The 72,089-nt window shown below is 37.6% G+C and overlaps 6 protein-coding genes across 12 annotated transcripts; 5 read left to right on the top strand and 1 right to left on the bottom strand.

Moving 5' to 3' along the window:
- The first annotated feature begins 1,150 nt into the window (after positions 1-1,150).
- LOC145057279 (alcohol dehydrogenase 2-like) lies at positions 1,151-4,429 on the top strand. 5 transcript variants are annotated; one of them, XM_079005065.1, is made up of 12 exons: positions 1,151-1,570; positions 1,696-1,705; positions 1,984-2,065; positions 2,457-2,509; positions 2,602-2,738; positions 2,823-2,869; positions 2,961-3,286; positions 3,369-3,451; positions 3,517-3,592; positions 3,681-3,838; positions 3,920-4,081; positions 4,160-4,429. In XM_079005065.1, exons 1-12 carry the CDS (start codon positions 1,298-1,300, stop codon positions 4,274-4,276), a joined length of 1,524 nt encoding a protein of 507 aa, XP_078861191.1. In that variant the 5' UTR covers positions 1,151-1,297; the 3' UTR covers positions 4,277-4,429. The 5 variants fall into 5 exon arrangements, with proteins under 5 accessions (XP_078861191.1, XP_078861190.1, XP_078861193.1 ...); XM_079005064.1 differs by having other exon boundaries at positions 2,427-2,509; XM_079005067.1 differs by lacking the exon at positions 1,696-1,705 and having other exon boundaries at positions 1,432-1,570.
- A 9,063-nt stretch (positions 4,430-13,492) lies between these two features.
- On the top strand, positions 13,493-16,275 carry LOC145057278 (Exostosin family protein). Its single transcript, XM_079005062.1, has 8 exons — positions 13,493-13,977; positions 14,562-14,708; positions 14,788-14,852; positions 14,962-15,031; positions 15,113-15,331; positions 15,399-15,542; positions 15,618-15,753; positions 15,828-16,275. The coding sequence occupies exons 1-8, from the start codon at positions 13,603-13,605 to the stop codon at positions 16,055-16,057; spliced, it is 1,386 nt and encodes a 461-aa protein (XP_078861188.1). The 5' UTR covers positions 13,493-13,602; the 3' UTR covers positions 16,058-16,275.
- A 20,958-nt stretch (positions 16,276-37,233) lies between these two features.
- Positions 37,234-38,664, top strand: LOC145057277 (thylakoid lumenal protein (Mog1/PsbP/DUF1795-like photosystem II reaction center PsbP family protein)). Of its 2 annotated transcripts, none has more exons than XM_079005060.1 (5): positions 37,234-37,615; positions 37,754-37,857; positions 37,946-38,057; positions 38,143-38,370; positions 38,450-38,664. In XM_079005060.1, exons 1-5 carry the CDS (start codon positions 37,348-37,350, stop codon positions 38,512-38,514), a joined length of 777 nt encoding a protein of 258 aa, XP_078861186.1. In that variant the 5' UTR covers positions 37,234-37,347; the 3' UTR covers positions 38,515-38,664. The 2 variants fall into 2 exon arrangements, with proteins under 2 accessions (XP_078861186.1, XP_078861187.1); XM_079005061.1 differs by having other exon boundaries at positions 37,477-37,615; positions 37,750-37,857.
- A 3,731-nt stretch (positions 38,665-42,395) lies between these two features.
- LOC145057276 (Trimeric LpxA-like enzyme) lies at positions 42,396-45,667 on the bottom strand. Of its 2 annotated transcripts, none has more exons than XM_079005058.1 (3): positions 45,489-45,667; positions 42,881-45,084; positions 42,396-42,665 (listed from the first exon to the last, which is right to left on the bottom strand). In XM_079005058.1, exon 2 carries the CDS (start codon positions 45,033-45,035, stop codon positions 42,891-42,893), a length of 2,145 nt encoding a protein of 714 aa, XP_078861184.1. In that variant the 5' UTR covers positions 45,036-45,084; positions 45,489-45,667; the 3' UTR covers positions 42,396-42,665; positions 42,881-42,890. The 2 variants fall into 2 exon arrangements, with proteins under 2 accessions (XP_078861184.1, XP_078861185.1); XM_079005059.1 differs by having other exon boundaries at positions 42,881-45,077.
- A 4,011-nt stretch (positions 45,668-49,678) lies between these two features.
- Positions 49,679-50,680, top strand: LOC145060362 (uncharacterized). Its single transcript, XM_079008045.1, has one exon. It carries the CDS (start codon positions 49,679-49,681, stop codon positions 50,678-50,680), a length of 1,002 nt encoding a protein of 333 aa, XP_078864171.1.
- An 18,818-nt stretch (positions 50,681-69,498) lies between these two features.
- On the top strand, positions 69,499-70,503 carry LOC145060361 (uncharacterized). Its single transcript, XM_079008044.1, has one exon. The coding sequence runs from the start codon at positions 69,499-69,501 to the stop codon at positions 70,501-70,503; it is 1,005 nt and encodes a 334-aa protein (XP_078864170.1).
- Positions 70,504-72,089: the final 1,586 nt, after the last annotated feature.

The raw sequence follows: 72,089 nt of genomic DNA, 5'->3' as shown, positions 1-72,089 counted from the left end.
AGCAATAAGGTAGATGGATGGGCAGTGGCGATAGTAATAGTGTCTGAGAAAGGAATATCACCAACGATTTCAGTCATCTTTCTTTTAGGCATCCCCTCAGCCTATCATCGTTCCCTGTTCCTACACTCATTCAAAATCATTTTTATACGATTTCAGTCGTCTTTCACAGAGTGGTAAGGTTATGTACGATTTCAGTCAATCTTTCAAAATCGATTTTGTGGTAAGGTTATGTCAATTTCAGTCATCTTTCAAAATCGATTTTGCGGTAAAACTAAAATCCCTTTCACAGAGTGGCGCAAACTTATCAAACGTGACTTTCAGTCTTTGTCTTCTCAGGATAAGTGGATTGTGTTGCCGGGAATACCCTTTCACGGTGCACTGGAAGTGATCGATGAAATGCTTGAGATAACCTACAACTCAATTGAAGGTTTTTAGTCCAAACAAATCAGGAGGGACAGGGTTGTGTTGCTAGAAATACCCTTTCCCCATTACTTCACAATGCATTGGAAGTGCTCGCCTGTAGAGTATGGCATGTGGTTGAATAAGAAGAAGAAGAATAAGGAGGGACAGGGGATGTTGACTTCATCTTTCGGGCTAAATACTTGCAATCGACTTCATATGAACCGTCAATTCGTTTGTTACATTTGAAATCTTCAAAATTATGGTTTATTGTGGTTTCATTTGGTGTATTTTGTGTGTAAGAGAACTTGGATTTGAAGTTGCAGATACAATGGTGAGTTTCTTTGTGGAGAGAGAGAGAGAGAGAGAGAGAGAGAGAGAGAGAGAGAGAGAGAGAGAGAGAGAGAGAGAGAGAGGGTGGGACCCATTGCATATTAAATATTATTTATTTTAAAAAAGAGTAATTGGAAACCTCATAAATAGTCCCTGTGGAGTGAAATGACAAAAATGTCCCTGACTTAACGGCTAAATGGTAACGGAGTTAGCCGGAAGGACCAAATGTTAAAAGTTTTGAAACCACAGGGACGATCCATGAGATTTTTTGAACTTAGGGACTAAATTTGATATTTTTGAAAACCACAAGAACTATTTTTGAAGTTTTGTCTAAAAAATAAACAAAAACCCGGAGAAGACGTGGCGAATTTCAAGCCAGACCATTTTCATTTTTCACAGATAAGTGACTTCCCACCATAAAGAGGACGTACATAATTACCAAATCCAAACTATTAAACATTTTACTTAAGCTGTTGAAGAAGAAGAAGATCTACATTCTACGGGCTAAAAAGGAAACAACCTCTAATCTTTTTACCATATCATTCTCCCAGAAGCTCTTCGAAAGATGGGCACGATTGGATTTACAAGTTTCGGGTTTCCATTAAAAACCAGGAACCAAAACCTCCCTCCTGTTGCTTCTGCTTATGCTTCCCCCTCCCCTGAAAGAATCGATTCGGAAGAAAATGGGTGCGGGGTTTTGAAAAGAAGAACATCAATCGTATCTCGAGCTTCATTGGTGTCTTCATCGATATTAGGGTTCCCGAAAGAGGGATTGGCCATCGTCAAACAAGGACTTTTAGCCGGTAGAATTCCAGGCTATCTGAACCTAATGAACAAGGTTTTTCCCCTTTTAATCCTCGATACAATTATGGAATATAAAAACTCTACAATTACACCAAAATCATCATATATTCTTAATCACTTTTGTTATTCATCATCTTCGCGATGTTAAAACTTGCTCAGACAGTCGAAGGTGTTATGAAAATATATTTGGAAAGGTCATTATCGTCATTTCGGTATTTTTGGTGTTGTTTATTTCAATTGTCCTTATCCGATTTCCTGAGATCATTGTAGTTTCCTCTTTTTGTAATGTAGTCCTTCTTGGGAAGGAAATGTCTATTTCATTGCATAAAACTCCAAGAAGGAAATGAGGAAACTACAAATCGGATCAAGTACAACTGAAATAAATAACACTAAAAATACTGAAATGAAATGACGATAATGACCTTTCCAAATAAATTATCATAACAGGAGGACTTACCGCCAACCTGAGAAGTCCGGCGGCCATGGAGTTGGCTGGAGTCCGATCATTGCGTACGCCTTTTAGGAAGAGGTAACAATTAATTATAATCAAAATAAAAATGTATAATAACAGAATCTTCCATATCAAATCCTCGTTATTGTTCGGATTTAAAGTTATTTTTGGAGTTTAAAGAAACCACCGATCAATAGTTGCTACACTACAGTTTCTTGTTTTCGTTAAACTTCGGGTTTAATTAGTCAATAACTTGATCAAACCAAACCCAGCAAAACAAAAACCTTGTGGCAGGTTTCTAGTTCTGGTTTAGCCTTTTTTTTTTACTAGATTCTAAAAACTCAAATCAAACCTTCTCGATCAATATGCTCTCCCATCTTATAAATACCCAATTCTTCATTACTCCTTCATATCAAGCAATTAACAAACCCAATTGAAGTTGTTTTCATACTTTGTTTCAACGATCAAGTAACACTAAGATAAAAATGTCGAGCACTACCAACGAGGTGATTCGATGCAAAGGTAAACATTTCAGTCATTCTTTTGTGATTTCCCTAACAAGAAGAAAAAGTTTTGACTGTGCTGACTGCTGAATGCTGATGTAAATGTGACAGCGGCGGTGGCATGGGAAGCCGGAAAGCCACTGGTGATTGAAGAAGTGGAGGTGGCGCCACCCCAGAAAATGGAAGTTCGAATCAAAATCCTCTTCACCTCCCTGTGCCACACCGATGTTTACTTCTGGGAAGCCAAGGTGATCTATTATTCCCTGTTTTGATCTCAATCCTTGTCAAAACCCAAAATTAAAATCATAAATCTTTCTTTTCGAACTTTTCAGGGTCAGAATCCTTTGTTTCCTCGAATTTTTGGGCATGAAGCTGGAGGGTATGTTTGATTCTTGTTAAAACCGAAAAAGGGTTTCTTCTAATCTTTGATTCTGAAAATAATCTAATAATAAGTTTTTAAACATGAACAGGGTTGTGGAGAGTGTTGGGGAAGGTGTGACTGATCTTCAGCCCGGAGATCATGTCCTCCCTGTTTTCACTGGAGAATGCAAAGAGTGCGCCCACTGTAAATCAGAAGAGAGCAACATGTGCGACCTTTTGAGAATCAACACCGATAGAGGAGTCATGATTCACGATCAAAAATCCCGATTTTCCATAAACGGAAAACCAATTTTCCATTTCGTCGGAACTTCAACTTTCAGTGAATACACCGTCGTTCATGTCGGCTGTCTTGCCAAAATCAACCCTCTTGCTCCTCTTGACAAAGTCTGCATCCTCAGTTGTGGGATCTCCACAGGTATAAAAACAAATCATAGTATCCTCCGATTGCAGTTCAATTGGTGTTTTCTTGACCTAATTAGTCTTCGTGTTTTCTTCAGGTCTTGGTGCTACTCTTAACGTTGCAAAACCTAAAAAAGGCTCATCTGTCGCCATTTTTGGACTTGGAGCTGTGGGGCTTGCTGTGAGTTTTCTGATATTTTAACTTTATCATCTAAGATTTATGACGAATGATTTGTTTGTGATCAGGCTGCTGAAGGTGCAAGAATTGCAGGTGCTTCAAGGATCATTGGTGTTGATCTCAATGCCAACAGATTTGAGCTTGGTAAGATTTTGCTGCATGAAATTGTAAATAAAAACTAGACATATGATATGATTGATGAATCTGATGTAAATTTTTTTGGCTTCAACAGCAAAGAAATTTGGAGTGACTGAGTTTGTGAACCCTAAAGACTACAAAAAACCAGTACAGGAAGTGATTGCAGAGATGACAAATGGAGGAGTTGACAGGAGTGTTGAATGCACTGGTCATATTGATGCTATGATATCTGCCTTCGAATGTGTTCATGATGTATGAATTCAATCAATTCGATCTCACTCATATAATGATTCATGTTTAATTTCACAATAACAAATATTGAAAATTTTACAGGGTTGGGGTGTTGCTGTTCTTGTGGGTGTTCCACATAAAGATGCTGTTTTCAAGACAAGTCCATTGAATATGTTGAACGAAAGGACTCTGAAGGGAACTTTTTTTGGAAACTATAAACCTCGATCAGATATTCCTTCTGTGGTTGAAAAGTATATGAATAAGGTAACAACCCTTTTTATAGCTCCAAAGTTGAATTATAAATGAATGGAAGCATGATGAACTTGAGTTGATTTTGTGCAGGAACTTGAGTTGGAGAAGTTCATTACACATGAATTGCCATTTTCTGAGATAAATAAGGCTTTTGATTTGATGCTCAAAGGTGAAGGTCTCCGATGCATAATTCGGATGGGTGAATAAATGTAGAGGAAAGTTTTTAAAAATGTTGTATAATAGTAGCTCATATTTCATATGATAACACATCAAGTGTCTTCTTTGATCTTATTATGTACGCAGTGTTTCTGTGTTGGGATCCTGACTTTGAGTTTATATATTCCAATGATTATTAGTTCACTTCTCTTGGTAACTTCTAATATTTTTTATGTTGTAGTAGAAAGCTTAGTTTTGTGAGTTTAATCATGTCTAATGTTTTATTGTCACTTTAAACTCGATATATACCACACTTTAGGACACTAATGGTATGCCTATAAGTATTTTGGTATATAATTTATATTGCTATAATCATGCATAAGCGTCTATTACCACAAAAAACATTCAACCATCAAAATAACAAGAATATATACTAAACTATTTACTTTAATTGTTATTTACAATAACAATATATTTACATAATATGTAAAATAAAACTTAGATAATGTACTTTAGTTATTAAACATAATATGAATGCATTTTGTATTTCTCTAACTCTAATAACATACATATATATTCTTTTACATATGATAACAATCAACAAGGTGCTTAAATTTCTTTATGTAATTATAATAATATAATCTAACGTTGGTAAATATTTTACAAAATTCAAATTATACCACTGCTAGGATAAGAAATAAGAGAATTATGGTTATATATAAAAACATTTAATACTAAATTAATATGATTTTAACATAAAACATAGACAAAATTAAATAAGTGGTTCTTCTCGTTTACAAAAAATTTCATAGATGGTCTTTATGAGAATTTTGTTATGTTGTTGGTCCTTAAGGCTATCCGGTGTGGGCAACGCCCCACTGGCGTTTTTATGTGATCTAAGAAGAAAACGGTGTTATCCGAGATTGTGGTGGTAACGGGAAAAAATGGCAAGCCTATAATGCGCAAAAACGGTGGAAAAACGCCGATGGGGCGTTGCCCACACCGGATAGCCTAAGAATAGAAAATTTTGCACCACATGTCCTTATGTCTAATATTGTTAAACATATGGGTTAAATATTTATAAAATGACTAATATGCTCTTCTAAATATGTGTATTTACATTAAATAATTTTTAATTAAAGAAAAAAAAAGACCCCATCCCACCCCATCCCTTTTATCTTTATTGCCCATGCATTGTTGTATCTACCCTTGCTCCTCTATACCCAACACCGCCAAAGCCTGGCGTCAAACCCTTGATCCTTTATACCCAACACCGCTCCATTGACGACTCCTTTAACATGTAAAAAACACCCCTTCAACCAATTACAATGCCTATTTTATATTTGTCATGTCATTCAAATCCAGAAGAATCGTTCATCAACTAAAAGTTAAACATGAGAATCAACAAAGTTAATATTCAAAGAGTTCATGTGCATCGAAAAGATAGCGCACCATTGGAAGCACTATCGTACAAATAGCTTTCTAGCTATAATGGCTTCAACACAAAATTAACACCTGCTAGAACTTAAATCAACATTCAATCAACCATAAACTTTTGTGGGGTTTTTGTTAGATCTATATGTTCAATAATCATTATTGAATGATGTTGTTAATAACATATAAATCTTAAAGGGTCACAACTTAATCAAGTTGGTACTTATTGAATATTTTTTAAGTATTTGATTGTTAATAAATAAATTCAACTCTTGTATTTAATTAGAGAATAATTATTGTTTTATGAAAATAATAATAAAAGAAACAACAAACTAGTTATTATATCATATGATATAATTAATAAATCATGTACAAATATTTTAGACACTTTGGTTAACCATGACTTAACTATCTAGTTAGTGTTTTATGGTTGAAGAAACTAGAAGACAATTTTTGTCTTTTATTCCCCTCATAGCCTGATTTTTAGAGGTATGGGAGGATGTTTGTCAACCTCCATTCTTTTGTTCCCCATGCTTGTTTTAGTTGCCAATACTTTATATTTAAATAATGTATAGTCTTTACTTTGCATGAAGGTATTTAAAGCATGAAAAAACACTTCTTCTTGGCTTAGAAATCTCTTCAAAAACGTAGCCTTCTCTTCTCCCTCACATTGCTCTCTTTTAAAGTTAGTTTTGGTAATTAAAGTTTCCTTGAGTTATCTCCTTTAGTGCTTAGTTGTATTAGGAGCTTAAAGGCTTAAGATACTCAAGAATACAAGAAGGAACTAGTATTACATAGTACTTTACTCTTGGTGGTGGATCCTTATAGAGAAGATCATCCTCTTTGATCTTTTCATCTTCATCAACACCCCAAAACTAAGTGGATTCAAAGCCTCCAAAGGTTATCATTCTAAAACACCTTATGGTTGGTTTTAATATTATTCTAACCTCTTTAAAATGATCCTTGGTGGTTTGGTTTTGTTATATAATCGAAAATTACTTGTAAAATACCCTTGTCGACTTATTAGATTTTTACATATTTTTTATGTAAATATTTTATAAAATATATCATTATAAATTTATAACCATTTTTAATTATTTAAAATATATATGTCAATTTTATGTTTTATAAAATATATTACCACATTTTAAAATTTTAAAGTATTTAATATTTTAAATAAATTATGAACCTTTATATTAACTTTTATATTTATGATTAATTAATATCAGCTTAAAAGATAAAATAAAATTATAATGAATAATTATTATATTTAAAATAAACCAATCATACTTTATAAACTAAAATGTAATAAATATTCAAAACAAGGGACTAAAAGTGTCACATGAATGTTTTACAACATTTGGTATAAATGAATATTATAACATCAAATTTGGTGGTATACTGTTTATTTATATTAAAATGATGGAGAAAATGAAGTGAAGTTAAAGATGAATCAACATTATTTTGGTGTAAAAAATGGGTTTTGGTGTTGAGTTGGAAATGCCCTAAGGTAGGATTCCTTTTGGTTAGATGGGAGATAGAGACAATGAGTGTATTTGTTATTTTTATTTATTTATTATTGATAATTTAAATAAGACAAAATTTTAAGAAAAATGGTCATTTGGTAATTTCATATGGACATAACCTTTACATTTTATTGGAGTTTGGCGTAAAGACCATGTATGTAAGGGTTTTCAAATTTAAGGACCATTCGTCTAACAAATTCTTCATAAAGACCATTTGTGGTGTTTTTGTAAACATATGAACTAGTTTTGTAACTTTATCTAAAATGTAGAGAAAACTGCAAAAATAATTCATGTAGTTTGTAGTTTTCTTTGACTAAGTTCCAAAAAGCTTCAACTTGTAAAAGTAGTCCTTATTTAATTGTTTCATTGAAGATTTCGCCTCTAAAAGTAAAAAAGTAATAGTAGTTAGTTTCTATCTCTTAAGTGTACTGAAATGAGTTTTTTGTCATTCTTTTTAACTTTATAATTAGATTATTATATTTTAATAAATTTTATTTTTTAATACTCTTAATAAAAACTTAAGAGGCTCCCCTAACTAGAGTCTATCTAATGTTGTAAATCCTAAAATCCATAGTAAATTTTCATTTTTTTTAAATATAGAAAAACCATTCAAATACTATTCCATCAAAAGATAATCAGAGTATGAGTTTGAAGTTCCAATCAAATATCAGAGTAAAATCATAAAAACAGATAGTGCGGAATGTCCAGTGGATGTGATGCAATCATTTCGGGCTCTTCTCTTTGTTACCACAAGTACCTAAAGCATTTAAACTTAAAATAGTAAGCATAAAACTTAGTGAGTTCTCCAAGAACATAGAATAATGGACCCCACCTTGAATAGTTGACCTCATCCCGAATAATGGCCATTTCCTTGCATATTGGACCACATCGTGAATAATAGGCCCCCACCCTAAATATGTAACACCCGAAATCAGAAAGGTCAAGAAAGGAAAGGAAAAACCCTAAGTTAAAGAGGTTTGACTCGTCGAGTCCAGGGAGGAACTCGGCGAGTCGGAGCGGGATCCGGGTGTAAAGCAAGTGACCGACTCGGCGAGTCGGCAAGTGGACTCGGCGAGTCAGGTCTGGGTTGGGAAACCCTAATTTCGGGACTTGGTACCCTATTTAAGCATCTTTTCCCTAGGGCTCATTTGCGGCCCTATAGTCCAGAACCAGAAACCCTAAGCCTCCATTGTTGCTCAATCAAGCTTTCTTGCCAATTTGGGTGATTTGAAGGAAGAAGGAGGAAGGCACACATTGGGGATTCAAGAATTGGCAGTAGATCCAGAGTTTGTGAGGTCTTCCAAAGCTTTTGAAGGTAATGAGTCGCTATCGTCCCTCTTTTGCATATAGATCAACCTTTATCATGGGATTTGGGGCTTTTAGGACAAGTTTATGAACCATTTCGAGTTAGAAGCCCAGATCTGAAGTTGCTACTTCAAATCTATGTGTATCTTGGCCTAGAGAATCATAAAGCATCAGTCTATGGGTTGATTGTTGAGCCCCTTTGTCTCAAACCCCAATTTATAGTGATTTGAGCCTAGATCTCGTTAGCTACACGTAAAGTTTGCCACTTTACGTAAGGAATAGGCTTTAGAAGAGTGGATCTACAGTTTGGAGTCCATGCATGACTCAAAAGTCCTCTGCATGTATGTAGATCTGTATGGACTCGGCGAGTCCTTCGAGTGGACTCGGCGAGTAGCATGAAGATGAGGAGGAACTCGACGAGTGGGATGAACAACTCGTCGAGTCGGATGAAGTTAAGCATGAACTCGGCGAGTTGGAAGAACAACTCGACGAGTTGGTTGAAGATTGCCTTGGACTCGGCGAGTCTATTAGTGGACTCGGCGAGTCAGGTCGCGAAACCCCAATCCCTTCGAGTCGAGATTCGAATCAGTGAGTCGGGTGGAGACTCAGCGAGTTGGACAGGTCAGGACTCAGAAATAGTTGGACTCGGCGAGTCGAGTCGTGAATAGAAAGACCCTGAGCATATGAACTCGGCGAGTCATTAGGTGGACTCGGCGAGTAGGGTTGACCTGGAAGGTTGACTTTGACCAGGACTTTGAATTTGACCAGAGTTGACCTTGTTGAATTTTAAAGGACTGTCAGACTAAGTGTCATATTGATATTGGTAGCTCGGAGAGCTGGAGGAGCAGCGGCTCAGGGGATTATCGATCAGCAGCCAGAGGATTATCGGCGGAGCTCAACAGTTTAGGTGAGTTTCCTTCCAGTAGGAACGGGTCTAAGGCCACAATGCCGACCCATTTAGCTAGCAGTAGTTTCCAGATTTTGATCTGATGCAGTAGTTAGTATGTTTGATACCTTCGTGGCTCAGACAGGATTTATGTGTTATGTGTTCCGGGCTACGGCCCGATGCAGTATGCAGTATATGTGTGTTCATGCTAGTTGATATGTGTATGTTATGTGATGTTCAGTTAGTTCCGGACTTCGGTCCGATGCAGGGGGCAAGGCCCCAGTTAGTCCGGACTTCGGTCCTATGCAGGGGACAAGGTCCCAGCCAGTTAGTCCGGACTTCGGTCCGATGCAGGGGACAAGGTCCCAGTCAGTTTCCGGACTTCAGTCCGATGCAGGGGGCAAGGCCCCAGTTAGTCCGGACCTCGGTCCGATGCAGGGGACAAGGTCCCAGTCAGTTTCTGGACTTCGGTCTGATGCAGGGGGCAAGGCCCCAGTTAGTCCGGACCTCGATCCGATGCAGTGGGCAAGGCCCAGTATGTGCTTTATATGTTATTGCATGGTATGTGGTAGATTGGGGGAGCTCACTAAGCTTCGTGCTTACGGTTTTCAGTTTTGGTTTCAGGTACTCATTTTTCAAAAGAGGAGCTCGGGAATATTGCAGTGCACACACCATAGTCAGTTAGCCTGGGAATGTTTGACTCTGATAATGAGATTATGTTTTGAATTAATACTCTAAAAATTATGTTATGACTTATGATACAGTTTTGTAAATATGGTTTTAGTAATGTTTTAAAAGAAATTTTTAGTCGTGATTTTTGGGTCGTTACAATATATGTGGGCGCCACCCATCAAACATACAAACTTACAAGAAATAGTCACAAAGACAACAAACATATATCGACACCTCGTGTCCTACATAGTTTAGTGAGAAGACTTGCCTCACATATAAAATAGATAACCACTGCAGCTTGCAGGAAATGTGAAGGTTGGTCTCACAAACCACTTAAAATTAAATAAAATGTCAAACCTTAGTTTATGACCTAAAATCCTTAAGTTTGACATAAGGTCAAATTATTTAAAATATCTACATTTAGTCAAACAGGCGCCCCACGCCCACTAAAAGACAAGATAGTCGGGATCGAAGTCTAAAACAGGTGCATTTCAGAAAACTTCCAAAAACATGTCGCTCATAGAAAGGACATGTCGCGTCAGATTCACTTCTTAAGGTATTTTCGAATTATTCCATTAAGTCAAAGCTCAAACTTCCTGAACCGGTCCCTAACCATGTATTAATGGATAAAGTTTCCAACTTTATCCATTAAGACATCCTAATCATGCAAGATGTAAACTTTATGCACCATAATGACCTAAAAGACCAACATAACTTGCATGTCTTAAAGGGGAGGCAAAAAGGTCCCAACTTTTCTAGTCCATGAGGTCCAAGGAGCATCCCAAAGTGCTCACAAGATGTTGGAGTTCTCTCAACTCCTAGATCACCAACAAAAGAGACCAAAAAGCTTAGAATTTGACATAAAGCAAGATCTAATTAATCAAAAAGAAAGTTTGAAGCTTTATACTCCCAAAGGTCTAGAAAAGATGCAACCTTGTTGGATCTACACTTGAACCTTCCTTCTATGCACCAAAAAAACTCTTGATCTACAAGCTTCAACCACCAAAATGGAGAAATAAGCTCACAAAAGGATTCCAAGGCTCAAAACAAGGGAGAAAAGGCTAGGGTTTTTGAAGTTCTCTTAAGGGGTTGATGAAGACTGAGAATGAGCTAACCCTAGGGGTTAACGATGCATAGATAGCCCCCAAAACCCTAAAAAGACATTCAACCCATGGGACAAGGTGCACCACACCTATAAAAAGGCGCCTCGCGTCTTTTACGATTAACAACATATTATCAGATTTCAGATTTCAACGAATAAGTAAAATAAAACCATGATAGATTACGTACTAGGAAAATGGATGTTACTAATGTAGTAACTCTGAAGAACAATGATCAAGAAAAAAAGACTTTCCATTCTTCTTCCCTTTTGGCTAAAACACAAACCCTAGCTTGGATATGAGAGAGGATTGAGAGAGAGCAAGAGAAAACATGAGAATGAGAGGAAAAAAAATATATATCCAGTTCTCAAGTCTTAAGGAACTGCTCTATGGGTTAGATTGCTAATTATCTATTTTAATTGGTATATTTATACGTTAATCCAGGGGATACATACTTACCAATTCAAAGTTTCAAACCAAGCATAATTACACTTAGACCGTTCATTTAGTTTCTAATTAACTCGACATAAGGTGACAAGATAATAAACTAGTCCCTCTAATTTTCCTTTTATCATTTTATGTGTAAATCATATATTGCGTGTAACCTAAAAGGACCATGCTATTTCTAAAAATATCACTAACTTGTGACAATGGGCATACTTCCAACAAGTCAAACTCAAAAAACGTTTTTAGGTTTTACTTTCAAAAACACATACACAAACGAACACATACGAAACTCTGAAGAATATGAAATCGTTCGTGGGTGTTCATCAAGATCTGGTTTTTGTGATGTCAAAAAATTGAAGGACATGAAAACCTTTTTGGAAGAAATCATCTTTTAGGTGTTTGATTTCGTTTCTGATGAGTCAAACCCATAAACCATTTCTTGTTTTTTTTCTTCGGATTTCCTAGTTTGTTGGATTTTTTTGGAAGAGATACACAAATATGAGGGATTTCATGGGAAATGAACACCCCCCTCCCTCCCCCACCCCCCCCCCCCCACACACACACACACACAAATCTAATGGATTTCTTGGGCTTCTTTTGCAAAATCAATTCCTTGGTTTGTTGGAATTTTCAGAAGAGATCATTTTTTCTCGGTTTTCTCTTCAAACTTGAAGACATACACATACAAACACATGTTGGAAAATTTATGTTTGATTAGAGAAGATGACCGAAAATTTCATGTTTGGCTAGAACCTACATTAGCCAGAAAATTAGTGATTTGTGAACATGGTAAACAATTTTAATGATTATGTGTTAAAAAAACATAAGGGTGCACAAAGTATGAGCAAATATGGAGAATGGTAGCCATTGGTGGGTGCCATACCGTCGGTACGGGTAGCGCCATTCCGTGAAGGTAGGGGCCATAATGGTGCGGGTTTATCCAAATGGTGACTTGTACCACATGTTTTAGTACTTGTACATTAAGAGCGGGTTAGGAAATATGGAATCCTTGTATTGAGGGTTGTGAAAGATAGATTGAGAGGAGAGAGAAAAACGAATATGACAAATAAATGACAAGAGGGCTGAGACTTGGTATGGTTGGGAAAGATAGATTCCCTCAGTTCTAAGTAATTAAATACGTACATGAGATACCAAAAGGCTTGTAGCCTAACAATATCAAATGTATTGGAATAATGTTTATTTCTTAAGTGATCGAGGTTTCAAGTCTCATGTGGACAAAAGAAGTAGAATTAGTAGTATGATTAGTGGGTGTGTGTTTGTAGTTGTTAAAAAATAAGGGAATTAAGTAAACTAACAATTATACATGAGTTTTTATTTTATTTTATTTTTTTAATAACCATTTTTTCCAGTTTTTGAAAAATGACCATTTACTCCCGAATGCTTCATTCCGGACATAATTCATTTTTAGTTTTATTTTTTCCAAAAAAATATTTCTACATATGTCCAAAATGTCAATTTCGAAGTGTTTAATGTTATTGGTTTTAGTCAAATGCTTGATTTTATACATTAATCTCGTATATAAATCACATTAACTATGTTTGTTTAACTTTTTGTTAGATTTAGGCAAAAGATCAATTTTTTTTCTTGAAATTTCAGAATTGTTCATCCAATTTAGATTTATTCTTGAAATTTAAAAGTTTTTATAGAAATCCAAAAATATAGTATGGAATCGAGAATGTTGGTCAAAATGCCAGTTTAAAAATGTGTTTTTTTCAAAGTCTCCGATGACAATTCGATACTAAACGGTTATTTTTAACAAAAATAATTCTTTTTAATTACTTTTCTTCAAATACATATTAAATTGCGGTTAGATTGCTTAATACTGTTAATACCAGTTGAAATTTATTACTTTCTCATTAACGCATTCTTGTGATTAAGCATCAATAAAAGAGAACGACGTCGTCGTTTCCTTCTTCCTCCAAATCTCTCACTCCCAGACACAGTATGAGTCGCTTAACTTCCTGCTACTGATAGTCGAACAAAGCAATGGGCAGCACAGTCAACATCAAGAGCAGAGTGTTCGGATCTCCTTCCTCAACACCCTGCACTCGCTCACACCAGATCGGAGCCCTAGCCCTCATCGCCGTTACCTTTTTCGCCACCAGACTCTTAGACCAATCATTCCCCTCCTCCATTTCTTCCTCTTCATTCTTCGATGGTAATGGATATGAATCCAACATTATACGTTTCTCAGAAGATGAGGGTTCAGTACGGTGGCCTCGCCGCGGATATGGGTCCTACATCTCCCTCAAAATCTACATCTATGATGAGAATGAGATCGACGGCCTAAAACAGCTCTTGTATGGTCGTGATGGAACGATTTCGGCGGATTCTTGCCTCAAGGGGCAATGGGGTACTCAGGTAATTCAATTTCCGTTTTTCTTGTATACCCGAGTTCATGGAACCTATAGATCGTCATTTTCATCTTACTTGTGAACTTGAAATCGATTAATTGAATGAACGGTGCTAATCTGTTCTTCAACTATAGTCGATTTGCCGAAATTATATGTTACTGGTTTATTGGGATTAGTTGTTGTTTTACATGATTCACTTCTGCCCTGATCAAAAGCTGAAACATCAATTTAATCTGGCGACGATGTATAGGATGCTAGCTCAATTTGAATTGCATAAACAAGTTACCATTCTGAACTGATGAAATTAGTTTGTAAATTTGAAGATAACCTTCCTTCATCAGGTTTTTACAAGCACATCTGGTCACGGTTATAGCATTCTTGTATTTTGGTAGAGTTTCACATGAATTTTATCCTTTTCATCAGATAACCAGTCCAGTTTTTATTTTTCTATCAGATTTGACATAGAACAGGATTATCTTATTGTGATTAAAACCATGTTCCTGAAAGAGTGCACATTTATAAAAATTGATAATGTTAAGTGTTCTGTATCCTATTTTTGTTTGAAGGGTTGACACTAACATGAAATTATAGGTCAAGATCCACAAGCTTCTACTCAAATCAAGGTTTCGTACACACAAGAAAGCAGAAGCTGATCTGTTCTTCATACCATCTTACGTTAAATGTGTTCGGATGATGGGTGGTCTTAATGATAAAGAGATAAACCAAACTTATGTTAAGGTATATCATAAGAAATTGTACTTTAATTTAGAAATAGTTAAGTTAAAAGATTTCTAATTTAGCATCTTCTTGCTCTCAGGTATTAAGCCAAATGCCATATTTCAGGTTATCAGGTGGTCGCAACCACATATTTGTGTTTCCAAGGTCTGATTACTTACAATGATAACCAATTTCATCAATTATTGTTCTTGTTGTCAGTTTTTATAACTTAAGTATGATGACTTACAATTACTACTATGATACTATCTGTCAGTGGTGCAGGGGCCCACCTATTCAAATCATGGGCTACTTACATAAACCGCTCAATAATCCTAACTCCTGAGGTTAGTGAATACAAAATAAGACTTGCATAAGGTGTTTTCTTGATTTATATTGGGTTAAAAAAATATTTGCATAATAAACAGGGAGACAGGACAGATAAGCGAGACACAAGTGCCTTCAATACATGGAAAGACATAATTATCCCTGGAAATGTTGATGATGGAATGACAACTCATGGAGTAAGGCTGGTAGAACCCTTGCCATTATCAAAAAGAAAATACTTGGCAAACTACTTAGGTCGTGCACAAGGAAAATTAGGCCGTCTTCAATTAATTGATCTTGCTAAACAATTCCCACATAAGGTATTTACTTACTTTTTCCTCTGTCACTGTCACTGTCACTGTCACTGACACTGTCTGTTTTCTACAGTTGGAATCTCCAGAGTTGAAGTTTAGCGGTCCTGAAAAATTGGGGAAGGCCGATTACTTTCTACACCTGCGTAATGCTAAGTTTTGTTTGGCCCCACGTGGGGAGTCATCTTGGACTCTTCGCTTTTATGAGTCCTTTTTTGTGGTATGTGTTTTTATTAAACTTGCAAAATGAGGGTTCGTTGAATAATTGAATATATTTTTTTTTTATGAAAAACAGGAGTGTGTGCCTGTGCTGTTATCAGATCATGCAGAGCTACCATTCCAGAATGTTGTTGACTACTCCCAAGTATCAATCAAATGGCCATCTTCAAGAATTGGTGTTCAGCTTTTGGAGTATTTGGAGTCCATACCAGGTTTGTTTAATGTTATAACATGATCCCTTAAATTGGCATAAAGTATGTTGACTTTTTGGTTATGGTATTGTTAGATAAACGGATAGAGGAGATGATTGCTCGAGGAAGAAAGTTGAGATGTTTATTGGTATATGGTCCTGATTCGGAGGCGTGTTCTGCTTTTAGTGGGATATTATGGGAGCTTCAAAGGAAAACAAGACAATTTCATCAGTCAAGTGAAACATTTTGGCTGCATAATGGATCAATAGTTAATAGAGACTTGGTGGAATTCTACAAATGGAAACCACCCATGCTTTTGCCATAAAACTTTGAAAAAAGGGAGAGGATTCATAGAATACAAGAGTTGTAGTTTTAATGTGATACGAGAAGCTAGTCATGGTGATGTAAATGATATGGCTATTTAGGAAGAATTACAACAATTCCTCGATATAATGGAAAATTTGATTGGTTTGTTGTATTATAGTTTGCAAGATGACAATTATAGTTGCAAGATGACAAAATTTGATTGGTTTGTTGGGTCAATTTATCTATTTATTTGTTTGAGGTTGCTAAGACTTGAGTTGTTAAGTTGACCTATAAGTTGTTATTGATGGGTTTTAGCCATAAGAACTTTCCTATGTGCGCATGCAAAACCCTAATGCTTGGATCTAGGCTTTCTAATTAAACATGCTTTGAATCCAAGACTTCTAATGACTATTTAGGAATAAGAACAATGTTAAAACAGATCTAGAATCATACCTTTGAATTCCTTGTTGATCTTGTTGTCTTGGAGCTTCTAGAGTCACAATTGTCACTCCTCTAATGGCTTACAAACACCAAATAGCAAGGAGGATGATTTGGGAGAGAGGAGAGGGGAGGAAATCGGCCAGGGTTCTCTTACTTTAGATGAAGTATCGATTTCCTTATGTCATAGGGTCTATTTATACTCGTAGACTACTTAAGGGTTACAGCATAAACCCTAATTGGATAATCTTCTCTTAAGGCTATCCAAATCCATTCCTTAGATAACCCCTTGGACGATTTGAAGCAATCCTTAGCTTCTAGAATCCGTCCAATGCATATCTATATGGATTTACAGTCTAAAGTTTAACTATCAAACAATTGACAGTTTATACCCTCTTATTTAATTAATCTCTTTAAGTCACCAAATTAATTCCAATTAATTCTATGATTTATATTAATCAAATAACAATATATTATTCTTTATATTATTCTCATAATATACTAATAATATTTACTCTCTCTTAATAAATCATCCTATCAAGTTGCTATGGTGAAGGCAATCCAAAAGGACCATGCACAACCGGGTCAAATACTTGCCTAATATAGTTGCAGCCTTAGACACTATTCCAACAGTCTCCCACTTGGATAAGTCTAGTAACTATATGCACAAGTACAATTCGGTTTGCAATCGTAGCTCTCAAAGACGCTGTCAAACTCTGATCTAATAAATCTTGTCCTTTAGATAAGGGATCGTACAATCCTCTGTTAGATATCATGCTGACAATCCTATGGAATGGTTAGTCAAGCATTTAGGTTTCTCGATCTCTGATTTATTCGACATAGAACTTAATCGAACACATCAATTCAGTTCTGACCGGGCCCGGCACATAAGTCAAATCAAATTATCGAGCGGCCGAGATATCACTTTTACCTTCTTAGATAAAAGTTACAGATAAACTTCGACTTATATGCATTTACTTATTCAATAATCAACTATACACAACAATGCGTTTTATAACATTGAGTTACCAATGCGTTTTCGCATTATCAATGTACAATCAATTAACAAATAACAAACCATATATCTAGGTTTTAAGACTATATGATATTATCGTCTTGCGATCACCCTTTTATATCATATTCCATAAGGTGATTCTAGCAAGCGCGGGTTTGTTCCAATGCTCAAAACCAATTCATAAGCACTCATGAACGTCGCAGCAATCCTTTGCTATGTCTAACACCATTTAGACAATCTACGCACCGATTCATGACAATCTTCTTTCATATCTACTTCCAACATATGAATGATTGTGGACAATTTGAACAATTCGATTATTCCTAATAAACTCAATTATTCTGGAAGTCAAAACATGCAAAGTGAAACAATAGCTTAACAATTAACATAAGATAGTAACATTACTCATAAATAAAACTCCTTTATTTAATCATCAAATGTTAATTACATTTATCTATTACACGTTTCTAATACTATCTAATCTATGCTAATATCATCCTTCAGCCCAATACTCCTAGCATGCTGCAAGTGCTTAACCCTACTCAGTCCCTTCGTAAGCGGATCTGCTGGGTTATCTTCTGATGATATCCTCTTCACTACGAGTTGTCCTTCTTCTACACGATGTCTAATGAAGTGATATTTTCTGTCGATATGTCGTGATCTACCATGATCCCTCGGTTCCTTGGTCAAGGCAACCGCTCCTTCGTTATCACAGAAAATCTCCATGGGCTCCTTTATGGCAGGTACAACTCCAAGATCACCGATGAAGTTCTTTAGCCATATTGCCTCCTTCGACGCTTCGCTCGCTGCAATGTACTCTGATTCGCACGTTGAATCAGCTACGGTTTCCTGCTTGGAACTTTTCCATGTCACTGCTCCTCCATTCAGGGTAAAGACCCAGCCCGACTGCGAACGGTAGTTGTCCCTGTCTGTCTGAAAGATGGCGTCACTATACCCTCGCACCTTCAAGTCATCACTTCCTCCGAGGACTAAGAACCATTCCTTTGTCCTCAGAAGGTACTTAAGGATATTCTTCACCGCAATCCAATGTGCTCTACCAGGATTCCCTTGATATCTGCTAACCATGCTCAAAGCAAAGGCTACATCAGGGCGAGTACAAGTCATAGCGTACATGATTGAGCCAACTGCGGAAGCGTATGGAACTCGGCTCATTTCTGCTATCTCAGCTTCGGTACTCAGACTTTGAGTCTTACTCAACTTGGCATTACTTTGTATCGGTAATTCTCCCTTCTTCGAGTTTTCCATACTAAAACGTTTTAGTACCTTCTCCAAGTAAGTGTTTTGACTAAGTCCAATTAGTCTCTTACTTCTTTCTCTTACTATCCTTATTCCCAAAATGTAAGAAGCCTCTTCGAGGTCCTTCATAGCGAAGCACTTCCCGAGCCAGGACTTAACCTCTTGCAGAGTCGGGATGTCGTTTCCTATGAGTAATATGTCATCGACATATAGAACGAGGAAGCTTACTATACTCCCACTGGCTTTGACATATACACATGACTCATCTTCGCTTCGTATAAATCCAAACTCTTTGACTTTCTCATCGAAGCAAAGATTCCATCGGCGAGACGCTTGCTTAAGTCCATAAATGGACTTCTCAAGCTTACACACTCTATTCGGATGCTTCGGATCCACAAACCCCTCTGGCTGAGCCATGTAAACATCCTCAGCCAACTTTCCGTTAAGGAAAGCGGTCTTAACATCCATTTGCCAAATCTCATAATCTATGAAATGCGGCAATTGCTAGCATCACTCTAATAGATTTTATCTTCGCAACTGGTGAGAAGGTCTCATCATAGTCAACTCCGGTAGTTTGAGTAAAGCCCTTCGCAACCAATCGCGCTTTATACGTGTGTACGTTTCCATCCACGTCGGTCTTCTTCTTGAAGATCCATTTGCACCCAACGGTCTTACGTCCGGGCACATAATCAACCAAATTCCAAACTTGGTTATCATTCATGGATTGGATCTCGCTATCCATTGCCTCTTTCCACTTCGCAGACTCCGGGCCTGCCGTGGCTTCCTTATAGCTATTAGGTTCATCAAGATTTATTAGTGTACCATCACTAATATACGTGTCCCCTTCGGTAGTAATATGAAAACCATAAAACTGGGGTAGAACTCTAACTCTATCGGAACGTCTAAGAGGTAAAGATTCGTCAATCGGTTCAACCGGAGTTTCCTCCTCGGGTTGAGTGTCAGCGGTAGAGGTTCCTTCATCTATCGACTCTTGAATCTCTTCAAGCTCGATTTGCCTCCCACTGTCTCCTTGGCCTATGAGTTCTCGCTCTCGGAAAACTCATCTCCTTGCAACAAAGACAACATTGTCCTTCGGTCTATAGAAGAGATATCCAAAGGATGTCTGTGGGTAGCCGACGAAAATACATCGCTCACTTCGAGGTTCGAGCTTGTCGTGAGTATCTCGTCTTACGAAAGCCTCGCAACCCCAAACCTTGATATGTGCCAACGAGGGAGCTTTCCCTGTCCACATCTCGTGAGGTGTTTTGGCAACCTTCTTAGTAGGGACTCGGTTAAGGACATGGGCGGCAGTCTCTAAGGCATACCCCCAAAAAGAGATAGGTAGTGAAGCACGACTCATCATAGAGCGAACCATATCCAATAAGGTTCGATTACGCCTTTCTGCCACACCATTCAACTGCGGTGTCCTAGGAGGCGTCAATTGCGAAACTATTCCACACTCCTTGAGATAATCGTGGAATTCAAGACTTAGGTACTCTCCTCCTCGATCGGATCGAAGCATCTTGATTTTCCTGCCTAATTGATTCTCCACTTCATTCTTGAACTCTTTGAACTTTTCAAAGGTTTCTGACTTTTGCTTGATTAAATAGATATACCCATATCTACTATAATCATCGGTAAAAGTCACGTAGAAGCGGTTCCCATCCTTCGTGGTTGATCTAAATGGTCCACATACATTGGTATGTATTAGGTCCAATAGGCCCTCACCCCTTTCATACGTACTTGTGAAGGGTGATTTAGTCATCTTTCCAAGTAAACAAGACTCGCATGTGTCATCTTCCCTAAGGTCGAATGAATCCAACACTCCATCCTTTTGGAGTTGGGCTATGCGTTTCTTGTTGACATGTCCAAGACGACAATGCCACAAGGATGCTTTATCCATACTAGTGGAATAATCTATGTTCAAAACATCATTTCCTAAGTTATCAACAATCATAACAGTTTCATAAATTCCATTACATGGTATAGCTTCAAAGTAAAAGACACCATTTAGATAAGCCAAAATAGAACCATTCTCATTATTAAAAGAAAATCTAAAACCTTGTCTATATAAACCATGAAATGAAATGATGTTTCTAGCCATTTCTGGCGAATAGCAACAATTGTTCAAATCTAAACATAAATTATTCCTAAGCACTAAAGAATACTGAAATGACCCAAAAATACGACCCAAAAGTTTCATTTATTCACTATAACCAAAAATCATAATTTGGGTATCAAATCATAAAACCATACGTGATGTATCTCACACATAGTAAAACACTGCGAGGAAAACTGTATCATATCTATATCATATCAAAATCCAGAACAGAATCAACTCCCAGGATGAAAACTGAAGCTGTGGTGTGTGCGATGCCATCATCCCGAGCTCTTCCCTTTGCTTGCGGAAGTACCTGAAACCAAAACTGAAACTGTAAGCACGAAGCTTAGTGAGCTCCCCCAAACTACCACATACCATACAATACATATAAAGCACATACTGGGCCTTGCCCACTGCATCAGACCGAAGTCTGGAACTAGCTGCATCGGACCGAAGTCCGGAACTGACCGGGACCTTGTCCCCTGCATCGGACCAGAGTCCGGAACTAACTGCATCGGACCGAAGTCCGGAACTGACTGCATCGGACCGAAGTCCGGAACTGACTGATCATGACATAGCATAACACATAACAACTATTATAATCATACATATTGCATACTGCATCGGAACAGAGTCCGGAACACATAACACAAATATGCTTGAATCACAAAGACATCAAGCACTCTAGCTATTGCATCAGACCAAAGTCCAGGACTACTGCTAATTAAACGGGCCGGCATTGTGGCCGTAGACCCGTTCCTACTGAAAGGAAACTCACCTCGTGAACTGGCTGCTGTGTGAATGGCTCTGAAAACTAACTGCTGCTGCTCCGGTATCTCCCCGGCTACAAGTCCATAAACACACTCAATCAATGCTAAACACTGCACTGGGTAAAATGACTCTTTTACCCTTGGTCAAAGTCAACTCTCCTGGTCAAAGTCAACCCACAGTTGACCTGACTCGCCGAGTTGGGCCGCCAACTCGCCGAGTCCCTATTCTCACTTCTCAACCCTACTCGCTGCTACTCGTCGAGTATGGCATCAACTCGACGAGTTTCCTTTTGAACCAAAACTTAGGCAATCTGCATCCGACTCGCCGAGTCATATGAACAACTCGACGAGTTGTTTTTCGAGCTAAGAAGATTGCCTTGGACTCGCCGAGTTGTATGAACAACTCGCCGAGTCCCTCCATTACTGAGTCTAACCTCAAACTCACTGAGTCCACTCCACTACTCACTGGTCCCACTCGACACCGCTAAAAAGGAAGAAATCGGGGACTCGCGACTCGACTCGCCGAGTCGTTCTTCCGACTCGCCGAGTCACAACCATGCAACTATTCTACACTCGATTCTGCTTGAATCCATTACATACAAATGATAGATCTGAGTCCAATAAGCTGATTTACCACGTAAAGTTTCCAACTTTACGTGTACAAACACATGAAAAAGGGGATAAAGGCTAAAAAGGCACTTAAAAGGGTAGATCTAGGGTTATTATGCAAAATAGCCCCAAAAAGGCAATAGATCTGAGCTCTACAACTCCTAAATGAACAGATCTAAGGATATCTCGACATAATAGGGCTTCCATATCAACATAAGGCTTGAGAAAAGCATCAACTAGATCTAGAAGAGTTCTAATGGGGTTTTAAAGCATAAAAGGGAAGGAAATCCGACGAATACCTCAAAGAACTCTGGTTTGCCCTTGAATCTTTGCTCTACAACTCTTCTCCTTGCTCCTTTCTTCTTCTCCTTCTTCAAGCCTTCACAAAAGCACACAAGATCACTTAAATCACTCAAGAACGAATTAGGGTGTTCTCACAGCTCTCTGAGGGTGAAGGAGGCGAGATTGGGGGCCATAAGGTGGCTTAAATAGTGTGCAACCCGGGGATTTAGGGTTTCTCACAGACAGACATACTCGCCGAGTCCAGAACATGGACTCGCCGAGTCGCCAGCTAACATGTGCTCGAATTCCGTCCCTACTCGGCGAGTCAGGCTATGAACTCGCCGTGTCCCTCTTGCAAACTTCAAAAATAAATACCATAGAATCATCATACCGGAGACGGGTCGTTACAATTCTCCCCCACTTATCTCAGACTTTGTCCTCGAAGTCTGCCACGGCTGAATCTGCAAATATCTCAGGGTAGTGCTCTCTCATCTCCTCCTCAACCTCCCACGTCCACTCAGACCCCTTCCAGTGCTGCCACTGTACCTTCACTAACTGAATTTCCTTGTTCCTCAAGGTCTTGATCTTCCGGTCCAGAATCGCGACCGGCCTCTCAATATAATTCAAGCTGCTATCAACCTGAATATCCTCTAGGGGAACGACTGCTGACTCATCCACCAAACACTTCCTCAACTGAGACGCATGGAAAGTGTTGTGGATCTGACTAAGCTCCTCAGGAAGATCTAACCGATAAGCAACCCGACCCACCCGGGCCAAAACCCTGAAAGGACCAATAAATCTGGGGCCCAACTTGCCCCTCTTCCGGAATCTGATGACACCCTTCCAAGGTGAGACCTTCAGAAGGACCATATGTCCCACCTGGAACTCCAAGTCCGAACGCCTCCTGTCGGCGTAGCTCTTCTGCCGACTCTGCGCAGTCTGCAGTCTACTACGGACCTGCTGGATCAACTCGGTCGTCTTGAGCACCACTTCTGTGCTCCCGATGACTCGCTGACCGACCTCGCCCCAACAAATCGGGTCCTACACTTCCTCCCATAAAGCATCTCAAAGGGAGGTCGATCAATGCTCGCATGATAACTGTTGTTATACGAAAATTCCGCTAACGGAACGTACGTATCCCAACTGCCACCAAAGTCTAGAACACATGCCCTGAGCATGTCCTCAAGAGTCTGAATCGTCCTCTCACTCTGCCCGTCCGTCTGAGGATGGAAAGCGGTGCTGAAATGAAGATGAGTACCCATCTCGTCGTGAAACCGCTTCCAGAATCTGGATGTAAAACGGACATCTCGGTCTGACACCACCGATACCGGCACTCCATGACGTGCCACAATCTCCCGCACATAGATATCAGCTAACTTTTCTGCCGATATACTCTCCTGGATCGGGATAAAATGGGCACTCTTCGTCAACCGATCCACTACTACCCATATCGAATCCACTCCTCGTGCGGTCCTGGGAAGCTTGGTGACAAAATCCATGGTGATGTCCTCCCATTTCCACACGGGAATGTCTAACGGCTGCATCTTGCCGTGAGGTCTCTGGTGCTCCGCCTTGACCTTCCGGCAGGTCAGGCATCTCTCAACATACCAGGCGACGTCCCGCTTCATGCAGGGCCACCAATAATCAGGTCGAAGATCTCGATACATCTTCATCGCCCCTGGGTGGATAGAAAATCGAGACTTATGAGCCTCGTCCATCAACACTTGCCGTACTCCACCCCAGTACGGTACCCACACCCTCCCGTGAAGCGTCAGCAATCCCCGACTGTCATAATCAAACGAGGCTACTCGGCCCACTATCCTCTCACACTTCTGCCTCTCCTCCTTGAGGCCCTCCACCTGAGCCTCCTTGATCCGCTCCAACAATGGAGTAATCACTGTCATCCTCAAACACAGATCCCTGATAGGGGCTGCCGACACTTTGCGGCTTAGGGCGTCGGCCACCACGTTGGCCTTCCCTGGGTGGTAAAGGATCTCACAATCATAATCCTTTAGCACATCCAACCACCTCCTCTGCCTCATGTTCAGACTCGGCTGATCCATAAAACTTTGAAAAAAGGGAGAGGATTCATAGAATACAAGAGTTGTAGTTTTAATGTGATACGAGAAGCTAGTCATGGTGATGTAAATGATATGGCTATTTAGGAAGAATTACAACAATTCCTCGATATAATGGAAAATTTGATTGGTTTGTTGTATTATAGTTTGCAAGATGACAATTATAGTTGCAAGATGACAAAATTTGATTGGTTTGTTGGGTCAATTTATCTATTTATTTGTTTGAGGTTGCTAAGACTTGAGTTGTTAAGTTGACCTATAAGTTGTTATTGATGGGTTTTAGCCATAAGAACTTTCCTATGTGTGCATGCAAAACCCTAATGCTTGGATCTAGGCTTTCTAATTAAACATGCTTTGAATCCAAGACTTCTAATGACTATTTAGGAATAAGAACAATGTTAAAACAGATCTAGAATCATACCTTTGAATTCCTTGTTGATCTTGTTGTCTTGGAGCTTCTAGAGTCACAATTGTCACTCCTCTAATGGCTTACAAACACCAAATAGCAAGGAGGATGATTTGGGAGAGAGGAGAGGGGAGGAAATCGGCCAGGGTTCTCTTACTTTAGATGAAGTATCGATTTCCTTATGTCATAGGGTCTATTTATACTCGTAGACTACTTAAGGGTTACAGCATAAACCCTAATTGGATAATCTTCTCTTAAGGCTATCCAAATCCATTCCTTAGATAACCCCTTGGACGATTTGAAGCAATCCTTAGCTTCTAGAATCCGTCCAATGCATATCTATATGGATTTACAGTCTAAAGTTTAACTATCAAACAATTGACAGTTTATACCCTCTTATTTAATTAATCTCTTTAAGTCACCAAATTAATTCCAATTAATTCTATGATTTATATTAATCAAATAACAATATATTATTCTTTATATTATTCTCATAATATACTAATAATATTTACTCTCTCTTAATAAATCATCCTATCAAGTTGCTATGGTGAAGGCAATCCAAAAGGACCATGCACAACCGGGTCAAATACTTGCCTAATATAGTTGCAGCCTTAGACACTATTCCAACAGTCTCCCACTTGGATAAGTCTAGTAACTATATGCACAAGTACAATTCGGTTTGCAATCGTAGCTCTCAAAGACGCTGTCAAACTCTGATCTAATAAATCTTGTCCTTTAGATAAGGGATCGTACAATCCTCTGTTAGATATCATGCTGACAATCCTATGGAATGGTTAGTCAAGCATTTAGGTTTCTCGATCTCTGATTTATTCGACATAGAACTTAATCGAACACATCAATTCAGTTCTGACCGGGCCCGGCACATAAGTCAAATCAAATTATCGAGCGGCCGAGATATCACTTTTACCTTCTTAGATAAAAGTTACAGATAAACTTCGACTTATATGCATTTACTTATTCAATAATCAACTATACACAACAATGCGTTTTATAACATTGAGTTACCAATGCGTTTTCGCATTATCAATGTACAATCAATTAACAAATAACAAACCATATATCTAGGTTTTAAGACTATATGATATTATCGTCTTGCGATCACCCTTTTATATCATATTCCATAAGGTGATTCTAGCAAGCGCGGGTTTGTTCCAATGCTCAAAACCAATTCATAAGCACTCATGAACGTCGCAGCAATCCTTTGCTATGTCTAACACCATTTAGACAATCTACGCACCGATTCATGACAATCTTCTTTCATATCTACTTCCAACATATGAATGATTGTGGACAATTTGAACAATTCGATTATTCCTAATAAACTCAATTATTCTGGAAGTCAAAACATGCAAAGTGAAACAATAGCTTAACAATTAACATAAGATAGTAACATTACTCATAAATAAAACTCCTTTATTTAATCATCAAATGTTAATTACATTTATCTATTACACGTTTCTAATACTATCTAATCTATGCTAATATCATCCTTCAGCCCAATACTCCTAGCATGCTGCAAGTGCTTAACCCTACTCAGTCCCTTCGTAAGCGGATCTGCTGGGTTATCTTCTGATGATATCCTCTTCACTACGAGTTGTCCTTCTTCTACACGATGTCTAATGAAGTGATATTTTCTGTCGATATGTCGTGATCTACCATGATCCCTCGGTTCCTTGGTCAAGGCAACCGCTCCTTCGTTATCACAGAAAATCTCCATGGGCTCCTTTATGGCAGGTACAACTCCAAGATCACCGATGAAGTTCTTTAGCCATATTGCCTCCTTCGACGCTTCGCTCGCTGCAATGTACTCTGATTCGCACGTTGAATCAGCTACGGTTTCCTGCTTGGAACTTTTCCATGTCACTGCTCCTCCATTCAGGGTAAAGACCCAGCCCGACTGCGAACGGTAGTTGTCCCTGTCTGTCTGAAAGATGGCGTCACTATACCCTCGCACCTTCAAGTCATCACTTCCTCCGAGGACTAAGAACCATTCCTTTGTCCTCAGAAGGTACTTAAGGATATTCTTCACCGCAATCCAATGTGCTCTACCAGGATTCCCTTGATATCTGCTAACCATGCTCAAAGCAAAGGCTACATCAGGGCGAGTACAAGTCATAGCGTACATGATTGAGCCAACTGCGGAAGCGTATGGAACTCGGCTCATTTCTGCTATCTCAGCTTCGGTACTCAGACTTTGAGTCTTACTCAACTTGGCATTACTTTGTATCGGTAATTCTCCCTTCTTCGAGTTTTCCATACTAAAACGTTTTAGTACCTTCTCCAAGTAAGTGTTTTGACTAAGTCCAATTAGTCTCTTACTTCTTTCTCTTACTATCCTTATTCCCAAAATGTAAGAAGCCTCTTCGAGGTCCTTCATAGCGAAGCACTTCCCGAGCCAGGACTTAACCTCTTGCAGAGTCGGGATGTCGTTTCCTATGAGTAATATGTCATCGACATATAGAACGAGGAAGCTTACTATACTCCCACTGGCTTTGACATATACACATGACTCATCTTCGCTTCGTATAAATCCAAACTCTTTGACTTTCTCATCGAAGCAAAGATTCCATCGGCGAGACGCTTGCTTAAGTCCATAAATGGACTTCTCAAGCTTACACACTCTATTCGGATGCTTCGGATCCACAAACCCCTCTGGCTGAGCCATGTAAACATCCTCAGCCAACTTTCCGTTAAGGAAAGCGGTCTTAACATCCATTTGCCAAATCTCATAATCTATGAAATGCGGCAATTGCTAGCATCACTCTAATAGATTTTATCTTCGCAACTGGTGAGAAGGTCTCATCATAGTCAACTCCGGTAGTTTGAGTAAAGCCCTTCGCAACCAATCGCGCTTTATACGTGTGTACGTTTCCATCCACGTCGGTCTTCTTCTTGAAGATCCATTTGCACCCAACGGTCTTACGTCCGGGCACATAATCAACCAAATTCCAAACTTGGTTATCATTCATGGATTGGATCTCGCTATCCATTGCCTCTTTCCACTTCGCAGACTCCGGGCCTGCCGTGGCTTCCTTATAGCTATTAGGTTCATCAAGATTTATTAGTGTACCATCACTAATATACGTGTCCCCTTCGGTAGTAATATGAAAACCATAAAACTGGGGTAGAACTCTAACTCTATCGGAACGTCTAAGAGGTAAAGATTCGTCAATCGGTTCAACCGGAGTTTCCTCCTCGGGTTGAGTGTCAGCGGTAGAGGTTCCTTCATCTATCGACTCTTGAATCTCTTCAAGCTCGATTTGCCTCCCACTGTCTCCTTGGCCTATGAGTTCTCGCTCTCGGAAAACTCATCTCCTTGCAACAAAGACAACATTGTCCTTCGGTCTATAGAAGAGATATCCAAAGGATGTCTGTGGGTAGCCGACGAAAATACATCGCTCACTTCGAGGTTCGAGCTTGTCGTGAGTATCTCGTCTTACGAAAGCCTCGCAACCCCAAACCTTGATATGTGCCAACGAGGGAGCTTTCCCTGTCCACATCTCGTGAGGTGTTTTGGCAACCTTCTTAGTAGGGACTCGGTTAAGGACATGGGCGGCAGTCTCTAAGGCATACCCCCAAAAAGAGATAGGTAGTGAAGCACGACTCATCATAGAGCGAACCATATCCAATAAGGTTCGATTACGCCTTTCTGCCACACCATTCAACTGCGGTGTCCTAGGAGGCGTCAATTGCGAAACTATTCCACACTCCTTGAGATAATCGTGGAATTCAAGACTTAGGTACTCTCCTCCTCGATCGGATCGAAGCATCTTGATTTTCCTGCCTAATTGATTCTCCACTTCATTCTTGAACTCTTTGAACTTTTCAAAGGTTTCTGACTTTTGCTTGATTAAATAGATATACCCATATCTACTATAATCATCGGTAAAAGTCACGTAGAAGCGGTTCCCATCCTTCGTGGTTGATCTAAATGGTCCACATACATTGGTATGTATTAGGTCCAATAGGCCCTCACCCCTTTCATACGTACTTGTGAAGGGTGATTTAGTCATCTTTCCAAGTAAACAAGACTCGCATGTGTCATCTTCCCTAAGGTCGAATGAATCCAACACTCCATCCTTTTGGAGTTGGGCTATGCGTTTCTTGTTGACATGTCCAAGACGACAATGCCACAAGGATGCTTTATCCATACTAGTGGAATAATCTATGTTCAAAACATCATTTCCTAAGTTATCAACAATCATAACAGTTTCATAAATTCCATTACATGGTATAGCTTCAAAGTAAAAGACACCATTTAGATAAGCCAAAATAGAACCATTCTCATTATTAAAAGAAAATCTAAAACCTTGTCTATATAAACCATGAAATGAAATGATGTTTCTAGCCATTTCTGGCGAATAGCAACAATTGTTCAAATCTAAACATAAATTATTCCTAAGCACTAAAGAATACTGAAATGACCCAAAAATACGACCCAAAAGTTTCATTTATTCACTATAACCAAAAATCATAATTTGGGTATCAAATCATAAAACCATATGTGATGTATCTCGCACATAGTAAAACACTGCGAGGAAAACTGTATCATATCTATATCATATCAAAATCCAGAACAGAATCAACTCCCAGGATGAAAACTGAAGCTGTGGTGTGTGCGATGCCATCATCCCGAGCTCTTCCCTTTGCTTGCGGAAGTACCTAAAACCAAAACTGAAACTGTAAGCACGAAGCTTAGTGAGCTCCCCCAAACTACCACATACCATACAATACATATAAAGCACATACTGGGCCTTGCCCACTGCATCAGACCGAAGTCTGGAACTAGCTGCATCGGACCGAAGTCCGGAACTGACTGCATCGGACCGAAGTCCGGAACTGACTGATCATGACATAGCATAACACATAACAACTATTATAATCATACATAGTGCATACTGCATCGGAACAGAGTCCGGAACACATAACACAAATATGCTTGAATCACAAAGACATCAAGCACTCTAACTATTGCATGAGACCAAAGTCCAGGACTACTGCTAATTAAACGGGCCAGCATTGTGGCCGTAGACCCGTTCCTACTGAAAGGAAACTCACCTCGTGAACTGGCTGCTGTGTGAATGGCTCTGAAAACTAACTGCTGCTGCTCCGGTATCTCCCCGGCTACAAGTCCATAAACACACTCAATCAATGCTAAACACTGCACTGGGTAAAATGACTCTTTTACCCTTGGTCAAAGTCAACTCTCCTGGTCAAAGTCAACCCACAGTTGACCTGACTCGCCGAGTTGGGCCGCCAACTCGCCGAGTCCCTATTCTCACTTCTCAACCCTACTCGCTGCTACTCGTCGAGTATGGCATCAACTCGACGAGTTTCCTTTTGAACCAAAACTTAGGCAATCTGCATCCGACTCGCCGAGTCATATGAACAACTCGACGAGTTGTTCTTCGAGCTAAGAAGATTGCCTTGGACTCGCCGAGTTGTATGAACAACTCGCCGAGTCCCTCCATTACTGAGTCTAACCTCAAACTCGCTGAGTCCACTCCACTACTCACTGGTCCCACTCGACACCGCTAAAAAGGAAGAAATCGGGGACTCGCGACTCGACTCGCCGAGTCGTTCTTCCGACTCGCCGAGTCACAACCATGCAACTATTCTACACTCGATTCTGCTTGAATCCATTACATACAAATGATAGATCTGAGTCCAATAAGCTGATTTACCACGTAAAGTTTCCAATTTTACGTGTACAAACACATGAAAAAGGGGATAAAGGCTAAAAAGGCACTTAAAAGGGTAGATCTAGGGTTATTATGCAAAATAGCCCCAAAAAGGCAATAGATCTGAGCTCTACAACTCCTAAATGAACAGATCTAAGGATATCTCGACATAATAGGGCTTCCATATCAACATAAGGCTTGAGAAAAGCATCAACTAGATCTAGAAGAGTTCTAATGGGGTTTTAAAGCATAAAAGGGAAGGAAATCCGAAGAATACCTCAAAGAACTCTGGTTTGCCCTTGAATATTTGCTCTACAACTCTTCTCCTTGCTCCTTTCTTCTTCTCCTTCTTCAAGCCTTCACAAAAGCACACAAGATCACTTAAATCACTCAAGAACGAATTAGGGTGTTCTCACAGCTCTCTGAGGGTGAAGGAGGCGAGATTGGGGGCTATAAGGTGGCTTAAATAGTGGGCAACCCGGGGATTTAGGGTTTCTCACAGACAGACAGACTCGCCGAGTCCAGAATATGGACTCGCCGAGTCGCCAGCTAACACGTGCTCGAAATCCCATCCCTACTCGGCGAGTCAGGCTATGAACTCGCCGAGTCCCTCTTGCAAACTTCAAAAATAAATACCATAGAATCATCATACCGGAGACGGGTCGTTACAATTCTCCCCCACTTATCTCAGACTTCGTCCTCGAAGTCTGCTACGGCTGAATCTGCAAATATCTCAGGGTAGTGCTCTCTCATTTCCTCCTCAGCCTCCCACGTCCACTCAGACCCCTTCCGGTGCTGCCACTGTACCTTCACTAACTGAATTTCCTTGTTCCTCAAGGTCTTGATCTTCCGGTCCAGAATCGCGACCGACCTCTCAATATAATTCAGGCTGCTATCAACCTGAATATCCTCTAGGGGAACGACTGCTGACTCATCCACCAAACACTTCCTCAACTGAGACACATGGAAAGTGTTGTGGATCTGACTAAGCTCCTCAGGAAGATCTAACCGATAAGCAACCCGACCCACCCGGGCCAAAACCCTGAAAGGACCAATAAATCTGGGGCCCAACTTGCCCCTCTTCCGGAATCTGATGACACCCTTCCAAGGTGAGACCTTCAGAAGGACCATATGTCCCACCTGGAACTCCAAGTCCGAACGCCTCCTGTCGGCGTAGCTCTTCTGCCGACTCTGCGCAGTCTGCAGTCTACTATGGACCTGCTGGATCAACTCGGTCGTCTTGAGCACCACTTCTGTGCTCCCGATGACTCGCTGACCGACCTCGCCCCAACAAATCGGGTCCTACACTTCCTCCCATAAAGCATCTCAAAGGGAGGTCGATCGATGCTCGCATGATAACTGTTGTTATACGAAATTCCGCTAACGGAAGGTACGTATCCCAACTGCCACCAAAGTCTAGAACACATGCCCTGAGCATGTCCTCAAGAGTCTGAATCGTCCTCTCACTCTGCCCGTCCGTCTGAGGATGGAAAGCGGTGCTGAAATGAAGACGAGTACCCATCTCGTCGTGAAACCGCTTCCAGAATCTGGATGTAAAACGGACATCTCGGTCTGACACCACCGATACCGGCACTCCATGACGTGCCACAATCTCCCGCACATAGATATCGGCTAACTTTTCTGCCGATATACTCTCCTGGATCGGGATAAAATGGGCACTCTCCGTCAACCGATCCACTACTACCCATATCGAATCCACTCCACGTGCGGTCCTGGGAAGCTTGGTGACAAAATCCATGGTGATGTCCTCCCATTTCCACACGGGAATGTCTAACGGCTGCATCTTGCCGTGAGGTCTCTGGTGCTCCGCCTTGACCTTCCGGCAGGTCAGGCATCTCTCAACATACTAGGCGACGTCCTGCTTCATGCAGGGCCACCAATAATCAGGTCGAAGATCTCGATACATCTTCGTCGCCCCTGGGTGGATAGAAAATCGAGACTTATGAGCCTCGTCCATCAACACTTGTCGTACTCCACCCCAGTACGGTACCCACACCCTCCCGTGAAGCGTCAACAATCCCCGACTGTCATAATCAAACGAGGCTACTCGGCCCACTATCCTCTCACACTTCTGCCTCTCCTCCTTGAGGCCCTCCACCTGAGCCTCCTTGATCCGCTCCAACAATGGAGTAATCACTGTCATCCTCAAACACAGATCCCTGATAGGGGCTGCCGACACTTTGCGGCTTAGGGCGTCGGCCACCATGTTGGCCTTCCCTGGGTGGTAAAGGATCTCACAATCATAATCGTTTAGCACATCCAACCACCTCCTCTGCCTCATGTTCAGACTCGGCTGATCCATAAGGTACCTCAAGCTCTTGTGATCCGTGTAAATAGTACAACAGACCCCATAAAGGTAGTGCCTCCAAATCTTGAGGGTAAACACAACCGCCCCCAGCTCTAAATCATGGGTAGGATAATTAGCCTCGTGAGGCTTCAACTGTCTCGAGGCATAAGCTATCACATGGCCTCGCTGCATCAATACTGCTCCCATACCTGTGATCGAGGCATCACAGTAGACTACGAAGTCCTCTACTCCCTCTGGCAAGGTAAGGATCGGAGCCTCGCACAATCTCTGTCTGAGGGTCTCGAACGCTGCCTGCTGCTCAGGCCCCCAACGAAATACCACCGACTTCTTGGTCAATCGGGTGAGCGGCACTGCTATCTTGGAGAAATCCTGAATAAATCTCCGATAATACCCTGCCAACCCTAGGAAGCTCCGAATCTCAGATGGAGACTTCGGGACCTCCCACTGCATCACGGCCTCTATCTTGGCCGGATCTACCAAAATACCCTTTTGGTTGACGAGGTGGCCAAGGAACTGCACCTCGCGCAACCAGAACTTGCATTTGGAGAACTTTGCGAAAAGTCTCTCCCTCCTTAAAACCTCCAGCACCTCTCGCAGGTGCTCCTCATGCTGCTCCTGCGTCTTGGAATACACCAAGATATCATCTATGAATACTATCACTGACCGATCTAGCATCGGCCTGCACACGCGATTCATGAGATCCATGAACGCGGCTAGAGCATTGGTGAGCCCAAATGGCATCACCACAAACTCATAATGACCATACCTGGTCCTGAAAGCAGTCTTCTGTACATCCTCATCTCTAACCCGCATCTGATGATAACCGGAGCGTAGATCGATCTTGGAGAACCAAGACGCTCCCTGAAGCTGATCAAACAAATCATCTATCCTCGGAAGTGGGTAACGGTTCTTCACCGTTACCTTATTCAACTCCCGATAATCTATACACATACGATGCGACCCATCCTTCTTCCTCACAAACAGGATTGGCGCTCCCCAAGGCGAACTGCTCGGCCGAATGAAACCCTTGTCTAACAGCTCCTGCAGCTGCGTAGTAGGTCATCCTAAATTGATTGTACATCGGAGGCAAAGAGTGAAGCACCATGTCGATCGCCAAGTCTTCCCCAAAGTCAACATTTAACTTGCGAAGGCGGTCGACATACCTTTGCATCTTTTGCAGGTGCATGATAAGAGATTCTCCATGACCCATCTTAGCGGAAATAATGTTAGTGAAAATCTCATACCGCTCTTGTCTCGCGTTTTGGTGGTATCTATCCAATAAGTCTTGATGCATCTCGTACGGGTACATGTCCTTGTAGGACTTTTGGAATTCGGAGTTCATGGTGGCTATCATGATGCAATGTACCTTCGTTGCATCTCGCTCATGAGTTTCAAAAGCGGTAATTTCAGCCGGAGTAGCAATTTCAGGGTTGATTTTCTCGAGCTTCTCATCGAGGACATACTCCTTATCCTCATAGAGAGCAATGGTGCGAATGTATCTTATCCATTCGCTAAAGTTCGTTCCATCGAAGGTGACCTTTTGGCAAAGGCTCATCAACGTGAAAGAACTAGCAGCAGTGTTGTTGGCGTTCGACATCTACAAACAGAAAGGACAAAGATAGATTAGAATATGAATCCCTAATTATCACCCAATAAGAAAAATTAGGGCTAGGATCCAACAACAACATTTACATATTAGAAAAGGGATGCCGTAATCTAACATGCAAATAAATTGAAGGTAAGTAAATGACGATTCACTAATTCTCCACCATAAAACCTAACTATTAGTCCTAAATGTATTGAGAATTCCTAGGATCGGATGAGATTCATTGAAACTATTCAATGGCATGTTTAAATCTCGATATGCCCCTCTTGTTTGTGACTGGGATACCGAGGATCACAAAGCGGGTGTGAATTACCATGCAAATTCACATGGTGCCTTCATTGTAACGATCACCTATTCGATGTGCCGGTAAACCACACACGCTCCATCGAACTATGATAAACAATGAATCACCCTTTGCCACCTTTGCTTAGAACCAATTAGTGTGCCGGTAAACCACACACGCTCCACTAACTTCTTAGCAAGGGTGCAAAGTGTAATTTCATGGGATTGCATCAATTCACTTTTCCTAAAGTAACTAAGATTGGGAAATTTTAAAAAATATGTGTAGTTACTTTGTATTTCCTATTATACTTTTAATGAGAGGATGAGGTTGCCCTATCCTACCCGTTCGGCTAACGACCCTCCACCAATCAAGCAAGCGGTGGGTGTGAGTGTACACCCATTAAGCTCCATTTTATAGGCTGCAACCTTATACCCACCTTATAGATCGGCTTCGTGAATGAGGCCTACTAACGGTAAGACTAGCATTTTAGTTATACATACATATATATATATATATATATATATATATATATATATATATATATATATATATACATATATATATATATATATATATATATATATATTAATCTTGTAATATTATATTAATATAGGGTTGTATTTTAAACCTTTTAAAATCTAGGGTTTGAAATTTAAATTGTCTAAATTAAAACTTTTAATTACAAAATATAAATTTCAAAACTTGAGGACAAGTTTTAAACATTTAAAACATGGAGGATCAAATAACAAATAATTTCAATTAACAATTAATTTCCTAATTATCTATATTTGATTTATTCAAGATTTCTTGTAAGATAATTACCAAAATAATCAAAATAATTAATTAATTATCATATAAGGAAATTAAATATTTTATTAGTTGATAAATATCTTTAATTAGATCAAGATAATAGTCATATATATCAAAAAATCGGATTAGGGTTGATCTAATATGATTAAGGTAAGTTTCCATAAGATAAACATGAAGAAATCCCGAATCTGGCCATTCCTGACGCTTGGACTCGCCGAGTGCACCAAGGGACTCGCCGAGTCCATGACTCAGAAACACAAAAATCGAATTTTGCAGTTTAGTTTCAGACAATTAAGCAACAATTTAATGAAAACCAAGCTAGGCTCTGATACCACTGATGAGTTTTAGCCATAAGAACTTTCCTATGTGCGCATGCAAAACCCTAATGCTTGGATCTAGGCTTTCTAATTAAACATGCTTTGAATCCAAGACTTCTAATGACTATTTAGGAATAAGAACAATGTTAAAACAGATCTAGAATCATACCTTTGAATTCCTTGTTGATCTTGTTGTCTTGGAGCTTCTAGAGTCACAATTGTCACTCCTCTAATGGCTTACAAACACCAAATAGCAAGGAGGATGATTTGGGAGAAAGGAGAGGGGAGGAAATCGGCCAAGGTTCTCTTACTTTAGATGAAGTATCGATTTTCTTATGCCATAGGGTCTATTTATACTTGTAGACTCCTTAAGGGTTACAACATAAACCCTAATTGGATAATCTTCTCTTAAGGCTATCCAAATTCATTCCTTAGATAACCCCTTGGACGATTTGAAGCAATCTTAGCTTCTAGAATCCGTCCAATGCATATCTATATGGATTTACAGTCTAAAGTTTAACTATCAAACAATTGACAGTTTATACCCTCTTATTTAATTAATCTCTTTAAGTCACCAAATTAATTCCAATTAATTCTATGACTTATATTAATCAAATAACAATATATTATTCTTTATATTATTCTCATAATATACTAATAATATTTACTCTCTCTTAATAAATCATCCTATCAAGTTGCTATGGTGAAGGCAATCCAAAAGGACCATGCACAACCGGGTCAAATACTTGCCTAATATAGTTGCAGCCTTAGACACTATTCCAACAGTTATTTTGTAATTAAAGTTGAAGAGGTGGTTTCCAGTTTTTGTAATTTTTGTGATTAGCTTTAATTAACATAATATGGTATTTTTCTCATGTAATAGTTATACAAATTGCACCCAAATGAGGAAAATTAATCAATGCATTACGAGATTTCAGAAAAGTTACATTTTGCTAATGTCTTTTGCAAAATATGCGATTATATATATATATATATATATATATATATATATATATATATATATATATATATATATATATATATATATATATATATAAACACTTGAATAATGAATAATAGTCTTGTACTTGAAGACGTGGCCAATTCGAAGCCAGATGGTGACCATTTTCAGATAAGTGAATTCCCACCATGAAAATAGAACATACTTTAAACTACCAAAATACAAACTATTAAACATTGTGCATAAGTTGTTGAAGAAGAAGAAGATCTAGCTTCTACAGACTAAAAAGGAAACACCCTCTGATCTTTTTACGATATCATTCTACCAGAAGCCCTTCGAAAGATGGGCACAATTGGATTTACAAGTTTCGGGTTTCCATTAAAAACCAGGAACCAAAACCTTCCTGTTATTGCTTCTAGTTCCTCCTCCCCAGAAAGAATCAGTTCAGAAGAAAATGGGTGTGAGGTTTTGAGAAGAAGAACAGCAATCGTATCTGGAGCTTCATTGGTGTCTTCAGCAATATTAGGATTCCCTAAAGAGGGATTGGCCGTCGTCAAGCAAGGACTTTTAGCCGGTAGAATTCCAGGCCTGTCTGAACCTAATGAACAAGGTTTGTCCCCTTTTAATCCTAGATACAAAATTAATTAGGGAATATGAAAACTCTTACAATTAATACCAAAATCATCAATCATATATTCTTAATCAATTTCGTTATTCATCTTGACGATGTTAAAACATGATCAGACAGGTTGGAGGACTTACCGCCGACCAGATGAGAAGTCCGGCGGCCATGGAGTTGGCTGGAGTCCGATCATTCCGTACGCCTTTTCAGTGCCTGATGGTTGGGAAGAGGTAACAATTGATTATAATCCCTTCTGAATCCTTCGATAACGTTAAGAAATCAGCAACGGTTTGGTGATTTGTCTACCATCTTTTCCAGACACCAGTATCGATAGCTGATCTTGGAGGAACGGAGATTGATCTGAGATTCAGTAGCCCAAGTGACGGACGCCTGTTCGTCGTCGTTGCACCAGTTCTCAGATTCGCAGATTGTGAGTTCACCCTTCAAAAAAAAAAATAAACTTTCATCGTTTTTTCTCCATAACTAAACATTCTATTACGTCATTTTATACATAGATCTAGAGGACGATGCCAGGATAGAGAAGATCGGAACTCCAGAGAAAGTGATCAGTGCATTTGGACCAGAAGTAATTGGAGAGAACGTAGAAGGTAAAGTGGTGAGCAGTCAAGTTAAAGAATATTCAGGAAGAAAGTATTATCAGTTCGAGTTAGAACCACCACACTGTTTGATCACAGCCACTGCTGCTGGAAATCGTCTCTATTTGTTCAATGTTCTTGCAAATGGTAATGAAAATGAAATCCTTATCAGTTTTGAATCTTGAAAGATTGCTTACATTCATTAACGTGTTAATTATCTTTGCAGGTCTACAATGGAAGAGGCACAACAAGGACCTGAAAAAGATAGCGGATTCTTTTAGGGTTGTATAGAGGGAGGCAACATACAGATGATAGTAGTATACATGATCTTCTTGTATAAACGTGCCATTGAAAACATTATATTTCAGTTTTGAATTTTGAAGCGACCCATGATCGACATGCTTGAAAAATATAATACGAACACTTTGGGGTTAGCTGAAAGATAGTCAGCAAAATGATTGAAACATAGCGAAATAGCAAAATCATGGATGAGAATTTTTGTGATCTTGAAAGTACCGTACTTTTCTTAAAAGTATTAAGGGTAAATTGCAATAAAGTTAACTAGGTCATTTTATTTACAATTTTGTTACAATATGAATCAAAATAACGGTTATTTTTGTTCTCCCGATAACAAATCTTTGTAAATTGCAATAAAATCATTAAGTCTATCAAATTTTTTTTTTTTTATTTTGACACCTTGTTTTTTTTTTTTTTTTCAATTATGTCATTATATTTATAATTTTGTTGCAATGTCAACCAATTGACTCGTTACCATCGATCTAACATGTTACCAAATAAATAATATGACAATATTGTGATGTGAAAGTCACGTCAGATCTTATGTGGCAAAATTAAGTTTTAATATAGGATTTACATTAAACCTATCACATATCTTTTTATCTTCTTCTTTTTGTCAGAGCACTTCTTCACAAATGACGTCTGAAAGGTCGGTCCAGTTGTTCAAATTCACTTACAAGTCAGCAAAAAAGACAGTCACACTTTCAGTAGATGATATTGTGGTTTAGAATCTTGATTTGTAAAACAATTAAATTAAGACCCTGATAAGGTTGATCCAGTGATTCAAACTTACTAAGCATCTCCCGGATCGATCTTGTAGGGGTTTTCATTTACTTATTGTACAAATCAAGCATTTAAACTACAATAACATCTCCTGGAAGGGTGAATACACCCCTTTCGTTGACTTTTAAGTGAGTTTGAACCATTGGATCGACCTTCAGACATCATTTGTGAAGAAATACTTTGACGAGAAAAGTAGAAGAAGAGAAGATATTTGAAACTGGGTTCAATGCACACCCTATATTTGAAACTCAATTATGCCATATAAGATCCGACGCGACTTCCACATCACAATATTGACATGTCATTTATTTGGCAACCTGCTAGATCGATGGTAACCGGTCAATTGATTGACATTGCAACAAAATTGTAAAGGTAATGACATAATTGAAAAAACAAAACACAATGACAAAATCGAAATTTTGATAAACTTAATGACTTTATTGCAATTTAAGAAGAGTGGTTATTGGAAGAACATGAGAATCGATCAGTTGGTTGATATTGTAACAAAATTGTAAATATAGTGATTTGACCGAGACTAAAAAAATATGATGTCAAAATAAAAAAATTCCACTAATTTAATAACTTTATTGCAATTTGTCCAAAGTATATTAGAAACATTGTCAATTATATGCCAAAAACTTTATTTTTCTAGTTAAAAGTATTAATCAAATTATGTAATATATTATATAATAATATATTATATAACAATGGAATAATGAATTTATCCAATGGGCCGTCATATATATATATATATATATATATATATATATATATATATATATATATATATATATATATATATATATATATATATATATATATATATATATATATATATATCCTCCCTAGTAAATAAAGAATTTTTTGTTACATGTCATCTTCTCTTTTATTTTGACATATGACATTTTCCAAAAATTTTGAAATTTCTATTTTCCATTTGTCATTTTATTGTATTTTTCATTTTATTAGATTAAAATTCCAAATTTAATATGTAAGGTATTTCTTAGAAATGGTTTATATATAATATATTCAATACATTAAATTCTCATTAATTTTAATAATTTAAAATTTTTCTCATTTTTCTTATAAATTCAAACTTTTCAAATTGTTAAAATTTCATATTCAATTTTTTTAAATAAACTCATGTAATACATGAGTCTCATACCTAGTGTGTGTGTGTATATATATATATATATATATATATATATATATATATATATATATATATATATATATATATATATATATATGAGGTAAATTTTGTGTGGAATAAACCAAACACCACACATTAACCACTAGAAGAATGATTGATAATGGTAGAGAATACATCAGTAAAGCCAATACCAAAACTTGACTACGCCCATTTGCTATAAGCCGTGCCTTGAATATTCCATCCTTCCTTTTTATAAACCCATTTGCATCAAACAACCTTCTTAACCTCGGGTACATGAACAAGATCCCAAGTACTCATTATGCACAGGAACAATCCACTTATCTGCATCCTCTGAATTATTTGCTCCACTATAAGTTGAGGGCTCATCAACCTACTCAATATATTTGCTCCACTATAATTTCATCAACATATCTCATAGGAGGTACAATTTGTTTCCTTTCTCGATTTCTTGCAATGCATGAATTGGTGATGATGTATTGGATTAGGAACCACATTCATCTTCACCATTAGAAGAAGAAGAATGTTGTATTGGTGTGTGTAGTAGGAAGCTCCACCTGAATTTGAGGACTCATCATTCTTTTCATCCACATCATTCTTTTTTGTCCTAAATTTTTTAAAGAAAAAAAAAACAAATTCCACCACACCGTGTTTGAAAAAAATGACCTCTTAAAATTATAAATTAAGATAATCGTCTTCTTGTGGCATTATTTTCGGAAGTATTGTCAAATTATATACTAAAAACTTTGTTTTCTAAAGTTCAAAGTTCAAATTATTAATCAAATACGTTGTATGGAGTGGACCAAACATCACATATTATTGACAGTCTAGGGTCTAATTTTGAAAATCCTTCTTGCATATTGGTTTTTGCTAAGTCAATATTTTAATAGCATCTCGTATAAGGGTTTGAATAACTATTTTTTTTTTTCGAAAGAGATTTGAATAACTTATTGATGATACATCAAATGAAGTGTTTATTGGATTAGGTATCTCATGTTGTAAATGACAACATTTCTTGGATCAAGAGCTCCGTCATCCATTGACGAGTCATCCATTCACGAACCAATATGTTGTCAAATACCACATAGTTGAAGAGGACACCATGTTTCAGTTCGCCAGGTTGTCCCATTACTGGATTGAAACACATTTCTAACTAAGTATTCCCGGTCCAGACGGTGGACAACCTGGACGGTCGTCTAGGGCTCATGTCTTTAGGGGGCCTAAAATTCTTTGAATATATGGTATATATAGCGAGAGAAAAAAAATCAACTTATCTAAAAATGCTAGGAAAAATATTTTTGTTTAAATTAGTGGTTTTTGTAATGTTGTGGCCATATTTTTGCTTTTTAATATTAATAGCAAATTTTATAACGGCTTATCTATTTTCGATTTTAGAGGCCTATTTTTTCTTTTCGCCCTAGGCCTACTATATCTTTGGACCAGCCTGCTAAGTAATATAGGATTTTCTTGGGTATGCTGCTTCTTTTGTTGTACTACACGACTTTTCAATGAAACACATTTCTAACTAAGTTGAAGAGGACACTAACCCCCATTACTCGATTGACGGGATTGTTTTGATACCATTTTCATACAAAAAAAAAACAAGAAAAAAAATAATAAGATTACATTATATTAGATACTATTAGAATGAATACCCAACAAACAAGACTGGAATGCGAATTAAGGATTTAAATTTGAGATAATAAAATATGAAAACCTATAACACAAAATATGTTGGGAATACAATATTAAGCACTTTTTAAGTTCATATTTCTTGCACGTGCTAATCTTTCATTATCGAAACAAATATTTGGATCCATTACTGCTATCAATCAATAGTAGCTACGAGATCATACCCATGAAGTTCACTAATTTGGATTAAGGATTAAATTTTTTATTTATTTATACGCACAACTCAACATACTTGCAAAAATAAATACTTGCAAAAATAAATATCCCAGTTGATACAAAATAGCAAGGACAAACTCACTCTCCCATGATAGGAATTAAATAACCATATGATATCATCAATCTTACCTAAATTTCTACCAAAATCTAAATCTATGTTTAAATCTTAAATCATCCAAAATGTAAGCACAAACATAGATTTCAACAGCTCAAAAAACCAACTCATTGGTAGACTCAACAACCAACCATGTTTATCTTCACTTCTACACCTCCTTCATTCAACCTGTTCAAAACAAATTTGCACAAAGAAAAAAGAAAAAACTTTATATATATAAAGCTACATTTGTTACACACAGGATGAGAGAGAGGAGGGTATTCATGTCTTTTGCACAAACATGAAATCAGTCGAGGTCATATACTTGTCTTGTCTTGTCATGTCATATCCTGCATAAAAAACAAACCTAAGGGGCAAATATGTAAAATATGCGAATTTATGACCTTGACTTTTTCAATCCTCTTCTTCAGACGCCTCATTCAGCCACTGAATAAACTTCTCCGATTGCTTAACGAATATTTTATCCGATTCATCTGCATCTTCTTTCTCACTTGCCCAATTAAGAATCGCCTCCTCTTGAATTATATCTTTATCATACAAAACATGCAAAATCTGCACAAACAGTATTGCAAACTCCTTCCCAGACTCCAAACACATTTCTTCAAATTTCAATATCACTTCAATTTCATCATCAATACCATTTAAATAAGGTTTCAACAACTTCCCCCATTGAGAAATCACATCATTCGTGCTCTTCACCAAATCTTTACCAGAATTACGTGAAATATCAAGCGCCAATTTCATCATGGAATAAAACAAAGCACTAGCACAATTCTCAAGAGCCATATTGTATGACAACCGAAGGGAGTTCACTTCAAGGATAATATGGTCATCTTTCACATTTTCATTAACCCCCCTCAAGAATGTCGCTTCAACCTCTTTCTCAAAGTACTGTGACTCGTCTCTATTATCATCATCAGATTCAGTATCGGATTCTCTTACATCAGAAAGTGGAAGAAAAGAGTCATCTTGGATTAAAGCTTCAAGATCATCATAAACCGCTTGTGTGAGCTCGATAAGTTTCGATTCAGGTATTGGTGCAACCGAATGTCTCCATTCTTCTTCATGGTCAACTTCACTCATTGACCAAATGAACCCACGCCCATTTTTACCAATCTCAGATACAACACAATCATTTGTTGAATCACCATTTTCAAGGGTGTTTGTTGTTTCTATGATCCCACTATTACTATCAGCATATTCAAGCTCCTCATCACTATCTTGTTTCACTGGTTGTGGAAGTAAAGAAACTTTTGAGTAACCCGGGACAACAAATTCTTGTCCCACAACAACTTTATAAGACAAAACAACACCAGGTTCCAAAACTGCCCCTGACTTCATCACAACTCCATCGCATAATATCGCATGCCTTAGTTTGCATCCATCTTGTATTGTTACATTATTCCATATATAGCATCCATCAATGGCAACATTAGAACCGATTTTACACCCATCCCCAACAACCGAATTTGATATTCTTGTGTTGTTTCCAATAAAGGTGTCTTTCCCGATATATGTAAAGGGCCCCACTTGTGAAGAACGAGACTGTGTTATGTTGGATGCGCGATAAATCCCGTGTCTTTCAAGTTTGGTGGCATTGTTGATTGAAAACTGGACATCTGGCACTAAAGGGTATGTCCACCTTTGAATTATGTCTTTACTTATGGAGTCATAGCTTCTAAAGTTATCAATTCGAGCAGCATAACTTGAATGGATTTCATGAGTGAAGATTTTGTAACCCATGATGTCATCAACAAGTAAACCTTTCACAAAGTGGCGACGAAGGTGTTGGTAATCAAAATTGTCTGTGAAAAGACTAAGGACTTCTGGTGAGCATATGTCTATGTAACAATCTTGTTTATCATTGTGTAAAGATAAAGAAGGGTTTTGAGCAAGAAATGACTTATCAAGAGTTAAGGATCCTTTGCGATCATCTGCTTTGTCTTCATAGAACAGGAGTTGCTTTGTAGCAGGATCAATGGCCATGATTAATTCGTCTGTTCCAAGACGTGTTTGGCGTGTAACTTGAGAAGGTTTTGATTGCTTGATGACCATTGTCATGACAGCATTGTTGTCTTTTTGTCTTCTCTCTTTGTGTTCTTGAAGGGCTTGTGTGAGCATCATGTTGCTGACTGTGTCTCCACTAACAAGAATGAAATCACCTTGAATCACATTACGTTCGTATATTAAACGTAAAGCATCACCAGCACTAATGCAATTGTGGGATTCGATTGTTGTGACTGAAAAGTTTGGTTGATTAACCCATTTGGACTTGTCTAAATAGTTGATTATTTGCTTGGAATGTGAACAACAGAACACAAAAACCTCTTCAACATCAGCAGATTCAAGCCATGCTAATGTGTAATCAATCATGGGGGTGTTGACTAATGGTAAAAGAACTTTTGGACATTCAAGGGTAATAGGTCTGAACTTTGTGGTGAAGCTGTCAGCTAAAAGAATGGCTTGCAATGGAACTCGTGGCAAATCATCTACACCATCTTCTGCTGCTCCTGCTTTTACACCTTTCTTAGCTACCATTGTTTGGCAGCTTCAATTTTCAATCAGATTTCTTTTCCTCTCCTGCAATCTAAGAAAGCAACATTGTAAGGTTTTAATGAACAGAAAATCCACATGTTGGGGTGACTAAAAACCCTAAATTTGGCGCAGTAGTTGCAATCATATATGAAAGAAAACATATTGCAAGCCATGTTCTATGTAAGGTACCATATAATCACTCAACCAACCAAATAGTGTTAAACTAAAACAGATTAAAATCCATAAAGTAGACGAATTTATAAAAACCTTCGATGCGAATTCCATAAACCCCCAAAAGTATCCATAACCCTAATTTTCAAAACCGAAGTGCATCTCAGCATTCAAATTAATACATTAGAGATGGTACATATAATGTAAACAACATTAGATAACAATAAAAAATGCACAATTTATGACGAGGCTATCTAATTAAAAAGTGGAATGCGGAGGACATACGCTTTAAGGAGAGGGAGGAGTGAAGAAGCTTGGTGGAATCAATGGAGTAATAGGAGAAGGCGACCTTGGCAGGCTCAACGGCGGATTCCGATGGTTTTTGATGTCAGTCGTGAGAGGTACGGCGGAGAGAACGGAGAGAGACTGTAAACTGAAGCGTGAGTAGGCAGCGAGAAGAGAGGGATCATGTTCACAACATTAAGTCATTCTTCCAGATTTAAACCCTCAACTTTCAGATTGTACATAGAATACCCTACAGTTGCAAAAAAATCCAAACACCTGTGGTTTGTTTATTAGTACCCACTAGAACATGCTCATCAGACGTATTCGTCCATTATCGATAGAGGTTTTTATTACTATGTTTTAACACACAAAATAAAAATAAAAATAAAAATATTCCTTGGTTAGTGGCCAACTTTTTTAAATGAAAAAAATCCATATATTTGTTTAAAAAAATTACACATATGATAAAATTAACTATGTAAGTCAGTTTGTTAATGCATATCACTTTTGAAATGCGTATCTAACCATATTAATACAGGAACTTATCCTTGTTAATATAATTTTTTTTAAATATATATATTGACTTATTTGGCAAGGATGATATGCATTCTATCTTTGAGTTTTTGTGTAACAAAAGATAATGAAAATATCACACAGGAAATATGTTATTGGGTTTTTTTTAAGAGATGGAAGGGAAGGGAATGAAAACAAAACAAAACGTAGGTACCCTTCTAAGTCATTTTCTCTTTCAGTTACCAGTTAGAACAGGTATTAGCCGGTAATATTGGTGTATTTTAAACAGTTAAAACAAGTTAGTTGCTTTATTATGTACAAAAAAAAAATTGTCAATATATAAATACGGATAAGAGGTAGTTACCATCCTAAGTCATTTTCCTATATTATTTTCACTCTCCTACTTTTGGGAGAGTTAGGAGGGGAAGACAAAATAAATAAATAAATAAATAAATAAAAGCTCATATCCTTCTGTTCCATTCCATTTCCCTGTGTCACTCAAGAACACCATTCTTCCATTTACTTTCATTTCATTCCCGTTCATCCTTTCCTTTAATGAAAAAAACTCGAGAACAAGACCTTAATGCTTATACTTTTTCAACAAACTATATGTAGTTGTTACTTTTAGAAAGATTTAAGACTTAGCTTCCAAAAAAAAGTCAAATATATAATAAATTTGATCGATAAACCTTAGCCCAAAAATATTCTTAGCCTAGCCCAAATTTAAGATCATTCATAAATTAGATATTCCACTTCAAATTTTGCTTTACTTCTTTTCTTTTGTGTGTGAGTTTTTGTGACTACTAACAAAAAAGAAAAATAAGAAAAATGCTCCTCTCATTTTCCTCTTTTTGTTTCTTTTCTTTTATTTTGATTAGTGGAGCGGACGAGTCTCAAATTAATTCGAGATCAATTCTGATTAATAATTAATCAATTCTAATTAATTTTATATTAATTTATTAATCATATAAATTAAAAAAACAATTATTTTAATAATTGACCCCATATAATTTATTAATCACGTAATAAATTAACAAACCAATTATCTATTTCTAAAGAATATATTAATCATATAATATATTAACAATTCATTTTTCATAATTTCTAATTAGTTTATTAATCATATAATAATATAATAAATTATATTTCTCTCCTAATACCATTTCTAACTATTTCTTATTATGAAGGCAACCCAAAAAAGGACTTTGCTTCCAATTACAAGTATATACCAATTTAGTTATGAATTTAGACACCTTAATTTAACAATTGTATATTTGGTTGGTTAGTCTATATACTTGTTATGTGTTGGATCCTAAGGGAAGTTGGTTGTAAGACCTTATGCCTATTATGATAGATAACTCGAAGTTCAACATGTCTTTAGGATGATGACATTGGGCTTATAGGCCCACAGGTGTGTTGACTATAAACTAATGATGGTTAAAAGTTCTACAAGTCTTTGAGATGATGATTTATGCCTATAGGCCCATTTAGGTGTTGACTATGAGCCTTGTATGTATACATTATTTATGTAATGTAATATGTGACATTTTGGGGAACTCGCTAAACTTTGGTTTATAGATGCACGTTAAATGTTTTTAGATAGTTCTTCTGACCGTAAGAGTGATCCAGCTTGATTGTACTGTACATGCATTGCAAATGATCATGTTTCTAGACTTCTGTTGACTATGATGATTTACGTACTCATTTTTCCCATTATAGGATTTTGATACATTGATACTTGATTTGATGCTCTTGTTTTTAAACAATTTATTACTTTGATCTTTTTATGAAGAAGTTTTGGAAACTTTTTGATTTTTTTTTTTAAATTGATTGAAAAGTGGGACGTTATACTTATCCTAGTTTTATTTTTGTTGTATTAGACACCCTTTTAATATTCATTTTTATTATGTTTGTCGAATACAATATTGCAAATATCGGGATCCTATATGATATAGTTTTCTGCTTTGCAAAATCTTGATTATAAGATCTAATAAGAATAATAAGATCATCCTAAAAGTAGTTTAAAACATAAAAAATAAATATTCGGCGGTTAACCATTCATTTAACAATAAATAGTTTAAAACGTGAAAATACATCTATAATACATCATTTACGAATAGACAATTTAAAATGAGTTTTGTAGGGTTTATATTTGATTCACTTAGTTAGCACAAGAATCGATTATACGACTATAGTATTTCGGTCATACCCAAAAACAATTATAGTATTGATCACAATCATACAACTAAGATCACGATTTTAAGAACATTCGTTGAACACATATTGGACAAATTTTATATATGTGTTTTATTATATTTGCGGTTAAATTTGTAAATTTTGATCAGGGTATTATTGTATTACATTATTTTTATTTTATATAGAAAAAATATGGATTTTAATGGTTTTTTACTTTTTTTTTTTTTAAACTGTTATTTTAGCGACAGATATTGACGGAATTCTATGACTAAATTAGATTTATATTCCCTAGAAAAACTGGCCCAAAACAAAATCCATTACTAATATGTCATAAGAATATCTATTGTTAATTCGTAGACAAAGTCACAAAAACCGTCCAATTTACGTTAGAATCAGATACTAATCCGTCACAATCAGAAAACTTTATTGGAAAGTTGTCACAAAATCAATGGGAAATCCATCACAAAATTACCAATGCGGTTTTCCAACGGATTATTTTCTGTTGAAAATGAAATACGGGAATGAGGTTTCTGATGGATTTGGCGGATGGAAATGCGTGTGTCCAGTATCGCATCGTATCGGAGATGGTATGCCAAATGGCTTTGTCCTTTCATGACCTCATCAGTGAGACAACAATACCCCAATTCCCCTTGATTAAACGACAATGAGTAGGCGAACACTACACTATGGCTAAACAACCCCCCCAAGCCAAATGGCAAGCTAACCAGATCACATAGTCTTCATATCCTCCGTCAACATGGTCCTGACATTATACTTATATTTTATATTACTTTAACTGGCATCTGCCATTTTATGATTTTTTTTTTAGAAGATTTTAACATTTTCAGTATACTAGTTTATTTGACATTTTTTATGATTTTCGATTTTTGAGTTAGAACATTATCCTTTGAATTAAAATTGATATTCTGATTGAAGGAAAATAAAACAATTGGTTTAAATTAATGGTTAGATTATGCGGTTTTGATTTTGAACATGTCAATAAAATTAGTTAATGATGGAATTGACTAGTCAACATAGGGTGGCGAAGAAGACCTTGGCCGTCTAACATGAAGCTTCCTGGTACGTGGTTGGTGTGTATGACCTTATCAACGCGTAGGAGGCATTTCTGGAAGCGCTCCAAGCGACGACTTGACAGTCAACATCATTATTTAATTTCTTTGATTTATAACATGTTATACTTGATTAATATATAATAATAGTATATTAGTATAACATAAATCTAACCAGGGAAAGTGGTATATTTTAATTAGAAATAACGAGTTTAAGAAGACAAAATATTTAATTAAAACATTAGTAAAAAATAGTTATGGATATATTATATTAACTATTCCACCGGGGACCAACAAGTGCTATGGCAACGACTTTCTAAAGGAAAGTCAACTCAACTCGTCTTCTCCACTCTGCTTTTATAGACCAAATGGATCATCTGTATTTCCATTTCTATTTCATCTTTTACAGAAATGGATAGAGAACAAGAGCAAATGCAATTCTTGGGCCTCTTCGGCATCTTCAAAGAAAGCTTCAAGATCATCCACTCATGGCGAAAGATCTTCACCCAAATAACTCTAACCTTAATCCTCCCTCTAACCTTCATCTTCTTGGGTCACCTCGAGATCTCAAATTCACTCTTTCAAGACATCAAACATACAGAATTCGAAAAAGACTTTACACGTCCTGGTACCAGAACATACAATAAGCTCTCCGACACACTCTCATCGGAATGGATAACTTTCTTGCTCTTCCAAATCGCCTACTTCACCGTCCTCCTCATCTTATCCCTCCTATCCACCGCCGCCGTCGTCTACACCATCGCCTCCATCTACACCGGCCAAGAGTTGACTTTCAAGAAAGTAATGAGCGTCGTCCCAAAAGTCTGGAAAAGACTCATGGTCACATTTTTATGCATGTTTGCAGCTTTCTTCGTTTACAACTTCATCGCAGTACTGGTAATGTTCATCTCTATGGCGATCTTTCCTTTTAACGTTGCGGTTGTCGTCCTGTTCGTCGTCTTGATCATTTACTTGATTGGGTTTGTGTACATGACTGTGATTTGGCAACTGGCGAGCGTGGTCTCTGTTCTTGAGAGCTCGTATGGGTTTAAAGCTATGAAGAAGAGCAACGATCTGATCAAGGGAAACCAAGGAGTTGCCATTCTTATCTTCTTTATGTTGAATATGTTCTTCATACTTGTAAAGTACTTATTTGAAATATTCGTTGTTCACGGAAGCTCGTTGAACATGGAGGCATGGAAGAGGGTTGGATTCGGTGTCTTGTGTTCCCTACTGCTTTTAACATTCTTTCTCTTCGGGCTCGTCATCAAAACGATACTTTATCTGGTTTGCAAATCGTATCATCATGAAAACATCGATAAAGGAGATCTGTCCAATCATCTTGAAAGTTATCTCGGTGATTACGAGCCTCTAAGTGGAAAAGATGTTCAGTTAGAACAATATCAAGTTTGAGTTCAGTTCAATGCACTAGTGGATAAGGATAACGGATTTTGTCTTCCACTAATGCTATTTTTTTAGTAGTGATCTAGACGTATATCGTATTGTGCCTCATTTACTTTTGAAAATATGATTCACGGTTTTAATACACAAATTAATTTGAAGATAGATTTGTGTCTTCAAGAATGGATGAACCCATGATTTTTTTGGCTCCAATTGGTTAAGAAACCTTAATACTGCCTCTCCTAGGCTCTAAAAAGAGCCTATGACAAAAAATGAGGTAAAAACATTTCATTTGTTAAACCGATCAACATGTGAAGTGGTCAAGTTGCTCCATGTCGTGTGGCCATTTCTGACGGTGAGCCATTTTAACATTATGCATTAAATAGCATTATACTTTGGCTCTTTATACAAAGGCATTGTTGACATTTCCCATTTTTCGTCAACTTTAATACTTATTTTAAATGTTCCATTCATTTTAACTTACATTCCCAAGCATCATAGTAATGTACTTTTAAGTTTCAGTATATACCGTTAGGATATGAAATCCAACTGTAACGTCCCAAAAATTTGTACCAAAAATTTTTCTTTAAGTCATTACCAAAGCCATATTCATAAAAACATATCATAAGTCATAACATAAATTTAGAGTATCATTTCCAAAATATATTTTCATTATCAGAGTAAAACATCTCAGACTGACTAATCAATGGTGTGTGTCATGCGATCACCCCGAGCTCTTCCCTCCGCTACCGGAAGTACATGAAACCAAAACTGAAAACCGTAAGCACGAAGCTTAGTGAGTTCCCCCAACCTACCACATACCCTGCATAAACACATACTGCACATACTGGGTCACGCCCGCTATTCCGGGCCTCGTCCGCTACAACGGCCCCGCCGCTCCAGGCCCCGCCTGGCTTCGAGCCCCGCTCGGATACAAATCTGTTTCTTTTAGGCCCCGCCTGTCTCTGGGCCCCGCCCGCTAACCACATAATACAAAATAGCATATAACACATAACTGAACATACCCTACTGTATTCCTGTCCTAAGGCCTCGTCTGTCTTGGGCCTCACCCCTATCCTGTTACTAGCGAGTCATGGAACCCCATCCAAGCTCTTAATGTATGTGAGATACGGGCCCCCGCCCACACTCACTCCATACCTATCTCAGGTCTTGCCCCTGCTCTGCTACTAATTAGATATGGAACACCGTCTATACTCTGCTATTGGTGAGATACGGGACCTCGCACACACTCACCTCCCTACCAGACACATACATGTATCACACATACAACAAATATAATCTATCATGCAAACCATTCCTTGGGCACCCGCCCGACATTAGACCTTGGTCCTGAATATCATACAAGCAAACAGTGCCTAGGGTTAACCCCCGGGTCTTCCTACTCATAACTACATGGGTCGGCATTGTGGCCGTAGACCCATTCACACAAAGGGAAACTCACCTGCACTGCTGAACTTTTGCTGATAACCCTCTGACTGCTGACCGACAATTCTCTAAACCGCTGCTCCACTAGCTCCCCGAGCTACCAATATCAATATACATAACACCTAGATCCAAACAAAACTCTAGAAGCCAACTAAGTCCACTCTTGTCAAAGTCAAAGTCTTGTTCAAAGTCAAACTTCTTGACTGACTCCACTCGCCGAGTCAACCCATTGACTCGCCGAGTCCTTATGCTCTGAAACTCTCACAATGCACCTCAACTCGCCGAGTCACCCCGCCGAATCGTCGAGTTCAACGATCTCTGAGTCCCATCCTGTCCAACTCACTGAGTCACCACTCAACTCACCGATCTAAGTCTTAACCAGAAAAGGTTGAGGTTCTGCGATCCAACTCGTCGAGTCCAAGAACAGACTCGCCGAGTCCATGGCAATATTCAACAGACTCACCGAGATGTTCTTCCAACTCGTCGAGTTCCTGCCTATCTTCATCCAACTCGCCGAGTCCACCCATGTGACTCGCCGAGTAGCTTCAGTTCTTAATCCATACAGTGGCTTTTCGAGCCATGCAGGGGCTCCATCTTGTAGATCCACTCTTCCAAAATCTATTCCTCATGTAAAGTTGCAAACTTTACGTGAAACCAAGGAGCTATAGGCTTAAAACACTCTAGGGCTAGGGTTTGGGGCAAACACACTTTACCAACACACCAAAAACTGATACTTTATGGGTCCCTGGGCCAAGACACACCTAGATCTGAAGTAGCAACCTTAGATCTGGACTTCTAACTCGAAAAGGCTCCTTATCATACCAAAATGGCCCCAAAACATCATCCATGAGAAGATCTAGAAGCAACAAAGGCAAGGTGACAGATTGTTACCTTCAAACTGATGCTCACAACAAAAGGGTTGGATCCTCCAGCTCCTTAGTGGTCAAATCCTCCAAATCTTCCTCTTGTAAAAGCCCCAAACTTACTTTCCTCCTTCAAATAGGGTGCAAACCCTCAGATTAGGGCTTTCCTTGATCAGACCAGACTCGACGAGTCCACTTGACGACTCGTCGAGTCGGTCACTTATTCCATAACCCGGATCCCGCTCCGACTCGTCGAGTTCACCTATGGACTCGACGAGTTGACCCCTTGACTTAGGGTTTTCCTTTCCTTTCTTTGTCTTTCTGATTCTGGGTGTTACACCAACATTTTAACTTAGGTGTGATTTATTTTTGGAATGACACCAATATATTGAAGACCGAAGCTAGTTAGATACTAGCCAAAACCAAAGTACATATTAAGACAAAATTGGATTGAATCAACATATTCCAATTCTTTCTAGCTTTAGCGTTTTTAGCAAAAACCAATTAAAAGAATAAGCAATAATGTTATAAAAAATGCAATGCTTCGGAATATTTGGGATGACGAAAAAGCAATGTGTTCCAATATATACAAAGAACCCAAATGGCTGTCAAGAAAACTTAATCCAAAATCACATGTTTTCTATATGAGTAGAAGAACGACCATGAATCCTTTGAGCCATCTACACAGCAAAATCAAACTCATGAATAAAGATATCCAACCAAGCAGCCACCCGATTCCACACCTCTCTGGCTAACGAACACTTGAAGAATAAGTTATTAACATCTTCGGGGTCCTCTCCGCAAACTCGACACAACAGAGATCAATATCTCTTTTATCTATATTCACCCGCATAGGAATATGATCTAACATAACCCTCCAAATAAAGATATTAATCTTTATTGGATTTGACATATTCCATTACGTAACACGAGTACCTATAGGAAGAAGACTAACATCAATCTGAAATCTGGAAGACCGTATTGTGAAACCTCCACAGGGGTCTAGCTCCCAACTCCAATCATCTGGTGTTGACTGTAATCGGACCGAATCCAATATGGAAAGCAAATTTGAGAGTTTTAAGGACTCATAATCCTCTTGTAATTGTCAGACGCTAAGAGAAACTCCAACCCTAATAAATTACCTTTGGTGAAGATGAAAGTTCTACGGAACAAGGAGATACCTTTGGTGAAGGTACAGTGGGAGCATCAGAGGGGGTCCGAGTGGACGTGGGAGCCAGAGGTAGAGATGCGGGAGCACTATCCGGAGCTGTTCGTCGCGGCAGATTTCGAGGATGAAGTCTAGTTCAAGTGGGGGAGAATTGTAACGCCCCGATTCTCAGGTATCGATTTTATATAATAATTTTCTTGATTTCAAGGTCCACTCGACGAGTTGGTTGAACTACTCGTCGAGTAGCAGCGGGTTGGTCCACGTGTTTTAGCGACCTACTCGCCGAGTCCAAGAAGGGACTCGACGAGTAGGAGCTGGCAGATGAAACCCTAAATTCCGGGGTATGGCACCCTATTTAAAGGATCATTGGCCTCCCCCAGCTTCCCCTTTATAGCTCCTTGACACTCTTAAACCCTAAATCGTGTGTGTGTGTGTGTGTTCTTTGGTGTGTTAAAGCTTGGAAGAGGGATCTTGGTGAGGGAACACTTCAGGAAAACAAGTAAATTGAAGCAAGGAACTCATGGGAAGCAAATATCTAATTTAGTTGGCACTCTCTTGAAGGTATTAGGCTGTTTCCTTGGCACATTTCATCTTTAATCTCTTTTGGGTGGGTTTTAGAAAAAGGTTTCTTGTGTTTGAGCCAAGATATGAAGTTGCAACTTTAGATCTGGACTCCCTTTGGCCTCTAGATCCATAAAGGTATCAGCTTTGTCAAGTGTGAGCCTTCCCTCAAGTGAGACTTCTTTACAAGCTTGGTGTTGTCATTTTAAGACTTTAGAGCTTTGCATGCACGTAAAGTTTGCAACTTTACGTGATAAACATGCCTTGGAAAGATGGATCTACAATTTGGAGCCTTAGCATGGCTTAAAAAGCCTCTATATGGATGAAGGACTGAAGGGACTCGGCGAGTCGCAAGGTCGACTCGGCGAGTCCGATGAAGGTTGTCATGGGTTCGGCGAGTCAGTTAAGTGACTCAGCGAGCCGGCTAGGGTTTTCCCAACCTTTGGACACGTATGAACGCGGCGAGTTGTAAAGGGAAAACTCGACGAGTTGGCCAAGGAGTTACGACCACTAACACTAGGAACTCGACGAGTTACTCAAGTGACTTGTCGAGTTGGCGAGTCATGCCAGGAACTCGGCGAGTAGCTGAGGGTACTCGACGAGTTGAGGTCAACATGTACTGTTAACCTTGATAGTTGACTTTGACTTTGACCAAAGGTTGACTATTGGACTTCTGGGGTATTTTGGGAAAATATGAGCATGGTGGGGACATTTAGTCAAGAAGATCATGATGGGTGTTAACTTATTATTTATGGTGTGATAGTGTGGGATTCCGGGGAGACAACAGTCAGAGATTTGCAGTACTTCAGCACTACTTGCAAGGTGAGTTATCCTCACTATATCAATAGGGTCTAAGGCACCAAGGTCGGGCCTTTATGGAGTGTATTCGGTTATGGAATGATATGTTTATTGATTACATCCTGGTAGTTAGGTTGGGGATATGCCTATGTGTAGCGACCTGGTTAGGTCAGTGTCCTGATTATAGGATAATGTTTTGTTAGTGACCGGTTAGGTCTGTATCCCGATTATTGGGATGTTGCTATGATTAGTGATCTGTTAGAATGGTTTGACCGTTATATGATATGAGCTAGCATATGATATTTATGTGCACATGTTTGTTTGATTGGGGTTGGGTTGAGGTGGTCATGCTTTGTGCTGAAGGCCAACATACCCAGTGAGTGGTCCGGATAGGTTGTAGGCCTTGCGAGGCGATCCAGTCATGTTGAAGGCTCGGGAGCAGTCCAGATAGGCTGTAGGCCCTGTGAGGCGGTCCAGTCAGGATGAAGGCTCATTATGCATGTTGATTTCTTTTTGTAGATGTGATATGATTATGGTTATATGAGATTGGTATTTTAGGGGAAATTCACTAATTTTCGGGCTTACAGTTTTAGTTTATTGTTTCAGGTACATCAGGGGATCACGGCAAGGCGAAGGCATGATCATACAACTCCTCATGATTTGTTTATGTTTCTGGGAAAACTCTGATAATATACATTTTGAAAACAAAGTTGTAATGATTTTAATGGTTTGAAGTGTTTTAAAAGTTCAAATTTGTCTTGAAATTTTTGGGTGTTACAGAGAGACTCACGACAAGCTTGAACCTCGAAGTGAGAGATGTATTTTCATCAGCTACCTACAAAAGTTCTTTGAATATTTGTTCTATAGACCTAGTGAAAACATGGTCTTTATAGCACAAAGAGGAGTCTTTCGCGAGAGAGAGCTCATATGCAAAGAGGACAGTGGGAGTACATTGACCTTGAATAGATTCGAGAGTCAAATGATGAAGGAACCTTTAAAGACGATAGGTTTCAATCAGAGGAAGAGATTCCAGTTGATAATTCATTGTCTCTTCGTTGCTCTAGTAGAGTTAGCATGACACCTAAGTTTTATGGTTTCCATATAACTACAGATTGTGATACGTTTATCAATAATAGTATACTGGTAAATTTGGATGAACTGGCTACCTACAAGGAAGAAATGGCAGGCCCTGAGGCAACTAAATGGAAAGAGGCATGTAGCACCTGGTTCTTGGTACGTGTTCTTTTTATTAAATCTTTTAATATTTTGATTTTGGTTTTGGACTCGGCGAGTTGAAGGACCAACTCGCCGAGTAGAAGCAGGATGAGGCGCGGAGTTTAAGTTGTGGACTCGACGAGTCGAGTTCCGGACTCGGCGAGTAGCCCCTGTTTGGGCAAAAACCCTAATCCGAGGGTTTGCACCCTATTTAAACACCTTAACTCGGCCTCCTTAGTCCCATTTGCTCCCAAAAGACCCCCATAGCAAACCCTAGCCGTTATTGAAGCAATCTAAGGCTTTTGGAGTGATTTTGGTGCTCTTGTGATCCAAGGAAGGAAGGAAAAGCTTGAAGGATCAAGAGGAGGCTAGAAGGATTCGGTTTTGAGCATCATTTGCTGACTTTAGAAGGTATAGTGTCTATACCTTGCTTGCTCTTTTGATAGATCCCATTTTGTGGAGTTATAGGGTTTTTCTAAGCCATTTTGGTCACCAACCATGATTGCAAGCATGGTTTGAGGTTGATGTTTCGGATCTAGGTCCTTTGAGGGGTTACAAGGAAGAAAGGAGTGACTTTTGCACTCAAAGAAGGCCCCATGCATTGTGAGAGCTTGTTTTAGGACCTTTTGTGCTTAAAGTCCCATGCAAGCACGTAAAGGTTGTAACTTTACGTGCTAGATCGATTGTAGAAGCTTAGATCTACATTTTGATCAAGGGTTGTACATTAGAAATCGAAGATTCAGTGAGTGGTTGTGACCAACTCGGCGAGTCTGTTCTTGGACTCGGCGAGTCCAAGGTTCTGTCCCATATCAGTTGAGGGTCATAAGGATCCAGTTGAGTGTGGAAAGGTTTTAAGGGGGTCCCAAGGGGTGACCCAACGTTCTGGACTAAGCCATTGCTCTAGAAATTCATGGGACTCAGCGAGTGCATGAACAGACTCGGTGAGTCCAAGGAAATCTTTTTAAGGATGAAGATGGACTTGACGATTTGTTCATACAACTCGGCGAGTCAAGGGCAGGACCTGAGTATCAGTTGATGATGAACTCGACGAGTTGTTCATACAATTCGGCGAGTCGGATGAGGATTCAATCGATGTTCATTTAGAAGGAAAACTCATCGATTCATCGCCTAACTCGACAAGTAGAGACAGGTATGAGGTCTAATGGAAGGATAGGGACTCGGCGAGTTGACGAGCCAAATCGGCGAGTCAGGTCAGCTAGAAGTTGACTTTGACTTTGACTTGGTCATGGGGTAAAATGGTCATTTTACCCTAAGAGTAGATGTCAGTTTCTGACTAAGTGTTTTGTGGGAATTTTAGCCGGAGGATTTCCTGAGCAGCAGCAGCAGCAGTCAGAGGATTCCCGCACAGTTCAGCAGCTACTACAAGGTGAGTTACCTTCCAGTAGCGGTGGGTCTACGGCCACAATGCTGGCCCACCAGTAGGGATCGTATGCTAGATGTATGTCTTTGTGATATTCATCTGTGTTGTTACTACCTGATATGTTATATGCTAGCGTGATATGGTATGTGATAGTGATAGAGTTCGGTTGTTAGGACCGAAGGGTAGGTTAGGCACCCCAGATATGCCTAACAGTATGTTATGACATGTTTAGCTGCTAGCATGATATGTTACATGAGATAGAGGTAATAGGAGGGGGAAGAGTCCCCGAGATTCGGTTGTTAGGACCGAAGGGTAGGTCGGACACCCCAGATATGTCTGACAATAGATTATGCTATGATATATGTGATAGTAGTAGTAAGGGGTGAAATAGTCCCTGAGGTTCGGTTGTTAGGACCGAAGGGTAGTCAACACCCCAGAATGGCTCGACATGGGTAGGTCTGCGCCCCAGAATGGCTTGACATGGGTAGGACGACACCCCAGAATGGTCGCATGGGTAGGTCGGCACCCCAGAATGGCCGTACCGGGTAGGTCGGGCACCCCAGAAATGTCTGGCAGTATGTATGAGATATGATTGTATGGTATGTGGTACGATGGGGGAACTCACTAAGCTTCGTGCTTACATTTTTCAGTTTTGGTTTCAGGTACCTCTTTAGCGAAGGGGAAGGAGTTGGCGCGGTAGCGGCACATCATACACACACACACACTTTGGTTTTCTGCATTATGATATGTTTTGGGATTGTACTATGACATTATTATTATTTTCATGTTTTGGGTTTTCAGACACGAGATATGTTTTATGAAATGATATGATCGAATGATGTTTTACTATAAATGTTTTACGAACTACTTAATTTAAATGAAATTTTTGGGCGTGAAAATTGGGTCGTTACAAGGCAATGGACAGCGAGATCAAGTTCATGTATGACAACCAAGTTTGGAATTTGGTTGACCAACAACCTGGTAGGAAGACAGTTGGTTGCAAATGGATCTTCAAGAAGAAGACTGACATGGATGGTAACATGCACACATTCAAAGCAAGACTAGTTGCAAAGGTCTTTACTCAAACCCTAGGGATTAACTATAATGAGATATTCTCACCAGTGGCTAAGATAAAATCTATTAGGATATTGATGGTCATAGCTGCCTTTCATGATTATGAAATTTGGCAGATGGATGTCAAAACCGCTTTCCTTAATGGGAAGTTGACTGAGGATGTTTACATGAGTCATGCAGAGGGTTTTGTTGATGAAAAGTTTCCTAATAGAATGTGTAAGCTTGAGAAATCAATCTATGGATTGAAACAAGCATCTCGTAGATGGAATCTTTGTTTCGATGATAAAGTCAAGAAGTTTGGTTTCTCTAGAAGTGAATATGAGTCTTGTGTATATGTCAAAGCTAGTGGGAGTATAGTTACCTTCCTAATATTGCATGTTGATGACATACTTCTTATAGGAAACTACATTCCAACTTTGCAAGAGGTTAAGTCTTGGCTTGGAAAGTGTTTCTCTATGAAGGACGTAGGTGAGGCTGCCTATATTTTGGGGATAAGAATTCTAAGAGACACGAGTAAAATACTAATTGGACTTAGTCAAAGTATATATTTGTAAAAGCCGCTAAAATGCTTTAGCATGGAAAATTCCAAGAAAGGAGAACTACCCATCCAAAGTAATACCAAACTAAGTAAGACTCAGAGTTCGAGTACCGATGCAGAAATAGCATAAATGAGTAGGATTCCATACGCTTCCACCGTTGGACCTATCATGTATGCTATGACATGTACTCGCCCTGACATGTCCTTTGCTTTAAGAATCTTCAATCGTTATCAAGGAAATCCAGGTAAAGCTCAGTGGATAGTAGTTATGTGACGCCCTGTTCTAAAAGTGTTCGTTATGGACTTTAGAGGCCAAGGCTAGGGGCGTTTTGGTCTTTTATGGGCTTTGAGGTTTTTTGAGGAAGTTTTGGGTCGGGGTGTGTTGCTAGAAGCGTAGGGATTCTCGCTACCTTCTCATGTATACAAAGTTCGTCGGAAACGGACTCGGAACGAAGAAGTGGCGATACTTTGAAAATGTTGCCAATAATAGTCCTTAATAAGGAATTGTGACAAGGTGGTCCTATGCATGCATGAAATGCGTGCGTGTGAAGTAGTTGGGTACGCCCAACGTAAGTTGGGTTACACCCAACGTAGAAGGGGAAGTGAACGTGGGTGCGGAGAGGCGTACGCCCAACGTACGTGTAGGTACGCCCAACGTACGCTCAGACTCACTAAACCCTAATTTTTAGGGTATGCCACTATATAAGGAATATAATGCCCTGGATATCAGCCTCCCTCTCATCCTAAGATAGCTACCACGAAACCCTAATCCTCCCTTAAGTGTTCTTGAAGCTTTGGGGGCCATTAGTGAGCATCTTGGTGTTATAGGACCATTTTCCAAGCAAAGAAGAAGCAAGCAAAGTGGTGGATCAAAGAAGGAGTTGTAGATCTGGGACTTTTGCCTCTTTCCAGACCTTTTCAAGGTATAAAGTCTTGAGCTTGGAGATTATTCTCTTAGGTCTCCCATAGGATGAGTTTTTGGACCTTTTAGATCCCAAGATTGGACCTTTATGACTCAACATGTTTTGTTAGGCCTTGAGTTGCCATTCTCTGTTCTAAATGAGTCCCTAAGGCATAAATTTGCCCATCTTGTGTGTCTTAATGGGTTCATGCATGAGATCTAGCCATTTTCATGAAATTATATTGTCACATTTCAAGTGTGGGCCCTCTTGGTGGGTTGCAAGTCACCAAGTAGTCGACTTTATGGATTAAGACATCAATAAGGACTTGGATTTGAGTTTGTAGCTTCTGATTCGGGGTATTCAGCACTTAATAGAAAGTTTACTTAATAGGGCTGTACGTTGGGTGTACAAGCCATCAGCCAGTACGCTCAGCGTACCTAGAAGTACGCCCCGCGTAAACTACCAGGTTTGGGCCTTGAGCATTTGGGCCTCGGTGTGGGTTGTGCTTTGGACTATAGGTCTTTGGGCCTTAGTAGGCCATCAGGAGTCAGTGATTATGGGCCAAGTATATGTGTTGGGCTTAGGGTAAGGCCCAATAAAGGGATTAGACCCAATATAGCAAATTGGGTCATTAATGGGCCAATAGTGGGCTTGGGAAGGCTACCTAATGTTGGGCCTTTTTATATTATGTTTTGGGCCCTAGTTATGGACCATTATGGGGTAGGGGTAAAATGGTCATTGTACCCTGAGAGTGACTATGATAGTGGGCTAAGTGATATTGTGATCTTGGTTGCTCGGGGAACCGAAGAAGCAATAATTGGGGAAGTTCCAGTTAGCAGCAGAGGGTTATCAACAAAGTTCAACAGTGCAGATGAGTTTTCCCTCTGTGTGGCTGGGTCTACGGCCACAACGTCGGCCCATGTAGTTATGAGTAGGAAGACCCGGGGGTTAGCCCTAGGCACTGTATGCTAGTATGATATTCAGGACCAAGGTCCAATGTTAGCGGGCGGGTGCCCAAGGAACGATTTACATGATAGTTTATACTTGTTGTCTGTGTGATACATGTATGTCCCTGGTAGGGAGGTGAGTGTGGGCGAGGTCCCGTATCTCACCAATAGCAGAGTATGGACGGTGTCCCATATCTCATTAGTAGCAGAGTAGGGGCAAGGCCTGAGATAGGTATGGAGTGAGTGTGGGTGGGGGCCCGTATCTCACTTACATTAGGATCTTGGACGGGGTTCCATGACTCACTAGTAACAGGATAGGGGTGAGGCCCAAGACATGTGAGGCCTTAGGACAAGAATACAGTAGGGTATGTTCAGTTATGTGTTATATGCTATTTTGTATTGTGTGGTTAGCGGGTGGGGCCTTAGGACAGGAATACAGTAGGGTATGTTCAGTTTGGTTTCAGGTACTTCCGGTAGTGGAGGGAAGAGCTCGGGTGATCGCATGACACACACCATAGTTAGTCAGCCTGGGATGTTTACTCTGATAATAAGAACATGTTTTGAATTGATACTCCAAACTTATGTTATGGTTTTATAAATATGGTTTAGTACTGTTTTTAAAGGAAATTTTTAGTCATGATTTTTGGATCGTTACAAGTTAAGATTATTCTCAAGTATCTGTGAAGGACTAAGGACTGGGTCCTAGTACTTGGTTGTAGTGATACATTGAGAGTAACTGGGTATAGTGACACCAGTTTTCAAACAGATCGAGACAACTTCCATTCTCAACCTGGATGGGTGTTTACTTTAAATAGAGGAGCATTTACTTGGAAAAGTTCCAAGTAAGAGACAATGGCTGATTCTACATGTGAATCAAAGTACATAGAGACGGGTGAAGCATCAAAGGAAGCAATTTGGTTAAAGAACTTCATCGGAGATCTTGGAGTTCTTCCAACTATTAAGGAGTCAATGGAACTTTTATGTGATAATGAAGGGGCATTGCCTTGACAAAGGAACCAAGAGATCATGGAAGATCAAGACATTTCGACAGAAAGTGCCATTTCATCAGACATAGATTAGAAGAATGCCACCTCACTGTGAAGAGAATATAATCTGAACAGAATCCTACAGATCCAATTACGAAGGGTCTGAGTTGGGCTAAACACATTCAACATGGAAAAAGCATAGGTCTGAGAGATGATATTAGTTTTAGTAGTTAGATAGTTAGTTTGAAACTTGTAAAAGAGTAAATGTAATTAACTTTTGGTGATTAAATAATAAAGAATTATTTATGAGTTTGTTTACTAGCTTTTTTCAATTGCTTATTCTTATGTTTCATTTTTTCATGTTTTACTTCCCGAATAATATGATTATTCAAATTCCACAGTCGATTATACTTTTGGAAGTAAGTAGTGAATTAAGATTGTCATGAACTGAATTGTAGATTGTCTAAGGAGTTTTAGACATAGCAATGGTATTGGTACAATGTTCATGAGTACATTGAAATGGAGATTTAAGTATTGGATTAACTCACGCTCAAAGAATTACTTCATGAAATTAATCACGAGTAATTCTGAGACGGTGATATCTTCTAATCTTGAAACAGAGATATTTGAGTTGTAGTTTACAAGTCGGTTGTGCATTGATAATATGTAAACACATCAATAACTTGATGTTATAAAACATATTGAGTCAAAATAGAGAGCTCACCCTGCACTTGCACACACAATTTAGCCACCTCGCCTAGGAGCAACTCTTGTAAGTCGTGCATCTTTTTGTGTAGATCTCCACTGAGTTAATTTATCACTCCCTTCATATTTTCTTGCATTTCTTCGTTATCTGATGCCATCGCACCCATTAATTGATGTGCATTCTCAACTTGATCGCACAACGTCTCCATACCAGTCTCAATTTCGCCATGACTCTTATCTAGGGATCCCCATATATCCTTATACTTACCTCGTCCATGGCGTACACCTTGACGAGTCTCCTCTCGTCCTCGATTTTCTTCGTTTTCCATAACACCAACATCGCCATTAGCATTCTTCTCCATCTCACCCGCAATACATTCCTTTACTTGATTCAATCTGATACCACTTGTCACGAACTTGACTCCTCAAGCTCACTGTTCGACACTTTGTCCTCAAACTAAGTCAGCCTAACTTAAACCACCACACAAAATCAAGGAAAGGAAGAAAGAAACTCACACTTGAAAGCTCTTTATTGCTCTAGATAACTCAAACTCAATTACAAGGTGAAGAGAAATGAAATGGAAGAACCTTATATATACATGAAACAAGAAGCTACTAGTAACTAAAGAATATCTTTAAGGAGATAACTCAAACTCAACTATAAGGTACCGACACAACATATATGATATCATGTTTTGTTATCGGTGATGATCATTTTGTGAATTTTTGTTGACCAATTCTATCAATTTTGATATTAATAATATTGATTTAAATAATTAAATATGTGTCACATCTTTCAATTTTTTTAGTACGGTATTTTATTTGACATTTTCGTTATTTTCCTCAATATTTTAAAAATCGGTTTGAACCGGTCGGTAGAACCGGTTGGACCGGGAATCGGGAGAGGGAACGGTTCAACTATCACCGATTTTACATTAATTTCTGAACCGAATTTAATCGGCCGGTTTTTAGAAAAAGCCGGTTCAACCGGTTGAACCGATTAAACCGAATAAAAACACATGAAAAAAATCATTTACATAATAAACTTTGGTGATTTTTTTCAAATCCATTTAGTTTCTCTAAATAAAAACATATGATAATGTTATAAATTCTTTTGATATGTTTGTATTCATAAAAAACTATATTTCGTTAAGGTATTATAATTTATTTTTTCTTTTTGACGTATATGGATTGGTATAAAACACTAAAATTTATAATTATGTGCTATTTTAATGTATTTTGATTCATCTACAACTTATTTTTATGTGTATTTTTAATGTTTGAACTTGTAAACATTAAAATCATAATTTCTATATGTAAGTATGTGTACGAAAATACAAAAAAAATATGAAAAATATAGAAACCGGTTCACGCGGCAGTTGAACCGGGAACCGATCACGATACCGGTTCAACTAAAAAACCGGTTTTTAAAACATTGATTTTCCTTATACAAATTTTATTTTATTTGTGGTTTACAAAAGATCCCTTAATCTAAAATCCAGATGATAATCAAAAGAAAAAGAAACAATTGGTTTAATATTTTAAGTATGTAGATTTGGTTTTTGAACGTGGGAATGAATGTTAATGTTGGCATTGACTAGTCAACGTATAGTGGGAGAAAGACTTTAGATTTCGGAAGTCTAACGTGAAGCTTCCTTTGCGTCGTTGGCGTGTACGTCCCGGCCCTATCAACGCGAAGAAGCCGTTTGTGGAACCAATCCAAAAGACGACTTCATCGTTAACGCCATTATTTAATATTTTTTTGTTTTATTTCTATAGTTTATAGCAAAACATAGGTAAAATATACGATAATAACACTATTTGCAAGATAAACACAATATTTTATAATGTTCGTCATAAAATCTAACATCATAAATTGTAACTTACTCCATTTTTTTTAATAGTTAAACATTTTAAACAATTAAATACTTTCTCATATCGAAAAATTATTCCAGAATAATTGAAGAATACGAAAGAAATGATATAGGAGGTACAAATTTAGAAGAAATAAATACGAATATTGATATAATTATTGTCTAATCTAATGAAATGATCATACAAACTTAGAATTGGATAAATTTTCATGGTTTATGTAAAACGAGCCAATTAATAAAACTTATCAATGTATAATGACTTGAGGTGTTTTTCAGTCTTTCAAAATCTTTTTCGGAGAACAAAAAAAATGTATTTATGTATTTGTTGATTTTTGGAAACTTTATTAATTTTGTTGATTTATATAACCAATTAGAGATTTTATCCAAATCAATTTTGAATTGTTAGGTTTATAGAAAGAAACTTGTTTTCTTTTCATATTAGTACTAGGTTATAACCCGCGTTAAACGCGGGGAATGCATAAAAAAAAATACAAATGTCTACAGATATTGCATAATAATTATAAAAAAAGTTATGATTATTGGTATTATTAACATGTGTAGAAAATACATTGAAATCGATAAATATCGATAATCGTTAAAGGACCTCTTTGCATACAACATTTTTTGTTTTATTAGTTGAATGGTTTTCCTCGTCACATATGGTTATGATATTGGTATATAAGCATAACTACTCTAATTAGACGTTTCTTCCATAATAAGATTATTTAATTTAAGCTTATATTAACAACCAATATTTTTTTTTCATTGCATTAAATTTTGACAACTATTTTATCTATTCAAATAAAGTTATAAAGTATAATTTATGAAATGTTAAATGTTATATGGATTTAATTTTAGTATATCATCAATGAATTTTTTTTCTAAATCATGATTGGTTTATTTTAAACTGATTATGAATATAAGTGCTAGCTTTTATGTTTGTTCTTAATTATTTGGTGTTCGCAAGGACTTTACATTAGTTTTGATGCAACTTTGAATATTTTTAATATATCATAAATGTAATTTGATATATCTTTCAATTATATGAAATATCAAATAATGACATTTCATTATTATTGTGATAATTTAGTTTATATATTGCATTTTTACTAATCTTAACGATCTTATTTTTTTCTAATAACCATAACGTTTCTACTAATTGTACTTACAAATCTCCTAATTTTTTATAATTTTTATCTTATTTTATAATTTTTCATAACTATACTATTTACAAGATTGACTGTCTTAACAATTAGGGTTTTTTTTTTTTTTTCTCAATCTACTCAATTTTATATTTCATTGCACAACATTATCGTTTGTATGTCTTATGAAATTTCATTTTAAAAAGGCTTAATGTTTACATCTTGATGTTTTTTTTAATAAACTTGTGTAATATTTATGGTATATATATCTTGTTTGAATTAACATTTACTTCCTTCACTAAATTTAATTCCTCATTAAAGAGATATATTTTGGAAAGTAATAATTATAATGGGGTGAAATTATGGATGAATTTCTGAAGAAAATTATTTTGGAGGGAATTGTATTTTGTAAAGTATAATACTATGACAAAATTCGAAATATGTATATTGCTGTGTAAATTTATAAATTTTATTGTTACTATATAAAAGTAAAACAAAGTAGGTTTGTAAGTTAAACAAAAAAGTAATTTCAATGAACGTATGTAACTAAAAAATGGAATTTGAAAATGAAAATTTAAAACTTAAAAGTATGAAGACATGTGATAAAAAAAGTGTGAAAGAGATTTAACCACATTTGACTAATTTGTTAATGAGAAGATCATAAATGGACCCTCTAATAATGATCAACAAATTATTTCATGTATGACAAAAGGTGAATTCTATAATCAATGGATTCGAATTGTTTTAAGTAATTCTAAAATACACATGTATATTGAAGTGTAGATTAACATGTCTTTTTCATGCAAACAACATGTTTTATGGTATCATGTAGAAAAATACTTTAGAAAATAAAATGTTTTAAACATATATACTTAACTTAGATCCTGATCTACCAGGTTCATGAACCGTTTCTCCCTTAAATTTTCAATAATCACTTTCATGGGATTAGTCGACACAACCTGACCAAGAAAATCTGGAACAAAAAAATAAACGGTTGTTGTATTATAGATGTGTAATACAATAAATATTTACGTGATAGAATGTTAAAATAAAATCTTACCAAATGCAACATGAGTGTTCAGATTCATGGCTATCAAATCTTGGAAAGTCACAAAATTATAAGGATTCACCATAATAGCAAAATCATTTGATATATGAACTTTGGTTGTTTTGTAGAAATTATTCTTATGCTTATGATCAACCAGCATGTAATCTCTTTCATTTATGGTCCTACGAAGACTACTAATTTCCCTTATAGATCCTTCAACAAAGAGGGCTTCAAACAAACTAATGAGATATTTTTTAATTGTTGTTTGTATTTTAGTGACATGTAAGTGAAAAAAATGGTTAAGTTTAAAATTTTATAAATTAAAAGCAACATAATAATAAAAAGAAAAAAATGTACCTACTCGTAAATTAAAATCATGTCCAAATTGCTCAACACGTTTGGGGTTGTATTTTAAGTTTGCTTTCAAAGCAAGAATACGTGAACATGAATGTTTCAGGTTTACTTGGATGCATCAATGTCAGCAATCTTATCAAAGACGATCTCATTGTGATTGTTTTGTACCATGGGTGTAAAATGAAAGAGAAAAACAATTAGAATTAGAAAGAACTTTTATATGAAATAAAAAGGGCATATACAATGTATTTTTCTATAAAGGGGTATGATTCATAAAGAGATATGAAAGCTATTATAATTGACAACAAAATTGTTTCCATACTTAATTTCAAATGATGCAGAAATAGATTATATATTATATCCAATTAAAAAAACTAAAAGTGTAATAGGATCATACCAAAATATTTTAAAATCATAACAAAAATAACTGGATTCTTATGACATAATAATTTTAAAAAAAATCATAATCATCTCTAATATATAAAAAAAACATTTTCCTAATTAGTGTCAATTCCAAATATAGTTAATTTCTGTTTTGTTAAAGGTACATAATATATTTTTCTGTTTATTTGAAAAGTTTCAGAAAAATAGTTAACCGATTTAATGTAATTTGTGAAAGAAAATTGAAATATATGAATACATATATTTGATATAGGAACAAAAAATAATAAAAAAAAATATAAAAAAACAAAAGAAGGTACTGACCTTCTACTGCACAACAACGAATGTTTGAAGTTGAGAATGATGATGAAAGTTATAAACAATAAGAATGATGTTGTAGGAGAAGATTTGAAGAAAATCAACAATTGAAAATAAGTGTGAGCCGCAAATTCAATGATAAATCGTATATGTATGTGATAATTTGAATCTAATTGTTTGGTATTAATGTTTCCTAATAAAAATAAATTTTATATTAATGGTTTACTAATATAAAGAAATATATATTAATGGATGATATTAATGCCTTAATTGAAATGATTTGCTACTAATATGTTTTTAATGCTGACCATATTAAAACATTCATAACCGGAAATTCAAGATTTAAAATATGGAAATATTTTATTGGAATTATATACATTCCATTTTAACGGATGTAAGTTAATTTTTTTTTTGAAAATTAGAAAGCTTTCATTGGAATGAAATACATTCCATTTGGGGAAGATGATGTCATCAATTTGATCTAAGGGTAGAAAACATAAGATTGAAATACAATTAAGGGTCCAGATTGTTTAAAATGATGTGATAAGGTTTATATTTTAATAATATTTAAAGATATATTTTTTATTTGTTTGAGACAATTCTTGAAGTTTATTAGGAAATATCTGTTTAAAAGTAATTTTTTTTTCTTATGTTTTTCTTGGTTGTAATTGGTCATTCAATATGACCGTTTATTCGTTTTGAACATAAAATATCTATGTTGTTCCAGATGACTAAGACATTAAGATGCCAAGTCATCCTGAAACAAGTTGTAACGATAAAAATGCCACTTTATAATAAAAATGTCTATTTAAAATTTATGATATTGAATAATGATTAAATATTGTATACATATGCGTAATTACATGATCTTATAAAGAAATTTGTGATTAATCTTTCCAAAGTATTCCACCGTGTCCCATGTTACTTACAAAGGTTGTCATGATGCCATTTCCGCGACATGGTCCTACTCATGTAGAAATGGCACAACTTGTAATTACACCGAATATCTAAGGGTAATTTGATCATAGAAAAGTCCAAGTCAAAACCCATCTTCCCCATTATACATTTACACTTTTATATACCAAATGGATCATTTCCCCTTTCCATTTCCGCTTCATCTTTAGCAGAGATGGATAGAGAACAGGAACAAATGCAATTTTTGGGCCTCTTTGGCATCTGTAAAGAAAGCTTCAAGATCATCCACTCATGGCGAAAGATCTTCGCCCAAATAACCCTAACCCTAATCCTCCCTCTAACCTTCATCTTCTTGGGTCATCTCGAGATCTCAAATCTACTTTCTCGAGAAATCAAACACACCGAATACGAACAAGACGTCACACGTCCAGGCACCACAAGGTACAACAAGCTTTCCGATACACTCTCATCTGAATATATCACTTTAATACTCTTCCAAGTCGCCTACTTCACCATCCTCCTCATCTTATCCCTCCTATCCACCGCCGCCGTCGTCTACACCATCGCCTCCATCTACACCGGCCGTGACTTGACCTTCAAGAAAGTCATGTGCGTCGTCCCAAAAGTCTGGAAAAGGCTCATGGTTACATTTCTATGCATGTTTGCTGCTTTCTTCGTTTACAATTTCATCGCAGTAGTGGTGATGGTCATCTGTATGGTAATCTTTCCTTACAACGCATTCGGGATGGTCCTCCTGTACATCGTATTGATCATTTACGTGATGGGGTTTGTCTACATGACTGTGATCTGGCAACTAGCGAGTGTTGTCTCAGTTCTTGAGAGCTCGTATGGGCTTAAAGCTATGAAGAAAAGCAAGGATCTTATCAAGGGAAACAGAGGTGTTGCGATTTCCATCTTCTTTCTGTTGAATATGTCCTTAATACTTATAAAGTTCTTATTTGAAATATTCGTTGTTCACGGAAACTCGTTGCACATGGAGGCATGGAAAAGGGTAGGGTTCGGAGTCTTGTGTTTCCTATTGCTTTTAACATTCTTTCTCTTCGGGCTCGTCATCCAAACGATACTTTATCTGGTTTGCAAATCGTATCATAATGAAAACATCGATAAAGGAGATCTGTCTAACCATCTTGAAAGTTATCTTGGTGAGTATGAGCCTTTAAGCGGAAAAGAGGTTCAATTAGAACAATATGAGGTTTGAGCTTAGTTCAATCCAGAAAATCCTTCATTAGTGACGAATTACAGATATTAGCAACGGATTTATCTTCGGACTTTGATTGTTAATGCTCCTTTGTGATCTAGACACGTGTCATATTGTATATTAATATGATTCAACAATTTGATATACAGATTTTCATCTATTGTAAGTAGTTACTGTAACAACTTTGGGTATAATAAAAAGAAAAATACGGTGGTTAGATGAATTAGACTTATTTAGAATCACTTTTCGTTTGGTTTGGTTTGGTTAAGCATCATTATCGATATAGCCAAAAATAAAACAACTCCATTAATTCAGAATGGCGACGTATGAATGGAGCTTCTCCACAAAAACCAACCGCCCTTTTTGTTGACAATTGACTTCTTTTAGCCAAAACGACACCGTTATTCTCGATGAATTTCCTTTCGCTGTATTTTGTTAGTTAAGCTTTATTTATTTGTCTAGAATAGAGATGGGATAAAGTACCCAGTTATTTAAGGAAGTTTTATCTTTTTATTTATTTATTTATTATTTTTTTTATAAAAAAAACTTGTATAATTGATAGTTTCTATAAGAAATATGTAATTAAGTTTTTTTAAAACAAAATTATGTAATACTTATCCTATTAACTATAACACGTCATAATTAGATGATAGTTTAATTTATTTTTTTGAGTTTTTTTGGTAAATTAAAAATTAGCTTATTAGTTTATTTTTTATTGATTATAAAAAAATTCAATTTTGTGTGTTATTTTATATCATTTTACATATTCGAGTTAGTTTTAACATTTTTTATCCAATAAGCTTATCAACTACCAGTTAGATTTTCATATATTAGTTAATAGTTTTTTTCAATTATTAGTTAGTTTTTCAGTTAGTACGTCAAATATAATCTTAGTTTTTGTATATGTTGTATTGTTTGTATAAAATGATACAAGTAAAATGACACATCCAAACATAATTGTGTTAATTTGTAAAAAATAAAAAAAAAATTGCAGCATAGATTAATAATAAACTAAAACCATTACATTGATAAGCATATGATCAATAACACATAATCAGGCAATTGGTTAGAGTGTTGCATATACATTCTTCTTAAAGGAAATTATGGTTGCCTATATATTTTGTCTAAAAACCGTTTGCTTAAATAAACTGATACAAATATGATATGTCAAGTATAGCCCACAAAACCAACAATATTCTGATACAAGGAAAATGTCAAAAATATAAGTCAAACTTTTCTTAAATAAATTTCAACGCTCTCATTTTTGTAAAACGTAAATTATAGCTTGTCACGTTGAAGCCATGACATGGTCAATATTTTTACTGAAAGAGATTGATTATGTGGTAACATAACAAATATTATTTTTAATAACTAAATAACTAGTATTGTATTTTTTGTTTGTTATTGTTAAATTTTGTACCATTATGAAATTGTGTATTTGGATCTTATGTTGGGATTCATGAGTCATGGCAAGGGTATAGGGATCAGGTCGCAATAGATAAATCTGGTTCAATCCTAATATCCAATCACCATGATGACAAAGTCACAAAGATGTAACAACCACCATCACCATATGGGGATTTAAA

The sequence above is a fragment of the Lactuca serriola genome, chromosome 6 (genome assembly GCF_051521515.1).
Source record: "Lactuca serriola cultivar US96UC23 chromosome 6, Lser_US96UC23_V15, whole genome shotgun sequence".
Lineage (NCBI taxonomy): Eukaryota > Viridiplantae > Streptophyta > Magnoliopsida > Asterales > Asteraceae > Lactuca > Lactuca serriola.
Note: the sequence above shows the minus strand (reverse complement) of the source record. Positions and strands in the feature narration are given on the sequence as shown.

Bases quoted from the DNA above. Each gene is read 5' to 3' on its own strand.
- LOC145057279 (XM_079005064.1), top strand. From the start codon at position 1,298: ATGGGCACGATTGGATTTACAAGTTTCGGGTTTCCATTAAAAACCAGG. The intron at 2,066-2,426 runs GTAACAATTAAT...ACCCAATTGAAG, and splicing joins CGTACGCCTTTTAGGAAGAG to TTGTTTTCATACTTTGTTTC. The intron at 2,870-2,960 runs GTATGTTTGATT...AAACATGAACAG, and splicing joins TTTGGGCATGAAGCTGGAGG to GGTTGTGGAGAGTGTTGGGG.
- LOC145057278 (XM_079005062.1), top strand. From the start codon at position 13,603: ATGGGCAGCACAGTCAACATCAAGAGCAGAGTGTTCGGATCTCCTTCC. The intron at 14,709-14,787 runs GTATATCATAAG...TCTTGCTCTCAG, and splicing joins TAAACCAAACTTATGTTAAG to GTATTAAGCCAAATGCCATA. The intron at 15,332-15,398 runs GTATTTACTTAC...TGTTTTCTACAG, and splicing joins CTAAACAATTCCCACATAAG to TTGGAATCTCCAGAGTTGAA.
- LOC145057277 (XM_079005060.1), top strand. From the start codon at position 37,348: ATGGGCACAATTGGATTTACAAGTTTCGGGTTTCCATTAAAAACCAGG. The intron at 37,616-37,753 runs GTTTGTCCCCTT...ATGATCAGACAG, and splicing joins GTCTGAACCTAATGAACAAG to GTTGGAGGACTTACCGCCGA. The intron at 38,058-38,142 runs GTGAGTTCACCC...TTTTATACATAG, and splicing joins AGTTCTCAGATTCGCAGATT to ATCTAGAGGACGATGCCAGG.
- LOC145057276 (XM_079005058.1), bottom strand. From the start codon at position 45,035: ATGGTAGCTAAGAAAGGTGTAAAAGCAGGAGCAGCAGAAGATGGTGTA.
- LOC145060362 (XM_079008045.1), top strand. From the start codon at position 49,679: ATGGATAGAGAACAAGAGCAAATGCAATTCTTGGGCCTCTTCGGCATC.
- LOC145060361 (XM_079008044.1), top strand. From the start codon at position 69,499: ATGGATAGAGAACAGGAACAAATGCAATTTTTGGGCCTCTTTGGCATC.